Raw genomic sequence first — 72089 nt, 5'->3', positions numbered from 1 at the left:
TACGCTACTCTCGCCTTGCATTCCACTGGCCAGCTTTTTTCTTCAGTTCTTTAAAAAGCCAGTTTTATCCCCATTAAAATCTGCTTTGGCCATGTACCTTCCCCAAGCCCTGCTCTTAGATCATGTTTTTTGGAGATCTGTGGGAAAGGCAGTTTCCAAATTGCAGTCTGCTAATGCCCCCTCCCCCTAAAACTTTGAGATGATGCAAGAAACTTCTTTTAAGCTCTTCAGGCCAACCCTGACTGTCCTGAACTCGATTTCTTTAACAATATTATCTTCCTCTACTGCCTGTGTTTCACATCACAGAACATCCTTCCTCCGAAGGAGATAAAAACAACAAAAATTCCACCGTGATCGTAACGGTACATTAGAAAAGGAAACTCCCTCTGACTTTCTAACTTTTCAAAAATGTCATACTTTCCCCTTGAAATATGACTAAGTTTGTCCGCCCCAACTGCGTGTCCTACGGTTTTCCTAAATGGCCAAGTATCAGCTGCCCAGAACGTAGTGACAGAGGCAAAGAGGCACCGATCCTGGGTGCTAAAATCACCTTGCTTTCTTTTTTTTGTTGTTACATCCAACTTTATTTCTAAAGATAATGTTTTCCTACCTCACTCCACTCTTCTTTGCCAGAAGCTCCAATGGTATTTAACTTCTGGACTGAAGGTTCTCGAAGATTATCAGATATTCTGCAATATATATCATATCCTGGAGAAAAGACCTATGTCCGTTTCAAGGGACAACCTGACATGCCGAAGGTCTGCAGAGGAAGGTGCCCAATTCCCTCGGTTGGCTCTCGGGAGTGGCGAGCACTGTGATGAAGACCAAGTTAAGTTTTCTTTTCCTTTTCACTGTTGAAACAGAATGCTGCCATTAATTGCAAATATGGCTACCAATTCTACTAAAGCATTAATTGAAGCCAATACGATGCAAGTGGTTCATTAAGAAAGGAAAAACTGGGGGCATCTGAGTGGTTCCCTTGGTTAAGCATCTGACTCCTGATCTCAGCTCAGCTCTTGATCCTCAGGGTTATGAGTTCGAGTCCCATGTTGGGCTTCATGCTGGGTGTGGAGCCTACTAAAAATAAGAGAGAAAGAGGGGAAGGAAGGAAGGGAGGAAGGAAGGAGAAAGAAGGAAAGAACAAAAAGACTGTACAGATATAGTCCAGGGATTGAAAGCTTAAATGATCATAATGTAAAAAAGGGGTGGGGTAACATTATGTGGATTGGGTAGAAATGAAAACACAGTGCAGCTCATGAGTGTGACAAATTGTTGAGCAAGATCAATCTAATGGGTCTAGAGAAAATAGTTGCCTAAGGTAAGGCAAAGACACAGAGGCCTTCATCTAAGTTCTAGTTTCACATGGATTTTAGTACCATTTGGATATTGTATGAGGATAGACAGATGAAGAAATTATATGGGAAGAAAAAAAAGACAGTCCAAAAATGGAAAAAGAATTTTTATGAATATTATAGGATAAAAGCTTAACACAACAGTAGAAACTTAAAGTGTACAAAAATATGAAATAGGACAAATTAATAACAAAAAAAGACTTAAAGGGGGAAGAAAGTAAAGAGATTTGATTTCATAAAGACAGTTACCTTCAGAAACAAAAGGATTGTTTGCATAAAGAGTGTGTTCACAAACAAGAAACTGGTATTTGTGAAGTCCCTCCTGAAATAGAACCCTGTGCATGAAAGGAATGAAGGCACAGATTCTTTAAAATACACTTTGTTGGGCACCTGGGTGGCTCAGTTGTTAATCCTCTGTTCGGCTCAGGTCATGGTACCGGGGTCCTGGGATGGAGCCCTATATCAGGCTCCCTGCTCGACGGGAAGCCAGCTTCTCCTTCTCCCACTCCTCTTGCTTGTGTTTCCTCTCTCGCTCTCTCTCTGTCAAATAAATTTTAAAAATCTTTTAAAAATAAATAAATAAAATATACTTTGTCTACTTTTGGCTGCTGGTACTTGCATTCAGGTTCTCAAGGGGGAGGAGTTCCTGAACTATTTAGCTTTCTCTGGGTTTGGGCGGTCCCACACCCCACCCTCCTCCTCTAGGAGGTAGAACAACTTTGTACTTTTTTTTTTTTTCAACTTTGTACTTTTTTTTCCTAAGATTTTATTTACTTATTTGACAGACTGAGATCACAAGTAGGCAGAAGCAGGCAGAGAGAGAGGAGAAAGCAGGCCCCCCCCCCCCGTGGAGCAGAGAGCCCAATGCAGGGCTGCATCCCAGGACCCCGGGATCATGACCTGAGCCGAAGGCAGAGGCCCCAACCCACTGAGCCACCCAGGCATCCCCAACTTTGTACTTTTTAAGTTAATTCAGACAAGTGGTAAAACCTTTTAACGACTGGATTTTATTTTCTTCTGATTGCTATTAACTTAAGTACACTCCCCTTTTTGGCATTTAAGACCTCATAAATAGGTACAATTTGTTTCCCAAGCCTCAAAGGAAGAATATTGCTAATACTTCAATTACTCAAGAAGCTCAGCATCTGGTGGCTGGTGCTGAAATCCGTTGGGTTGTCACTGAATTGATCATTCTTTCACCTCCTGATTTATTTAATCTTCCCTTACCAGTTTTCGCCCACTCGCCCCCACTCCTCACTTTTCTTTCATTTTTAGGTGCTCTTCTTGGGTATATTTTTGTGAGTTCATGACCAAATTTCATTTCTTTTGGAGGTCCAATGTTGATTTATTTTCCCCATAAATGTCAGTCTCTGTACTCTCGCAAAATGTTGGACTTACTGTTTATTTTTGTATTTTGTTTGTAGTTTTAATCACTGAGTCATTTAGGGAGAAGTAGTTCTGTTGCATGGTAACCAAGATGGTGACCGTCATGGCTCATTTGTCAAGACTTAACTGATGCCTGAACTTTCATGTCCATAAGGTTTGTTCATTTTTAGAGGACAATTCAAGTTTGAGTTGGTAGCCGAAACTACTAGGTTCTCATATTACTGGGTTTCAATATTAAATTCTAGATCCTGCTTAATTTCTGGCAGGGTATGACAATGCTTGTTCATCACCTCCTATGAGATGACTGAATATAGTCTCTTCCGGTGGCTTGTATCAAATGAGAGAGGGTTGCTGTTTGAATGGTCCTGCTCTTTTCAGTCCTCAATGACTAACAATTTCTACCTTTCATGGCAGATAGTCCCAAGCCCAAGCTATTCTTTTCTACATAAATGATTTTTTTTTAATTTTTAAAAAGATTTTATTTATTTGACAGACAGAGATCACAAGTAGGCAGAGAGGCAGGCAGAGAGAGAGGAGGAAGCAGGCTCTCCACTGAGCAGAGAGCCAGGATGTGGGGCTCGATCCCAGGACCCTGAGATCACGACCTGAGCTGAAGGCAGAGGCTTTAACCCACTGAGCCACCCAGGCGCCCTGATTTTTTCTTAGATTTTATTTATTTATTTGACAGACAGAGACCACAAGTAGGCAGAGAGGAAGGCGGTGGGGGGCTCCCTGCTGAGCAGGAAGTCCAATATGGGGCTCAATCCCAGGACCCTGAGATCATGACCTGAGCCAAAGGCAGAGGCTTAACCCACTGAGCCACACAGGTGCCCCTGTGTGCCCCTGATTTTTTTTTTTTTTTAACTAGCCATTTAATGATAAGTTTTTCCACTGTCAGTTCCTGAGCACTGATAGTAGGAAGGTGGGACGGTCTCAGGGCTGGCTGTTGAATCTATTCTGAGGTTACTCACAAGACAGGAGCACACTGGGACAACAGAAGAGGTTTAGACTGGGAATTATATCCAAGGGTATGGTCCCAGCGTGGCTTCTCACTCGACGTGTCTCCTTAAATACACACATTTCTCTCTTGGACTTCACCTTCCCCGCCTGCAAAATAAGGAAGTTGGACTAGGTCATCTCTATAGCGTTCTGCAAATCTAACATTCCGTGGTTCTAAGGAGCTTTCTGTTGGACTATGTGAATGAAGCTGGCAACTGTTATAAATGTTTATAAATAAAATATTAATTTGAAAAATAAAATTAAACCGAGTGGGGGGTCAGCTTAGGTAAGAGATGAAGCAGTGTAAGGGTTCCTGGCGTGCTGATAGCCCAGAGATGATAATAAAACTGCCTTAGCCTCTGCTACACATTTTATCTTACTGTGTATAACTGTGAGCTTCCAGATTTCTGAGAACACTTATATGGATTTTTTTGTTTGGTTGTTGTCTGTGAGGCTTTCACCAACTTGGGTCCAGTAACCCTCTGAGACTGGTGTGTCTGAGCTCTACCTTTCTCTTCAGGGTCCCAGGATCCACCTAAGGGATACTGACCAGAAACCTCCCTCTTAATGCCCTCAAAGTGGGCTGGAATTCCCCTCTGCCCCAAACCAACGGACAGCAGCTGAGGAGAACAGGGCAAGAGGAAGGTTAGAAGTTACCATGCATGACAGGGGGTGCTCTGCTGGAGAACTGCCCACAGGTTTCTTGGTATCAGTCAACCGGGGCTTAAAAGAAAAAAAAAAAGGAAACAGCTTTATCACTCCATTACCACATCCTCAAATCTGATGTCCTTATCAGGGAATTACAGCTCAGTGTCTTCTCTATGATTTCAACATCACAGACCCTTTAGTTTTGTTTAACTTTTTTTTTTAAGATTTTATTTGTTTACTTGACTGAGAGATGGAGAGAGAGAGCACACATAGGTAGAGTGGCAGGCACAGGGAGAGGGAGAAGAAGATTCTCCGCTGAGCAGGGAGCCCAATGCGGGGCTCAATCCCAGGACCCGGGATCATGACCTGAGTCAAAGGCAGCAGTTTAACTGACTGAGTCACCCAGGCGCCCTGGTTTTGTTTAACTTTTTTTTTTTTTAACTTATTTATTTGAGAGAGAGAGATCACAAGTAGGCAGAGAGGCAGGCAGAGAGAAAGAGGGGGAAGCAGGCTCCCTGCCGAGCAGAGAGCCCGATACGGGGCTCGATCCCAGGAACCTAAGATCATGACCTGGGCCAAAGGCAGAGGCTTTAACCCACTGAGCCACCCAGGCACCCCTTTTGTTTAACTTTTTAAGAAGAGTCATTAATTTGCTTGGGGTTTATATCAAGTCCAAATGCCCAGAAATACCTTACTCCTTGTTCTATGCCCTTTGGCGCTCTACAGTGAGGAAGTGGGCACAGATCCCTAAGATACTTATTTACTCAGCAAATATTTGGCGAGCCTCTGCTTTGTGTCAGCTATGTGTTAGCTCCGGGGACTCATACAAAGCTATTTTTCTTTTCACTGATTGTCACTTACAGTTACTTTTCTTCATTTCCCTCTCCTGCTCCTCTTCCACTGTTCTTGACTCTGCTTGGTCTCCTTGAGACCTGAGTCCTGAACTACTACTACTCTGACGAGTATAGGGCTGAGGTACTCCTTGGCATATTTGGGCAGTTTCAGAATGAGTGTGTCAGGAGACACCTGGGTGGCTCAGTCAGTTAAGCATCTGCCTTCTGCTCAGGTAGTGATCCTAAGGTCTTAGGATCAAGCCTCGCATTAGGTTCCTTGCTCAGTGGGGAGCCTGCCTCTCCCCTCCTGCTTGTGCTCTCTCTCTCCCTCTCTCTCTCTGACAAATAAGCAAATAAAATCTTTAAAAAAATAAAAAGGAAAGAAAGAAAGAGAGTGCCACGCACTCTTTTAACATACGCTCTTTTCTATGTTTTCAGTTTTCTTAATTTGATGTGCTCCTGAAAGACGAAAAGAGTTTCTGTTCCTATGTCAACTACGCATTTGCCACATAATACAAATCTGCACGGGGGCCCCTTTTCCTTCTTGATGCTAAAGCTGGGTGACACAGACATCAATCCATCACAGATCCAGTCATCCCAAAGATTCTTGAGTCCCTGCTCTGAGCCTCAGAATCGCAAAGAGACTAGGGAAAAGTAACATTGGCTTGAGCCCTGGTGCCAGTCAATGGCCTATTAACACTACTTTCAAATCCATTCTGGACCCTTGCCTGCTTTGTTCTAGATCCATCCACACTAATATAAAGAAATGATTTAATAACTAATGAAAGGAAGAAAGAAAGAAATATTCCCTACAGAAGAATTCCAAATAATGCATGTAGATATCCCCCACTCTAAAAGGCAAAACAGACTCCTCCCATCTCCTTTGGTTTTGAGTGTGGGCTGAAGTTAGCAACTGGCCTCCAAAGAATATGGAGATGGGAAAATAGCAACTTTACAGCGGAGGGATGTGGCAAGCATCACTTTTAATCAAGTGATCAAGATTAATATCACCAGGCATGTCATGTGGATATTACATGCTCTCTGATAGGATGTGGTGAGATGGGCACTTCATCTCTGTGGTATTCTTTCCAAAAACCATAACCTTAGTCTAATCATGAGAACAACAGAAGACAAATCCAGTTTGAGAGACATTCTGTAAATACTTAACCAGTACTCCTCACAACCTCCAGGTCATGAAAAACAAGGAAAGACTTAGAAACTAATAACATAAACACAACATATTATCCTGGGTTGGATCCTGGAATAGACCAAGGTCATTAATGAGAGAATCTGGTGAAATATGAGTCTAGAAATATTAACTAATAGTAATGTACCAATGTTGGTTTCTTAGTTCTAACAAGAGGAAACAAATTGGGAGGGGCATGAAACTTTCTGTGCTGTCTTTGCAACTTTTCTGTAAATCTGAAATTATTCCAAAACAACAATTTTATGTAAAAAGTTGTCTAGCAAGACTGATTAAGAGGAAAAACACAAATTATCATTATCAGGAATGTGAATAAGAATATTGCCACAGATCCTACAATATTCAAAGGATTATAAGATGACATACTATCTTTGTGCAATAAATTTAGTGATTTAGGTAAAATTAGCAAAGTCCTTGAAAAATACAAGCAAACTGATACAAAAGAAAGAAAAAATCTGAATAGTCCTCTAAATTAAATCTGCAATTAAATCATTCCAGAAAGAAAATTCCATGTCTAGATGGCTTCACTAGTGAGTTACTCAAAATAGTTAAGAAAGACACAATATAGGGCACCTGGGGGCCTCAGTCAGTTAAGAGGCTGCCTTCAGCTCCAGTCGTTATCCCAGGGTCTTGGGATGGAGCCCCACATCAGGCTTCTTGCTCACTAGGGACCCTGCTTGTCCCTCTGCCTGCCACTCCCCATGCTTGTGTTTGTTCTCCCCAACCCTCATGTCAAATAAATAAAGAAAATCTCAAAAAAAGAGAGAGAGAGAGAGAGAATGAGAAAGAAGGGGCACCTGGGTGGCTCAGTCAGTTAGGTGTGTGCCTTCAGCTCAGGTGGTGATCCCAGCATCCTGGGATCAAGCCCCGCATCAGAGTCCCTGCTCAGCAGGAAGCCTGCTTCTTCCCTCTTACTCCCCCCTGCTTGTGTTCCCTCTCTCACTGTGTGTCTCTCTCTCAAATAAATAAAATCTTTAATAAAAAAAAAGAAAAAGAAAAACAGAAAGATACAATATAAATATTGTTCAAATACTTTCAAAGAGTAAAAGGAATTATTTGAGAGCAAGAGAAAGAAACTGTGCATGCACACGCAAATGGGGGGAAGGGCAGAGGGAGAGAGTCTTCAAGCAGACTCCCTGCTGAGTGTGGAGCCCAATGTGGGGAGGGAGGAGCTCAATCTCATGACCCATGAGATCATGCCCAGAGCTGAAACCAAGAGTTGGACACTCAACTGACTGAGCCACCCAGGCACCCTCACAAAAGAAAATTACTAACCAATAAATATCTTTCATGAACCTAGATATAAATATCTAAACCAAAAATATTAGCAAGTCAAATCCAGCAATATACAAAATAATATATCACATCTTGATCAGTAGTGTCATGTTTATTTCAGTAATGCAAGATTAGTATAACAGTTGAAATCAATGAATGTAAATTTTACATTAAAGATTAAAGAAGAGGGAGCACATGGGTGGCTCAATCTGTTGAGTGTTTGCCTTCAGCTCAGGTCATGATTCCAGAGTCCCAGGATGGAGCCCAGCACTGGGCTCCCTGCTTGGCAGTGAGTCTGTTTCTCCCTCTGCCTTTCACCCTGCTCAAGCTCTCTCTTTCTCTTTCTCTCTCTCTCTCAAATAAATAAATGGAATCTCGGGCACCTGGGTGGCTCAGTGGGTTAAAGCCTCTGCCTTCAGCTCAGGTCATGATCCCAGGGTCCTGGGATCGAGCCCCGCATAGGGCTCTCTGCTCAGCAGGGAGCCTGCTTCCCCCCACCACCACACACACACACTCTGCCCGCCTCTCTACCTACTTGTGATCTCTGTCTGTCAAATAAATAAATAAAATCTTTAAAAAAAAATAAATGGAATCTCTAAAATAAATAAATAAATATTAAAGGAGAATAATCATGTAATCCTCTCAACAGCAAAAAAGCATTTGATAGAATTCTATACCTGTTAATGACAAAACACTTGGCAAACCATTTATTGAAAGAAACCCTTTTAATCTAATTAATGGCATCTATCTACACCTTGTAGGTGTCATCATACTTAATGCTTAAATATTGAACGCTTCCCCTGACATCAGAAACATGACTGATTGGTGGTGCTGTCACCACCAATATTCAGTATTGTACCAGAGGTTGTAGCAATTACTATAGAGCAAAAGAACAGAGGCATAAAAATGCAAAATAAAGAAATAAAACTGTCATTATTCACAGATTATATGACAATATACATAGAAAGTCTAAAAGAATCTGCAAATAAACTATTAGAATTCATGAATTAAATAAAATTGCTAGATAGAAAATCAATATGCAAAAACCAGCTGTACTTTTATATGTTCTACAATCAACTAGAAGATCAAAGTCTTAAAAACGGAACTTATAATAACATAAAAACACCAAACACTTAGAAATAAAAATAATGAAGGATGTGCAAGAGAAGAGACCTGTACTAAAATCTATAAAACATTGCTAAGAGAAATTAAAGACATATAGAAATGGAAAAATATACCATGTTCATGGATTGGAAGACTCACATTGCTAAGATGCTGCATCTCACCAAATTGATCTACAGATTCACTGCAATCCCAATCAAAATCCCAGGAAGATTATTTTTTGTAGAAATTGATGGGAAAATTTAAAAATTTATACAGAAATGCAAAGGACTTAGAAGAGTCAAGATATATTCAAGAAGAGCAAAGCTGGAGGCGTTACACTACCAGATTTCAAGACTTAGTATTAAGCTACAATTAATCAACCCTGCATTGTATGGGGATAAGTCAAGGAAATACATTCATGGAGGAGACTAGAGAATTCAGAGGTAAACTTAACACATATACTGTCACTTGATGTATAACAAGGGCACCACTGAAATTCAGTGGGAAAGACGGTCTTGTCAATAAGTGGGACTAGGGCAACTGGATAGTCTCACAGGAAAAAAAAAAAAAGATCCTCTGTTTCATGTCACCTACAACATCTCATTTGAAATAGATCATAGACCCAAACATTAAAACTAAAACAATAAAATTTCTAAAAGAAATGAGAGCATATCATTATGACTTTGGGATAGGCATAGATTTTTTAGGCAGAACACACACGGCAATACACAAAAGAAAAAAAAAGGATGCTTTAGATTGATTAAAATTAAGACTGGATATCAAAGAAACACTATTAAGTGAAAAATCAGGCCTTATACTGGAGAAGATTTTCACAATTTCTATAGCCAAAAAAGAACTCATTATCAGAATATACAAAGAACTTCTACAAATCAATAAGAAAAAAAACGACAATCTAATTCTTTTAATGGGCAAAAGCCACAAACAAGATTTCACAGAAGAGGATATCCAAATGGACAAATAAGCACATAAAAAGATGTTCAGATAAAGAAAGTGCAATTCAGTCCACAATAATTTAATAAGACTCATTCACTACCATGACTCATATTTTTAAGAGACTAGTAATACCAAGTATTGATGAGTAAATGAAACAACTGAACTCTATCCTGGTGGGAATGCAGGATAACTTTGGGAAATAGTAGGATAGTAGATATTTATGCTAATTATATGCCTATCCTACAACCCAGCGATCCCATTCCTAGTATACACCCAAGGAAATCTCCACCAAAAAAATATGTGCTAGCAGTTTTATTCATAACAACTAAACACTGTCAACAAGCTAAAAGTTCATCCATAGAGGGCTGGGTAATTCAATTGTGATATATTCATAGAATGGAATACCACATAGAGATATAAAAGAGTGAATTATTGTTACATATAACAGTGGATGAAATCTTCCCACCCTATGTTAACCAAAGGAACTGGATGCCAAAGAATGCATACTGTTTGATTCAATCATGTTCAAGAAAGATGAAAACAATCTATGGTGGTAGCAGTCAGAGTAGTTGTAATATTTGAGGGAGGTGGGTAATGACAAGGAAGGGGTATAAAGGAGTCTCCTGGGGTGCTGGAGATGTGCTCTACCTCTATTTTGGTGGCAGTACATAGACGTATATATGGAAAATATTCATCGAACTGCACATTTAAAACTGATGCACTTGGGGCACACTGCTGGCTCAGTCAGTATCAGACACTACTCTTGATCTCAGGGCGGTGAGTTCAAGTCCCATTTGGGTGTAGAGATTACTCAAAATCCTTTTTTTTTTTTTTTTAAAGATTTTATTTATTTATTTGTCAGAGAGAGAGAGCACAAGCAGAGGGAGTGCCAGGCAGAGGGAGAAGCAGGGTTCCCGCTGAGCAAGGAGCCTGATTCAGGACTTGATCCCAGGACCCTGGGATCCTGACCTGAGCCAAAGGTAGATGCTTAACTGACTGAGCCACTCAGGCGCCCAAGAGTACTTAAAATCCTTTAAAAAAAAAATTGACACACCTTGCTACACTTCAATAACCTAAAAAGAACTATGGAATAAGAATAGTAACCAATCTAGACAATAATAACAATGTAGACAACAGATAATAAAAGTCAGGACCAGTGCAGTGGGTATGGAGATGGATGTTGGGGTGGGTGGGGGTCATAATTTCTGAGTTGGCTCTTCAGGACTTAGTAGTATCAACAGTAGTATCAACTAACTCCTAAGAAAGAAAGAAAGAAAGAAAGAAAGAAAGAAAGAAAGAAAGGTGTAAAAATAGCCATCTCATACTAACTAAATATATTTCTTCTCTTTTCAATTGTATCTTGTATTTTAAAGTTGACTTTGGCTTTAAACATTTGATATAAATATTTTATTTCAAGAAGTGAATTGCCAGGTGTTACAACCCAGTTTAGGAAAAGTTGCCAAAGGGCTTGTTAATTACCTAACACACACGCAACAAACTGAGAAAACAAAAACAAAAAAGGAGCTGTGGGAATCAGGCCTGTGAGTAACAAAGAGAAAGATGTTTTCTCTGGCAAGTGGCAAACAATTGGCATTAAGTATGAGGGTGACTGTACTTTTCTCACGTGGAAGAATGAAAGAGATGCAGATATGTTTGTAGAGAGGATTTTTTTTTTCCCAAAGCAGGGTGCAAACAAAATATATTGCACTAACCTAAGGCAACTGGGCTGTTTATAATTATTAGGGCTGATTTGGTAGCCAACAGATGAAGTTCCTACAATGAAAGCAAGTCTCCGCCCAAGTCTGGCCACACACACATAATGTTCATTATCAAGCAGGTATAAAAACAGTCTTAAAATTAGCTTTTTGGACTTGATGAAGCCCCAGAGCTCTGTCCCTTTAAGCACTCCACCTCACTGGAAACAAGTCGTTCTGTGTCTAGGTCCCATCAGAGGCTTTGTTAATGAGCATAATGGATATTAGAGATGTTTCACTGCTGAAATTAGCAGTGTGCCAACATATGTGGGTTCTCTAGAAATCCTGAAGAGCATCTCTGCCATTGTATGTTCAGGGTCACAGGTTGGTGGCCCAGACCCCGGACGATGGTACTCCGGTCTTGTCTCCTAAATGGTCCCTGTGATCCAGAACATCCTGGCCTTTTGAGTTTGACAAGATGGTAGCTGAATCCTAATGAGAGAATAGTATTTTGTTTGTTTCAAGAGAAATGGAGTACAGAGTTCTGGGTCTTCATCAAGTCCTTTTTTTGAGGTTGTAAACATTGGTAGGGTTTGTTGGGGGGATGTAGAAATCATAGCTACAAAGACAGGCTGAGTTCTAAGAGAACCTAGTTGACGGATTGCTGAAACCAGTGTTCAAATCCTACCTCTGCCACTCACATGATGCTAGGTTGCCTACTATTTACTTCACTCTGCCTTAGTTTCTTAATCTGTATCATCCAAACAGAAATTTCTCTGTGAGGAATTTCTCTGAAAGGATTCCAAATCCAGCAGATTCAAGCATCTGACATTGGCACACTCCTACCCCCTGGTGGTTATTTTTTAGAACTATGTGGGTTGAGGTAAAGGCACAAATAAAATGAGGAAACTGTAAAAACAAAAATCATGAGATGCCTTCCTTGTAGCGCACTTTAGCTTTTTGGTTGTTAATTTTCTTGCTCCTCAGTGCTTTTACTCTCCACTACTAGTCCAAGCACACACTGCAGGAAATTTCAAGAGTCAGTTCCCAGGGGAACTGTAGTATAATTTGCTTGCATTGGTATATTTCTTTCTCCTCCAGATCTCAAGGATTTGTGGAGCATAGCCATGTCTTTTTGTCATTAGCCTGGCCTTTTTAGGAGGTGTGACCACGGAGTCAAACAAAACCAGGGGAGATAACACGGTGTCCACCAGGAGATTATTTAAATATGTAAAACTATTGTAGCACTAGAGGGTGTAGAGAATGTGAGAAAAATTCAAGATTGAATGGAGTAAATTGATAAATTGAATTTAATTAAGAAGTGAAGCCACTGAGTTATGAAACTTTACTCAACCTAATTAGGTGACTAAGTGGAAAGGAGTTCAAAGAATTATCAGGGCTTTTAATTGGACTCAACTGAATAGGATTACCAATCCTACCCCATTGGTAGAGCAAATTTCTTTCTTTTTATTTTTTTTTTAAGATTTTATTTATTTATTTGACAGAGAGAGACACAGCGAGAGAGGAAGCACAAGCAGAGGGACTGGGAGAGGGAGAAACAGGCTTCCCGCGGAGCAGGATGCCCCCCAGGACCCCAGGATCATGACCTGAGCCGAAGGCAGACACCCAATGACTGAGCCACCCAGGCGTCCCACAAATTTCTTTCTTAAAAATATGTATTTTCGGGTGCCTGGGTTGCTCAGTGGGTTAAGCCTCTGCCTGCGGCTCAGGTCGTGATCTCAGAGTCCTGGGATCGAGTCCCTTGTTGGGCTCTCTGCTTGGCAGGGAGCCTACTTCCTCCTCTCTCTCTGCCTGCCTCTCTGCCTACTTGTGACCTCTCTCTGTCAAATAAATAGATAAAATCTTAAAAAAAAAAATACGTATTTTCGGGCACCTGGGTGGCTCAGTTGTTAAGCAGCTTCCTTTGGGTCAGGTCACGATCCCAGGGTCCTCAGATCGAGCCCCACATCGGGCTGCCTGCTCCTGGGGAAGACTGCTTCTCCCTCTCACACTCCCCTTGCTTGTGTTCCCTCTCTCTCTGTGTGTCTCTCTCTGTCAAATAAATAAATAAAATCTTTTAAAAAATGTATTTTCCTGCTTTTCGTGACGGCGAATGTGAGTTTGGAATTGGAGAAAGATGGGAAGCAAAGACAGAAGGAAAAGGAGTTGGAACAAGATCTCAGAAATGCAGGTGGGGTGCTGGAAGGGGTAAGAGCAAAGACCCTGGCCCCCTTGCTTCTTGGTTGACCAGGGTTCCTGTTCTGTCATCCCAACTGGACACCCAGTTGGACACAAGGGGAGTATCAGTTGGATGGCAGCCTGACGTTTTCAGGTCCTAGTCGGGGGCGGGGTGCTCATTACCCTAAAGTTCTAGAGCTTGTATCAACTAGACTCCCCCCCCACCTTTTTTTAAATGATTTTAAAGAAGTTGTAAAGATCAAATGTGTAAAATACATGGGCAAGTACTCATAAAAAGCAAGGTTCTTATTATTGTCAAGTAGAGGCATTAAAAGCTAGTATGTGATAATCTGCTGCCTCCAGCCTCCCCAGATCAACTTTATGTTACTCTCAGATTGTCATTCCTTTCTGTCTTTCCCCTTCCCCTATCGTGACCTGATCTTTGTGTAGAATTGCTATCCACACCCAACTAGTAGTAAATCAGAGATTTATACAATCTCATCTGAAATGGTTACATCTTGTGCCAAAATATTTGCAAGTTAAACCTTACCTCTGTTTGGTAGTAAAAACATTTAGCCCTTGTTCAAGAATCATTAGGGGCGCCTTGGTGGCTTAGTTCATTAAGCAGCTACCTTTGGCTCAGGTCATGATACCAGGGTCCTGGGATCGAGCCCCATATCCCCATATCTGGCTCCCTGCTCAGCGGGGAGTCTGCTTCTCCCTCTCCCTCTGCGCCTGCCTGTGTTCCCGCTCTCTGTTAAATGAATGAATGAATGAATAAATAAATAAATAAATAAAGTTTTAAGAAAGAAAGAAATGTTAACCAGCAGTTTGTGAGAGGGCAGAGAAGCAAGGCTTTCCCATGCTCTGAAATCACTCTTATTTTATGCTTGGATTATCCTATCTCAGCTGGAATTCAGAATGAATCTTTGGATCAGTATTTTTTTTTTCTTTTTTGGATCAATATTTTAAAAGGACAGCTCTAGAGAACCTAAATTCCATGTTTTTCTATGTGTATGGTTTGTTTTTAGTTACACTACTACTACACGTACAGTTAATAGTCCGTTGAGAAATGTATTAATAAGAGGGTTTAGTGCACAAATTCTGGAGCCAGTTGACCTCGGTTCAGATCCCCGCTCTTCTACTTGTTATCTGTGCGGCCTTGGATAGGCCATTGAAATGCAGCATCTCAGTTTCTTTATCTGTAAAATGGGGGAAATTAATAATATCTATCTCCATCGATTTATGGGAAAGATTCAGTAAGTTAATAGGTCAAAAACAGTGTCTGGTACTCAGTACGCATTAGCTAGTATTTCTTCTAATTACATGTAAAAAATCTCAAACCATGCAGAAATTCAATTTTAAAAAATTAAAAATCCCACCTAAACTCCCAAGCTCCCCACCTCCCATGTTAACCTCCCTTCCCTCCTCAGAGGCAGCTGTTAACAGTTCTCCTGCGATCATTCTTCAAGACTTTTTACTGATATATTTTTCAAATCATGGGATTATAATATACTCATTTGGCAGCTTGTTTTTCTCACTTAACTGTGTAACTAGGAGACTTTTCCAGGTCACTAGTCCAGCCCTACCTCCTTTTTCCTATGCGTGTCACAATATGCCATCATGGACAACTTTACAATTTATTCAACCAATGTCTTTTTTTTTTTTTTTGGCATCCCGAGCAGGAACAGAAATAACGTCTTACTGATGGATGCTGGGGCTGCTTCCACTTTCCACTATCAAGTTCACTTTTGACACATTCTTTTCTCTTTGTAATTCAAAACCATCCAACTGAAGCAGGGCAGGACTTCCGCATTGCAACACGGGAGCTCATTTCCTATTGAGCAAAAGTTCTTCCTCAGGTCCGCTCTTGCCACACCCTGCACGGGTGGGGGCTTTTCCACGGAAAGAAGAAGTGGAATTATCTCTCCTGGGCCTTGGGAGTAAACACAGTCACTACCTCACGGGAGCTGCCTTGCCCACACAGCGCGGCGTCCCCCTCCTCCCCTGGGGATCCTCTACAGCCTAGCGAACTGATACAACAAAATCAACACCTCCTGGCCTGCAGGGCTTCATATGTTCTCACAGTTGTGGCCACAGACAGGATGCCTTCCCATAGCAATACTTCACCGCTTTGTCCAAGAGACGTGTGGGCCAGGGTGGGCCTGTCCCCCCCGCCCCAGTGTCATCCCAATATATGTGTCTGTTTTCATGGGTTGTTGGCTATTGGTTTACTTGTCGGGAATACTCTTTCCAAAAAACTCTACATTTTTATTTCATTTATTTACTTATTTATTTTTGAGAGACAGCGAGCACGAGCAGGGGTCAGGGAGGGGTGGAGGTAGGAGCAGAGGGAGAGGGAAAAGCCGGCTCCCCCCTGGGATCAGGACCAGAGCCGAAGGCAGATGCTTAACCTACTGAGCCACCCACGCTAAACAGACAACTCTCCCTTTGAGGATGAACTGAAATCTGATCCCTTTTCTGAAGCTTTCCCAGTTGCTCCAGCCTATGCTGGTCTCTCCCTTCTCTGAATCTCCTCAGCAAGAAGGCTCTCTAAGTGTACAGCACTTTGTGAAGGGGAACCCCTGGGCCACAGATAAATGGGCACAGAACCAGAGGTTCTGGGAAGGTTCCACATGGAAGGCCACAGTATACATGAATCTCATAGAAATCATGTTATTGCGAGAGGAGAGGCCAATAAGCAGAGGGCACCTTTGGAATATGTTGGAGTTAATAGGAACCAAAGGGAATCGTACATTAGAAACAGGAACATCCACCACAGGAAAGAAGGAAATCAAGTCTCGGGGAGTGTTTCTCACAGGGCCGTCTTGGGAATTCGTTAGAAATGCCAATTCTCAGGCACCTCGGTGGCTCAGTGGGTTAAGCCTCTGCCTTTGGCTCGGGTCATGATCTCAGGGTCCTGGGATCGAGCCCCACATCGGGCTCTCTGCTCAGCAGGGAGCCTGCTTCACCTTCTCTCTCTGCCTGCCTTCTCTCTCTGCCTGCCTCTCTACTTGTGATCTCTCTCTGTCAAATTAAAAAAAAAATTTAAAAAGTTAAAAAAAAAAAAAGAAATGCCAATTCTCAGGCCCATCCCAGACCTTGAATCAGAAACTCTAAGGGTGGGTGGGGCCCAGCAATGTGTGTTTTAACAAACCCTCCAAGTAAGTCTGAAGAGATTTCTGCGATCCAAAGTCCTGTGGGTTGTAAAGTGGAAGACTCTAGACGTTACCTAATGCACCCCCACCCCCCTCCACTGTCAGTTGCTGAATTCCCACCTGGTGATGGGAAGTGGAGGAACAAATCCAGATGACACATGTTCCTTCATTTTAAGGGAAGACAGGATGCATAAGATAGGAATCATCATGAGGGGTAGATGGGCTCCGAGCCAAAGAGAGTGATAGACTCCACTGGTTCCCAAATGGGGTCCCTTGGGGACACTTGTTACAAAGATAGTTTCCCAGATCCTACTCTGCAAGATTCTGATTCAACCCATCTGTGGAGTTACTGGGTCTGCACTTTTAGAAAAAACTGCTCAACTTTTTTGAAGCCTAGTTTGGGAAGCCTTGGTATAAATGGTAGTAATGAGGAGGTTCTGAGTAGGGAGGAGAGAGCTCAAGCCTGGTGCAGGGGGTGTAGGGAACCCCCAAGTGGGCAGAAAGGAATCCTGCCTGGAGAGCTCCCCTCCAAGGGCTGTGCTGGTCCAGTCGTGTCTCCTGAAGGCCTGCTGGACAGGAAAGGTACAGATGTCCAGGGCTAGACTTCTGACTGCACCTTGGCCCCAGGATTTCTCTCCCCCTTGGGGATGGAGAGGCAAGCCTTATCTGCCAAAAGTGGAGATTGATGAAGGAGGGAGGTCAGGAGGAAGGCCTGCATGAGGAAGCAAACCAAGGTGGGAAGGGGGCTTGTGAGGAAAAGCTCAAAGGTTAATGCGAGGTATCCAGCACGCTGTGAGGGATTACAGACGAAGGGCTGCCGACAGAAAGACTAAGACTACCTTGATTTTTGTTTTAAGGGAAGGGAAGGGAGGGGCCATTTAGAAAGCTCCAGAAATGACTGAGCTCAGACAGGGCTAAGACTTATGTAGATTCTATTCTAGAGTGCTCTCTGACCAGTCTTGGGCCAAAGAGATGGGTGTTATGTCGACAACTGAGTTGGTGAGAAAGCCATCAGTCTCCAGTGGTTTTCAAAAATTTGATTTAACAGCAGAGCCCTTGACAAATATCTCAAGTAGAACTCCGAAATGGGGAAAACTGAAAACATAAAAACCGAGCTGCTGTGGTTAAAGTAGGGGTCTCATTTCCACCTCTTTAGTCTCCTTCCTTTCTAATCACTCTGGAATGATTACCATTCCCCTCCTCCACACCAGTTCCTTAGGATGCCACTCCCTAGAAAGCTGTTTGAAAACCGCTGATCCGCTTAACCTCCCAATAACTGCCTTCCTAGATTGCTTTCAGGGACGGTCAGGTCATTACTTAATGGAAGTCATCCTTCCTATTGCTGGAAACTGATCCTCAGAAAGTTCTTCCTTTTATTGAGGTGCGATCTGCTCCTTAAACGTCTACCCACCGTGCCAGAGTTCCCTCCGGAAGTACTGCTGCATTCTTCCATAAAAAAACTCTTTAAATAACATGCATTAAGAGCAATCTTCTCTTTTCCAGGCAAAAACCCCGGCATGTCTCCCCATAGATTCTCATGTGGCATGGTCCACTTTGTCAATGTCCCTTTTAAAATGAGGGTCCCGAAAGAACGTGGCTCCAGACAGGAACTGGCCAAGGGAGCGTATGATGGGCCATTCCTTCCCTGGATCTGGACATTAAACCTCAATTAGTGCGGTTGGGATTACATTAGCTTCCTTGGCAGCCGTTCTGTGGTCTGTTCAGGCTGAATCTACTGTCAATTAAACCCCCTCTGTCTCACGCTAATTGCTGTTAAGTGAATTCTTTCCCAGCGTGTGCTCCTGTAGTTCATATTTCTTAATGGAAGCTCTGGACTTGACTTTGATCTCCGTAATATTTCATCCTATTGGTTTTAGTGCAGTCCTTCAAAATATTATAAAATCTTGATTCTGTTCTTCAGTGAGCTATTACCGCCCAACCTCAGTTGCCTTGAATTTTAGTGTTCCTTCTGTATGTCTGGAAATACAGATGTACACACTAGTGTGCATCTGGAGCTTACCAGAGCACTAGAGGCAAGAGCCTTTTTTCTTCCCAGTTAAAAAAAATTGGGGGGGGGGCATGCCTGGGTGGCTCGGTCATTAAGCATCTGCCTTCCGCTGGGGTCATGCTTCCAGGGTCCTCCTCATCCGGCTCCCTGCTCTGCGGGGAGCCTGCTTCTCCCTCTCCCACTTCCCCTGCTTGTGTTCCCCTCTCCCTGTGTCTCTCTGTGTCAAATAAATAAATAAAATCTTTAAAAAATCTTTTAATAAAAATAATTTTTAAAAAATCGAACTATAGTTGGCACGCAGTGCTAAATTAGTGTCAGGCGGCCAGCATAGTGCTATGACAAGTCCATGTGCTGTGCTGTGCTCACCACAAGGGTAGCTCCCATCTGTCCCCATACAACTCTATTACAGAATTATTGGCTATATTCCCTATGCTCTTTTATTCCCATGGCTTATTCATTCCATTAACTGGAAGCCTGTGTCTCCCACTCCTCACTCATTTTGCTCATCCCCCCACACCTCTCACCTCTGGCAACCATCAGCTTGTCTTCTCTTTTTGTGGCTCTGTTTGTTGCGTTTAGTTTATTTTCTGTTTGTCCCTTTTGTGTTTTTAGATTCCACATATGAGTGGAATCTTATGGTATTTGTTTTTGTCTGTCTGACTTACATCACTTAGCATAATGCCCTCAAGGTCTATCCATGTTGTCACAAACAGCAAGATGGTTCTTTTTTACGGCCAATATTCCATCGTGCATTATGGCTAAGAATCCACATCTTCTTTGTCCGCTCATCTCTCAGTGGAACTGGGTTGCTTCCGTATCTTGGCTGTTGTAAATATTGCTGCAATGAACAGAGGGGTGTGTGTGTCTTTTCAAAGTTGTGTTTTCATCTTCTTTGGGTAAATACCCAGTAGTGGAATTATTGGACCATAGGGTATTTCTAATTTTAATTTTTTGAGGAAACTCTACACTGTTTTCCACAGTGGCTGCACCAGTTGACATTCCCACCAGCAGTGCATGAGGGCAAGAGACATTTTTTTAAACTTCCATCTATTGAATACTGACTCCTTGCCGGATGCTTCATACGCATACACTACCTTATGAGTCTTTACGTTGGCCCAGTGAAAACAGGTTTTAACATCTCATTTTACACGTGAGGAAATGGTGGGGAGGGGACAAAGAGGAAGGTATTCTGTTCTCTAAGAGTCTCTGAGGGGTCTTTCTCAGCGGTCATGGGTCTCAGAGACAACTGAGTGTACAGGTTCTCCTTTGCACACAAACCTAGTCAGCCTCCCCCTAAAGGGAGGCTTTGGCTCAGCTGTGGCTGAAATGATTGGCCCCAGGGGAGGGAGAGCAGAAAAACTAACCCCTGGCTCCTTTCCCTTAAGGTGACCTCTCATTAGCCTTTTGAAGAAGATGAAGCCACACATGAAAACGGACAAAAATTAGAAACAGCCAGGAAAAGATGAATTTGGAGTTTATTTTTTATTTTTTATTTTCTTAAAGATCTTATTTATTTATTTGACAGAGAGACAGAGAGAGCACAAGTAGGCAGAGAGGCACACAGAGGGAGAGGGAGAAGCGGGCTCTCCGCTGAGCAGGGAGCCAGATCCCAGGACCCTGGGATCAAGACCTGAGCAAAAGGCACCCGCTAACCCGCTGAGCCACCCAGGCGCCCCTGAAGTTGGATTTTAAAAACAAAGTTTCGGGGCACCTGGGTGAGTCAGTCGTTGGGCGCCTGCCTTCAGCTCAGGTCATGATCCCGGGGGTCCTGGGATCAGACCGCTTCAGGCTCCCTGCTCAGTGGGAGGCCTGCTTCTCCCTCTGCCTCTGTCCCTGCTTGTGTTCCCTCTCTCGCTGTGTCTTTCTCTGTCAAATAAAGAAATAAAGTCTTTTAAAAAAAAAGTTTATTGGGCATAAAATGTTACAAAATGTGACTTGGTCATACAGGTGTTTTAGTTACATGATCTTGGAATTTCCATTCGTGGCTTTATTAGGCTGAATTTTCTTTCCCTGTTTTCCTTTCTACATTTTGTAGGAGGAAATGATGATTAAGGGAAGGATTAACCCCATACAGCCCTACTTTATCTGCACGGCATTTATAGTCATATGAGATTTTTCTTATTTACTTATTTCTCCCTACTGAAATGTGAGCTGCACGAACATGGGTTCCTGTCTGCCATGTTCTCCTCTGTATCACTATTATCTAGAAGAGTGCTCGGCACATACTAGATGCTTAAAATGAATGAATCTAAGTATGCCCCAGAAAACCTAGCATTTGAAAAAGATTATTTAAAAGCAATGTAAAGGTTCACCCCAGCATTCACTCTGGATGTGAGTGTAGGCACATGGCTTACGTTTTAAGAAAATATTACTAACATCCTTCCAGTGCCAAGCCAAAGCTGCCTTTTGATTGATTAAACACACACACACACACACACACACACACACACACACACACACACACAACCACACATACACACTGCCCTCTAATGGTAGTGGGGGCTTTTTGTTTTTAATTTTAGCAGGAAGACTTAAATATCCCAGTTCCCTTTAAGGTGGAACTATGGCTGCGGATAATGGCAGAGCCAAGGAGTGGCTGGAGAGGGACTTTAAGATGTACGACGTACTTGCTATGGGGATGCCTGGGTGGCTCAGTGGGTTAAGCCGCTGCCTTCACCTTCCGCTCAGGTCATGATCCCAGGGTCCTGGGATCGAGTCCCACATCGGGTTCCTTGCTCAGCAGGGAACCTGCTTCTCTCTCTGCTTCTGCCTGCCACCTTGCCTGCTTGTGCTCTCTATCTGACAAATAAATAAATAAATAAAATCTTAACAAACAAACAAAACAATGTACTTGCTATATGTGTTCAAGGCAATTGTCCTGGCTACCACCCTTTCCCCAGCCTTTCCACCAAGATTGCTGCCCTCAGCACTCTTTGTCTGGAGTCCCACTGGTTAACTGGGCTGTACGAGGGTAGGCCTGCCTAGGGGCCAAGTCAGGAAGACTGTGACACCGCTGGCTTGCCAGGGCCAGCTGGAACCCAAAGTGGGGTGACTCCTCATATGGCAGTTTTCCTTTATTTGTCTGACTTTGCAACTTGGCCTCTTCATCTTCTGCCTGTTTCCTGTTCCTGGCTCCTCTCACAGGTGGAAATGTCAAAAGTTGAAAGTTTAAATTACGTCACCCCATTATGTCAAAATTATGTCCCCATTAATCCTTTTATCAGATGGGCTACCAGGTGTCAGAGTATAGTTTAAAAAAATATAAAAACTCTCATACCAATATAAATACCAATATAACTCTCATACCAATATAAAATGAACACGTGTCTGAGACTCACTAACTTACTGATGAAGGGGACCAGTAAGACCGTAAAACTGGTTCAAAAATATTTTGAAGAGGGACGCCTGGGTGGCTCAGTGTGTTAAGCCTCTGCCTTTGGCTCGGGTCATGATCTCAGGGTCCTGGGATTGAGCCCCACATCGGGCTCTCTGCTCAGCGGGGAGTCTGCTTCCTCCTCTCTCTCTGCCTGCCTCTCTGCCTACTTATGATCTGTCAAATAAATAAATAAAATCTTTAAAAAAGATATTTTGAAGAACTAAGAATGTATAGGCTTTCACAAAGGAATGTTAGAATAGGATTGCTAGGTTAATGTCCTAGAGGCAAATAAACCTATTGATTACCTTCTCTACTGGACAGAAATTTTTAAATTAACATGTGAATGGACAGTATCTGGGCTTTAATCAAATAGTAAACAGCCAAGTCAAACATTGTTTGCCATAATGCTGGCAGTATAATAATGAAAAAGATGTGTGGCCCTCATCTTTTCCCTTATTTGCAAGTTTTGGATAATTTTTTAACCTCAAGTCTTTATATTTTTCATATATATGTGTACACATTTTATAGAACTGAACTTTTTTTTAAATGATTTTATTTATTTATTTGACAGAGATCACAAGTAGGCAGAGAGGCAGGCAGAGAGAGAGGAAGGGAGAGCCCGATGCGGGGCTTGATCCCAGGACCCTGAGATCATGACCTGAGCCGAAGGCAGAGGCTTTAACCCACTGAGCCACCCAGGCACCCCCCAGAACGGAACATTTTTAATATAAAGCGTGTATATACTTCTACTGTTAGTCTTTTCCCTGTTTTGGAGTGTTAGTACTTCTCAAACAGTAAACAGTGGATACTCCCCCAAAGTGCTTTTGTTGTAAGGTGATAACTCACTTCAGGGTCAGAGTGTTTGGTGTAGAGCGGAGGGAAAAGAGGTCAAGAGGGAAGAGATTAAGTTTTGGGTAAAATGAACTTTTGAGGATTACATTAGGATTTTAAGGCATCCATTCTATTTTGTGGTTCATTATCAGAAATAAGGCATACCTTTGAGTTTCTTGTCAGTGGAGAATGCATCCAATCAGAAATGTGAAAATTATGAAGTACCCAATATCTAATAATAGGAAAGAAGGACAGTGGAATCAACAAATGCTTAACGGTGGTGATGACAGATGCTTGGCTCTGGTTAAAATTTCCTTTTATGTAGTGAAGCATATGGTAAACGTCAAGGCAGTCCTAAGGGAATTTGCTAACCTAAGAGTTTTTACCAGAAACTCAAAATCTCCTACAGCCATAATCATACAGTAGGGTGTCTATATTTAGGTTAGGGACAAGGAGCATCAGGGTGTCTGTGCGGCTCAGTTGGTTAAGCGTCATGATCCCAGTGTCATCGGATCGAGTCCCACATCCGGCTCCTTGATCAGTGGGGGAGCCTGCTTCTCCCTCTGCCTGCAGCTACCCATGCTTTTGCAGATGCTCTCACTCTCTCTCTCTGACAAACAAAAATCTTTAAAAAAAAAAAAAAAAAGGTACAAGGAGCATTCATTCAAAGAATATCCTGCCCGTCTTGAACGTGTACTGCCATTTTGTTTGTTTGCTTCTGATAGAACAAGAACTTTTTCTGACTTAAAAACAAAACAAAACAAAACCTAATCTTGTATCCTTTTTTTTTCTCTGTAACTTTTCTCTTCCTCTTTCCACACATCCACTATTAATTCCGTCCTTTTACATTTTCTTCTTTAAATTATTGACACTGTTGTCCCAAACCTGTGAGCATTTTATATCTACCCAATGATTTTAGGATCTGGCTGATTTTCTGCTGCCCTCTGCCTCTCAGTGTTCCCAGGACCTTTCAACATCCGAGCGGTTGCTTCCTCCAGACTCTGTAATTTCGCAGGAGTCCCTAACTCCGGGTGTTAGATGCTACGGTTCCGGATCCATCTTCCTGTGATTCTCTCTGTTCTGCTCTCATTAAATGACCAGTGTTATCCTCAAGCTGCCTACAGTATTTCCAGGAGTCACATCCAGATAGAACATGTCCAGAGTACTAGAGGGGACTTTTCTTTTCTCCAACAAGTAGAGAACACTTTTTCCACAAGTCCTTGTAGATCCTCTACACATGTCATTGGCTATCACTGAGTAACATGCCCATCTCTAAACCAATCATAGACAAGAAACCGGACCACTGGGATTTATTGAGACCAATCAAATTTGCCTCTGGATCTATGACTTCTGTGGGAGCAGTTACAAATAATATTGGGCCTCTGCAGGCAATGAAGAAGGGGAAGAGGATATTGGGTAGGTAATCCACAGCATCTGCTATCATGTGAAATGGTGAACCATTGAGACTAGGACTTTTATAACCATAAAAGCTAAAAGTTGTGAGCTTGAAGATTGGTTGTAAATTCAGTCATCCAACACTCCTATAAATTTGACCACCGGAAGTAATTTTCTTTGTTTTTAAGGGAGAGGAGGTAAGGACAGGGAACATTCTTTTTCGTTTCTAACTCCTGGATTGCAGATTTTCATTCAACCCCTGCGTTCTACTTTCTCCATGTATGTTGAACACATCCGACATTATCCTTCCATCTGAACAAAAGTTCTTCTGCTCACCTCTCATTTTCACCCCACTTCCTCACACTCTCCTCTAGGTCCTCGTCACTGCAATCAGACGGCTCTGCCAGGTTCATTAAGGAAAAGACCAAAGTCATAAACTGCAGCTTGCTCTTGCCATCCTATCTGATCCTTATCAGTCTTCTGGCTCTTCCACCTCTTATTTTTTTTTTTTAAGATTTTATTTATTTATTTGAGAGAGACAGTGTGAGAGAGCATGAGGGGGAAGAAGGTCAGAAGGAGAAGCAGATTCCCCGTGGAGCTGGGAGCCCAATACAGGACTCTATTCCGGGACTCTGGGATCATGACCTGACCTGAAAGCAGTTGCTTAACCAACTGAGCCACCCAGGTGCCCCTCTTCCACCTCTTTTAAAGCCAGATGTCTTTTTCAGAGCTGCTGGAGAGTTTCCACAGAGTAAGTATTAAAGAAGTGTCTGTTAAATGAATGCCTTTACTCCACCCCTCCTCCAGTCCTTTTTTTTTTTTTTTTTTATTTGACAGACAGAGATCACAAGCAGGCAGAGAGGCCGGGAGAGAAGCAGGCTCCCTGCTGAGAGAAGCAGGCTCCCTGCTGAGCAGAGAGCCCGACGTGGGGCTCGATCCCAGGACTCTGGGATCATGACCCGAGCCGAAGGCAGAGGCTTTAACCCACTGAGCCACCCAGGTGCCCCCTCCTCCAGTCTTTTTAAAGCTCCATCTCTTACGAGTGTTTAGAGGGGTTTAACACATTTTTAACCCTCTTGTTCATTCTTAGAACAAATGATCTGATGACATTAATTCTATTCTGTTTCCAATTTTTTTTTTTTTAAGATTTTATTTATTTGACAGACAGAGATCACAAGCAGGCAGAGGCAGGCAGAGAGAGAGGAGGAAGCAGGCTCCCCGCCAAGCAGAGAGCCCGATGTGGGGCTCGATCCCAGGACCCTGAGATCATGACCTGAGCTGAAGGCAGAGGCTTTAACCCGCTGAGCCACCCAGGCACCCCTGTTTCCAATTTTTTTTTAAAGATTTTATTTCTGTATTTATTTGAGAGAAAGAGAGAGCAGTTGGGGAGGAGCAAAAGGGGAGGGAGAGGGAGGGAAAGAATCTTCTGTAGACTCCACACTGAGCCAAAGGTGGGGGGAAGGGGTGTCAGATCTCATAAGCCTGAGATCACGACCTAAGCCAAAGCCAAGAGTCAGATGCTTAATAACTGAGCCACCCAGGTGCCTCCCTATTTTGTAATAACTTTATTGAGGTAAACATGCATACCTAAATGTATATGCACCATAAAATTTGCTTGTTTTCAAGTGCCCAGATCAAGTATTTGTAGTGAATTTACAGAATTGTGCAAACATCACAAAATCCAGTTTTAGAGTGTTTCCATCAACCTCATCATTCACTGACCCATGCGCAGTCAATTCCCATTGCTCAGCCCTGGCCCCAGGCAACCACTGGTCTATTTTCTGTCTCTACAGAGTTGCCTTTTTGTTTTTTCATGTAAATGGATCATATGATATGTAGTTTTTTGTGTCCAGCTCCTTTCATTTAGCATAATGTTTTATTGCTGAACAGTATTCTATCGTGTAGGTATTACACTTTTGTTTCTCCCTGTGCCAACTGATGGATAATTGGAGCGTTTCCCTTTTTAGTCTGTTACGAAAATTCAAAAACTCTTCGGGTGGACATATGTCTTTATTTCTCTTGCATAGAGTCCATGGGTGGAACTGCTGGGTAGTACAGTAAGTTTATGTGCTTTTTTTTTTTTTTAATTTCACTTATCCGGGGCGCCTGGGTGGCTCAGTGGGTTAAAGCCTCTGCCTTCGGCTCAGGTCATGATCCCGGGGTCCTGGGATCAAGCCCCGAGTCGGGCTCTCTGCTAAGCAGGGAGCCTGCTTCCCTTCCCCTCTCTCTCTGCCTGCCTCTCTGCCTACTTGTGATCTCTGTCAAGTAAATAAATAAAATCTTAAAAAATAATAATAATTTCACTTACCCGTTTGAGAGAGAGGGTGTGCACAAGCTGGGGGGTCTGTGGGGAAGGGGCAGAGGAAGAAGGAAAGCAGACTTCCCGCTGAGCAGGGAGCCCAGATGCAGGGCTGATCCCAGGACTCCGAGATCATGACCTGAGCCAAAGGCAGATGCCTAACTGACTGAGCCACCCAGGTGTCCCTATCCTGCAATTTCTATCCAATCACCCCCCTTCAATCTTCATTCTTTTTTTTTTTAATTATTTTTTATTTTTATTTTTTATTTTTAAAGATTTCATTTATTTGACAGAGACACAGCAAGAGAGAGTGAACACAAGCAGGAGGAGTGGGAGAGGGAGAAGCAGGCTTCCTACTGAGCTGGGAGCCCAATGCGGGGCTTGATCCCAGGACCCCGGGATCATGACCTGAGCCGAAGGCAGAGGCCTTAACCCACTGAGCCACCCAGGTACCCCCCAATCTTCATTCTTGAATATTAACAGAGACCTAGTTGCCAAATCCAGTGACCTTTCCTCAATTTTCATCTACTACTTTTGTCAAAATACTAGGTAGATGATGAAATAATTACAATTACAAATTACAATTAATTACAATTATAATTACAAATAATTACAAAAAAACCTGAGTAAAATAATTGCAAAAATTGCAAGGGAGCAGATCCAGTGAACCTCTCAGGACATAATGTTTAAAGTGACCCCTCAGTACCTTGATGTGCCTGGTGCTTGATTACATACTTGCTGAATTGGTAAATGGAAAAGACCCTTTAGCTCAATTCTTATGCTGACCCAGGGATTTATATACAATCTTTGGTGAAGACTACAGTACATTAAGTACACTAAGAGATCCAAACTGAATTGTATTTCCAGGCTTACATGTGAACAAACCTACACCTCTCAATGAACAAGAGGTTCTTAGGGATCCAACAGAGTGAGAAGAAGCCAGAGCCAAATTGAACTTTAAGGGCAGCTCTCAAAGTATTGAGTTTCATAGGCTGAGCATTAGTCTAGTCTAATCTAGAATCAGACTACAGACAGATCTGCTCTAAAGGGTGCAGTAGTTGGGGAAGGGTTAGATTTATCTAATAACTAAATGAGCGACAATTTGGTTAGATACCATATGAGATAAAGAAAGGCAAAGTGATGTTTTCTTGTTTTAATATGGCAAGATCTTATGCATGTTTACAGACTGTAGAGAATGAGCCAGAAGGGAATGAAGCTGAAAATGAGAAAGACAGAGGCAGAGAGAGAAAGAATACTGGTGAGGCAAGGTCACAACAGAAGATGGGATCCAGAGCCCTCTAGGGAAGCCAAATTCTCTGCAGAGTTGGAATTGAGTAAAGTTGAGAATTTTCCCATTTTACTTTTACACTCTATCTAAATTTTTAAGATAATGGTATTGGGGGCGCCTGGGTGGCTCAGTGGGTTAAAGTCTCTGCCTTCGGCTCAGGTCATGATCCCAGGGTCCTGGGATAGAGCCCTGTGTCGGGCAGTCTGCTCGGCGGGGAGCCTGCTTCTCCCTCTCTTTCTGCCTGCCTCTCTGCCTACTTGTGATCTCTGTCAAATAAATAAATAAAATCTTTAAAAAAAAAGATAATGGTATTGAGTATATATTCATTTGATAATGGAAAAAAATGTGAAAGAGGTCAGAATTTGCTTTGGATAAGGAACATAAGAAAAAAAAATCCACAACGGCTCAGCTCACATGATCTCCCCCTCCTGCTTTAAATAGAGTCAGTACCTCTAGCTCATATATACTAGTTTTCTTGTTTTGGTAAACTATGTTAACATCTCAAAGGCAAAAGTTATGGCCCATTTTGTATCTTACTGTAGCTCTTCACAGGATGTGCTCAATAAACATCAAAAAACATAGATTGGGAATGTGCTATAGATGACATTAATATAATCAAAAGATAACTATTCTGACACATATGGGAACTTGTATATAATAAAGCATGCACTTCAACTCAATGGGGGAAAGATAGGTAATTCGGTATATAGTAGTGCCGGGACAGCTAAATGGGTGTCTGGAAAAAAGTAAGGTTGGGATTCACATCTTTTATCTTACACCAAAATAAATTTCTATGTAGAAAATACCATGGGATTAAAAAAAAAACTTGGAGTGAGGAATGCCTCTCTCAGTATGACAAAAATGCAGAAACACAGAGAAAAATATTGATCAATTTGACTTGAAAAAAATCTGCCTGGAAACAGTATCATAAAGTCAAAACACAAATGACAAAGGTAAAGTATCTGCAATTCATATCACAGACAAGGGCTATTTTCCTTAATAAAGAACTTTTTTTTTAAGAATTTATTTATTTGACAGTGAGAGAGCATAAGCAGGGGGAGTGGCAGGTAGAGGGCAGGGAGAAGCAGACTCCCTGCTGAGCAGGGAGCCCAATGTGGGGCTCAATCTCAGGACCTTGGGATCATGACCAGCGCTGAAGGCAGACACTTACCCGACTGCGCCACCCGGGTGCCCCAATAAAGAACTTTTTACAAATAAGTAAGAAAAAGACCAGTAACACAACAGAAGAATGAGCAAATGACATGTTGTCATAAAAAATTGTCCTTAAGTGTATGAAAATGCTCAATCTCACTCATAATAAAAGAAATAGAAATTAAAACCATGAGGTGCCGTTTTTAGATTATAAAATTGGCAAAGACCAACAAGTTTGAGAACACTATCTGTTGATGCGCATGTGGGGAAAATGGGTACCTTCATGTACTGCCAACAGTTTAGGTTGGTACAGCCTTCATGGAAGTACTATGCTTTGGTAAATACACTCCAACCTCATCTCCTACCATTATTCTTCTCCTCAGTCTGTATTAGCCACATCTGTGTCCTTGTTCTTCCTCGGTAAGCCAAGCACATTCCAGCTCTGGGGGCCCTCACACCTACCTTTCTCTACAACTCATGAAATGCACATAATTTCTTCCTTAACCTCCTTCAGGTCTTTATTCAACTGTCCCACGTCTACAGTGAGGCATTCTCTGATCGCTGTCAAAAAAAGTGGCTCCCAACTCCTCCATCATTGTCTTTTTACCATGTTTTTAATTCTAAGCACATATGTGACATTATTCTATGTATTTATGTTTAATGTCTCTTCTGCCACTAGATTGTAAACCTTGTAAAGGCAAGGATTTTGTTGTGTATACTACTACATACTCAGACTCCAGAATAATGCAGCTCAGCATGTAATATGTATTCATTAAGTATACATACTGAATGAATGGATGAATGTATGAACTTCTTTGAAGGACAAGTTAGCAATTATCTATTAAAATTTGGAACAGACATACCCAGCAATTCCCTTCTAGGCATTACTTATAGTTTTACAAGTGCACAAAACAGAGAATGTACAAGGTTACTTGCTGTGGCATTGCTTGTAATAGTGAAAGGAAAAACAACCTAAGGTCAACTTTTAAAATGTATCACCTAGGGGTGCCTGGGTGGCTCAGTGGGTTAAAGCCTCTGCCTTCGGCTTGGGTCATGATCCCAGGGTCTTGGGATCGAGCCCTGCATCAGGCTCTCTGCTCAGTGGGGAACCAGTTTCCCCCTTCTCTCTGCCTGCCTCTTTGCCTACTTGTGATCTCTCTCTCTCTCTGTCAAATAAATAAAATCTTTAAAAAAAAAATAAAATGTATCAGCTACATCTGTACAATGGAATACTGTGTAGATATAGGAGATCTCTGACTCTGAAATTTTTTTGCTACCTTTGGCAAATATACATATGATGCCTGACCATCTTAAGCCCCTGGTGATACCACTATAAGAGTGACCCCTTTCATGGGGCTTTTACTGGTAAAGACAGTAGAGATGAATAGGTGGAAAGAGTGAATAATTTTTACAGCTTTATTTAATGAGTATTAATCTCCTTGCAGAAAACATGAATATCTGCCAATTCTAATGAGAAGAAAGATGCATCTGTACACATATAACCTGGTTCAACAAAGATCTTCTCTTTGTAGATCCAAACACATAAATAGGCCTAAACTGGCAATGCCTATTTATTCATTATGGCTAGACTTCCCATTTTACAAACAAACCACTTCAGTTATGGGAAGACCTTCAGGATTTCAGAATATCTTTAGTACAGGTTTCCTGATCCTGGAGTGGCAGAATTCCCCTACTGTCTATCAGATGACACCCCCTTGCAGCTGCAGGGCATTCTGTAGGGCTGGTCTCCTACTCCAGAGTCCAATACATATAAAAACATAATGCACACAGGGTAATCCCCTGGTAACCATAAACACCCTCCAATCTTACCAAACTATAATTTGCTTACTGTTCCTCAAATAAAATGTTCTAGTCCCTATCTCTTTACTACTACCCTCCCCCAAGCCCCTTTTTTCTCCCAGCTTCTCTCATCTGGAATCTTACAAACTTCTATCCAAACACTACCATTTCGAGGACCAGGCAAAGTCCCATCCCTCTACTAAAGGACTCAGTCTTCCCTGACTATTCTAACCCTATCGTCAACTAGGCTCTGACCCCCTTTAACTTTTATCAAGCATCTGGCTCTAATCTTTTTGTTGCCTAATTCTGTTAATTAGTTTTTCACAAGTTTCTGAGTTATCTTCCAATTAGATTGTGAGCTCTTTAAAGGCAGATTCCTATATTCTGGTTTTTGTATATTCCTCATGTATCTACACAGTAGATACATGTCCTGGTTTTGAAAAGTAACATGGTCAATCCAAACTTGACCCAACATGTACATTTGGTGTTCTTTACAGATTTTTCTAGAACCATGTTTATACATCCTTTGTATAAACACGCAGTTTCTGCTAGCTCAATTAATTCTTTGAGTTTTTGATATCAGAACTCATCAGCTGACTCTGTGTCCCAGCCGCAAGACTGCAACTGTTCATCCTGTGGGAATTCAACTTCAATGTCATAAACGAAATCTGGATCATCCTTCTTCTTTTGATTTTTCTCAAAAAGTTCATCCATGATGCTCTTTCTCTTAGCAAGTTCCTTATCATCTAGTTTGTTCAGGTCTTCCTCAGGATCAATTGTTGTTTCCCGTTGAATTTGTTCCATTGTTTCTGCCAAACTCTGCCCCAACAAGTAACCTCGTAAAAAACTGAATAACTTCTCTAGCTGCCTCAGGGACACTTGTTCCAGGTAACTCTTGTGTCGTGGATTATTCTTTAATTGTTCAGCAGCTCTGTTGCAATCTAGGAGAGAAAAACAAAATTATATACCACACACAACAGATACATCGCAAACTACTGAAAGCATTATCTGCTGTGAGAGCCAAGTAGCTAAGTGACTGCTTCAGAATGAATTATTTTGCAGAACAATTATTCCTTTATATCAAGCTTTGAGTGTGGTGGGGAGAAGAAGGATGCATTTTTTATTTCCTTAACTTAAAAATCACTTTAAGGAGATGTCAAACACTTGCAACTGGAGAAAACATCTAAGATGAAAAGGATTTATTACAGTTTCAGATATTAGTACTGGTACTAAGAAAATATATAGACTAAGAAAATATCAAGAAAATATCAAGACAAATAAAAAACACATTTGGAGGGAGAGAAGGAATCAGTATTGTTGAATAATGCAATCTCATTTAACCCATATCACAATTCTAAAAGGGTGGGATTATCAATTTCCATTTACAGATCAGGAGATTGAAGCTCACTGACAATTTAGCTGGGGTTCACCTACCTACCCTGATAGTCATGATTTAAACCTGGGGCTGTCTAACTCTGAAGGCCATGGTGCTCTATTACAAGAGTGAAATCATTCTTAATAAGTGATTTAGGGAATACTTAAGATAGGAAGCAAGATAAAACATGAGGTACCTGAAAACTTTGAAAAGTTTCGGACTGGCATGATGCGTTGGCGACTTTTCCCCTTCATTTCATTCTCATAGATTAAGATAATAGCTGGAGGCTGGAACCTAATTCCACATTTCTTGGCAGTGCACATCATTCTCACATGCACTTCAGTGTAAATCAGAGGAAATCTGATGAAAATATGTTAGTCACATAATGACTTCCTGCTAAAGGGGAAAAAAATATAAGTGTTGAATAAATCACACTCCCCAGTACCCCTTCTCCCCAGCAGATCTGGCTCTAGTCCAGTTCTAGAGATGCATGCTCAGCCCGTCAACTTCAATACTTTGAGAGCTACCCTGAAAGTTCAGTATAGCCCTGGGGTTATCCTTAGTTGTTGGATCCCTGGTTCAATGAGGTGTAGAGGTTTGTTCACACATGAGCCTGGAAGTGCAGTTGTCCGGACCTCTTACTGTACTGCATTCTTAACCAAAGATTGTACATGAACCTGAGTTGGCCCAGGAATCAACTTCCAGGATCTTTTTATTTATCAATTAAACAAGTACGTACAAGTACCCTCTATGGCAAGATACTATGATTTTTTTTTAAAGATTTTATTTATTTATTTGATAGAGAGATCACAAGTAGGCAGAGAGGCAGGCAGAGAGAGAGAGGGGAGGAACAGGCTCCCTTTGATCCCAGGACCCTGAGATCATGACCCGAGCCGAAGGCAGAGGCCTAACCCACTGAGCCACCCAGGCACCCGATACTATGATTTTTTAACCTTAAACATTAAGTCCTGAGAGGTTCATCAGACTGGGTCTGTCTCCTCTGTACTTCCCATTCTACTCATGAAGTTTTCTATGATTACTTATTGAATCACTTATCTTCCCTCCTATTGTATATGCTGCACGAGGGCAGGGAACATATCCACTGTTCACCAGAATATCCCAGCAAAATACCATACATACTTGTTTAATTTAATGTACTAAGGGCACCTGGGGGGCTCAGTCAGTTGAGGGGGCCCACTCTTGGTTTCCGCTCAGGTCATGATCTCAGAGACCCACACTGGCCTCTGCACTCAGCGGGGAGCCTGCTTTTCTCCCTTTCCCTCTGCTCCTCCCCTCGCTCATTCGCGCACACACAAGCTCTCTCTCAAATAAATAAATACAATCGTTTAAAAAATTTCGTTTAATCTACTAATATAAGACACAGCCTCTGGATATCCTTTAAGTGTTTATAGTCTACAGGTCTGATAAAAAATGCAGACCCGGTACAGATTCAACCTCTACATATACAAGTCAATAAAGTTTACATCGTTTTTATTTCAACTTATTTGTCTCCCTATGTTTTCTCAGTTACAAGAAACACAGCTATTTTGCAGTTAATACTTTCTATTCCCTCTTATTGGTGCCCAGTGCCAAAATACGCTTAATTATAGTGACTGCTTTAGGTAGGACTTTGATATCCTCAGGAAGATTTGCAAATGTCAAGGAACCTAAAGGTAAAGGAGTATAGAGTGATGATACCTTCATAAACTTGATTTTTCTAGAGAATCACCATAGGAACACAGTACATTGAAGAAGACTGGAGGTAGGGTGGGGGAGGAGGAGGAGGAAGAAACATATATATAATGATTACCTTTGATTTGTTTTTTTCTACACATATAGTTTATTTAGTATAGTATTTTTTACATTATACATCTATTTCCTGCCTTGTAAATGTAATAACTTATGTGATTCTGTCCTTCGATGCTTTACTAAAACACACATTTCTATGAATCAAGTGTTTTGTCTTATAGATATACCATCACCTATACTTTTCACTTCTTATTGTTGAACATCAGAATCTTTACTCTTAAGAATTAATCATAAAGAACTGCCATTTCAAATTACTGTGCTCTGATCTGACACAAACGATCCCACCCACCCCCTTCTTCAAATACTACTCCCAGTTCATGTCATTAAAATCTGGTCTGTTAGTAAGCTTTCTAAGAGATCCTACTGAGCACAATATAAATTCCACACACTCAAGCAAATGGCTGTACTCATGACTGATGTACGCAATTGATAACAATGTTTTTTTGACTACAGAGTCTTTTCTTTTTAAAATTTAACTTTTGGGGCACGTGGGTGGCTCAGATGGTTGAGCGTCTGCCCTTGGCTCAGGTCATGATCCCAGGTCCTGGGATTGAGTCCGGCACTGGGATTCCTGCTCAGCGGGGAGCCCGCTTCTCCCTCAGACTCTGCGCCTCTCTCTCTTTCTCTCATAAATAAATAATCTTAAAAAATTTTTTTAACTTTTATTTCTACTAATATGTTTATATTCTGTTAAAAATGTAAAATAATTCTGAGCATTATAACAAAAAAACTGTTGTCCCCTGCCCTTCCTCTCTTCATAGTCAACCGGTTTCAATTCTTTTGTTTCTTCCAAAATTTATCTCCGTATTTCTTAATATCATGCTTATACTGCTATTTTCCGATGGCACATTCTGACATCGTTCCTCTTGCAAACACCTGTCCTAGCTCCAGTCTGCATCTAGGCCTACTTACAGATTCACTTTAATTCAAGAAGACGGACCACACATTTACCTAACTCTTCCTCATAGGCTTTAACACTTTTCTCCCCAGGAATCAGTGATTGCCATAATCTTGCTAAACATCCCCCACAGCACCTAAAAGTGTACGGATTTTGCCAACAGAGAGACGATCCTCTCCCAAACTCACGTCCCCGCTACTGCAAGGCTGACTTTCTTACCCTTACAGAAATAGAGAAAGTGCATCTTCTGCAGGGGGGAAGAGCTTAAAACCGCCGTGAGGGGCTTGGTTCCCCCCAACCGCAGTGCACACAGAACTTAACTCGACTCTGAGGCCGAGCTGCAGGAAGAGGCGACGGCCATAGCCCCGCAGACGCGACTGTAGGGTGAATTCCCCCGCAGGAGGGCCGAATCCGCACGTACCTGGAAGTGGAGGTGGAGACAGGGAGCTCCCAGATACCGCTAGCAAGACTGCTCCAGGGCGCGGGTCTGGAGCGGGGCCCAAGGAGTCGTTCCCACAGCAACAGCCCCGGCGTACGCCACGGCGCGTGCGCCGCTCCTCGCTCCGCCCCCTGACCTGACGGCGAGGGGCGGGGTGACAAGGGAGCAAAGGCCGGGCTAGGGTTGCCGCCTCCCGCAACGCCGGAAGTTTCGGGGGGACCGGAGCTGCGAGGACCCGGGGACCCGGGGGACCGCAGGATCGCAGGCGCGCGTCGTTGTCTTCCTTGCCGGTCACTGACTCCGTGGCAGCACGCTCTAGGAGCGGCATAAGGCGTGCTCGGGCTCCTCAGTCCGCAGTTCGTCCCCGCGCGCTCTGGGGAGCGCGTTCTCCAGCGTCCTGGCTGCCACGGCCGTGGTTGTCCGGGCGGTGGCCTGGCTGCTCCTTTGGGAGGCGGCTGGACTCACCACACCCGCCACGGCCTTCACTGCCACCCCCACCGACGCTGGTAAACGAGGGACGGGGCTGGGAGATCGGCGGGTGGGGGGCTGTCCGTACTCCTAGGTCCTCCACGGTGCGCCTCTCGTCGCGCGGACCTAGAACCTGCTGGGTGACCTGGAGGAGGTTAAGAACCGAGGCCACGTGCTTCCCACCTTTCCCACCCGCCTAGCCACTGCTCTGAGGCGTCTCTTGGGTCTCTGGAGAGTCGGGCTTTGTCGTTCAGAGGTAGTACTGGCCGTACTATTACTAAAATATCGGGAAGGCAGTACAGCCGTCAAGTGTCTTGGGATGCATGAAGCTTGGGATCCCAGAGAGGATCAGCAAGGCCACAGTGCCCTACGGGGTGTGAGAATCCCAGTCCAGAATGGAGAGACTGACAGGGTGAGGGCGTGGGAAGGGGTGGACAACTAGTTTTATTTAACAAAAAATTTTTTTGTAATAGACTGGATTAGGCTGGGGCTTTTCTTCTAACTACAGGCTGGGCAAGTGAGTTGATTTATTTCTTTGGGTCTAAGTCGGAGGGCCGAAGTGCTGTGCTAGGTGCTGTAGATCCAGCGCTGAGCTAAATATGGCCCCAACCCTCGTGAAACTTGCAGAGTAGTGCGGAAGTGCAGTAGTAATTACAATAAGGAAAGTCAGTACAAATTAGGTTAAGTTTCTCCATCTGTAAAGTGAGAATATTAGACTAGGGTCAATCACTGTTTTTGTATCTTCACATACTGGGTTTCCAGATTTACTTGAAGTATTATGAAGCGGAAATGAATTTTTAAACAGCTGGACTTGGTGATTTCTAAAGACTCTTCCAGCCCTGGTATTTTATCATTAAAAAGAGATCAATTTCCAGAGCCAGTTCCGGCCACTGTAATCAAATAAAGTAATATTTAAGAGGAAAAGTCTTAAAAAAAAAAACAAAAAAACAAAAAAAAAGGGGGGGGAAATCTTGACGGTCAATTCAGGTGCGACAAATTTATTTTGAAAATGATATTTTTGCTTGGGACACCTGGGTGGCTCAGTCATTAAGCGTCTGCCTTTGGCTCAGGTCATGATCTCAGGGTCCTGGGGTCGAGCCCCACATTGGGCTCCCTGCTCCGGGGAGCCTGCCCCTCTGTCTAGCTCTGTCAAATAAATACATACATAAATAAAAATCTTAAAAAAAAAAAAAAAAGGCCTGCCCCTCTCTCTAGCTGTCTCTCTCTCTGTCAAATAAATAAATAAATAAATATCTTTTTTTTTTTTTTTAAAGATTTTATTTATTTATTTGACAGATAGAGAGATCACAAGTAGGCAGAGAGGCAGGCAGAGAGAGAAGGGGAAGCAGGCTCCCCGCTGAGCAGAGAGCCCGATGCGGGGCTCGATCCCAGGACCCTGAGATCATGACCTGAGCCGAAGGCAGCGGCTTAATCCACTGAGCCACCCAGGCGCCCCAATAAATATCTTTTAAAAAAAAAGAAAATGGTATTTTTGCTTTAAAAAATTATGAATAATCTATTTGCTATACTGTTTGTGAATTAACCTTTCTACCATCCTGAGATGAAAGGGGTTTAGTATTCTCCAGTGTATATTCCAACAAAATTTAAGCCTATTAATCTGACTTTTTTTTCTAATTTAAGTTCTAGATAGATATAAATCCTGACTCTCCACCCCTATTAAAATTAAACATAGTGAAACATCTGGATTTGTAAAAAAGATATTTTTTGCAAAAAAATACCAAAAAAGGTATTTTTTGGAGATGATTATATATGTTTCTCTGAAGCAAATAAGGATTTTTTTAGATAGCTAGGAAAGTGGAAATATTTTAGGCTTTAAAACTTTAGGAGATCTCGCTTCTAATCAGTAACTTACTTAGTGGTATGGCCTAGAGTCAGTGAGAACTATTTGTTAATCAGTTTCCTCCCCTGTGCAAATGGCCGTAATTTCACCTGTTTGGCTATGTGAAAGTATGTGAAAGTTAAAATATGTGAAAGCCCCAGGAAGAGGATTTGTCATATGGATATCATTTAATATTATTTTTCCTTTCCTTGTATATTTCGGTGTTCTCATATCTTTTTTTGTGTGTGTGTGCATCTTTTCAGGAATGAATCTAATAAGACTTAGCAATACATAATAGTATATGGTTTTTTTGTGTTTGGGTTTTTTTTGTTTTTTTTTTTAAAGATTTTGTTTATTTGTCAGAGAGAGTGCTCGCTTAGGCAGCACATATACTAAAATATTTGTCAGAGAGAGAGCACAAGCAGGCAAAGTGGCAGGCAGAGACAGAGAGAAAGAGGCTCCCCACTGAGCAAGGAGCCCGATGTGGGACTTGATCCCAGCACCCTGGGATCATGACCTGAGCGGAAGGCAGCAGCTTAACCGACTGAGCCACCCAAGCATCCCTTTTGTGTTTGTTTTAATGTTAGTGCACTTCCAGCTTTTGAAAATGGATTAACGTTCCATATAGCAGGGTACCCAGAACAGTTGATGGTCATTAGTAACGGATTTATTTATTTATTTATTTATTTGGAGTTGGGAGAAAATCTTAAGCAGGCTCAACACCCAGCACAGAGCCTGTCTCAGGGCTGATCTCACAACCCTGAGATCATGACCTAAGCTGAAATCAAGAACTGGATGTTTGACTGAGCCACCCAGGTGCCCCTGAATTTTTAATTTTATGATGCTGACCTTGAATAATAGTTTTAACATCTGAATTCTGCATGGTGTCATTACAGTGAGATTTTGGGTTATTCTAAGTTTATAAAGGAACCCTTTGAATCTTTGAAAAGCCTCAAGTTTTTGTTTCTCTGTTTTAAACCTTCCCAACATCTCCACAAGGTGTAAGTGTACCATTTTCTCAGTTTTACAGGTGTTGACGATAGAATACAAAAGTTGGCAGTATGTATCTAAAATACAGTTTCAGTGAACCAGGATTAAAACTGAGATTTCCTGGCTCTTTAGCCAGTCTGTTCCTTTTGGTGTCCTGGGATCATCTGAAAAAACAGTATTAATGACAAACACTTATACAGAGCTCTTACTGTCTGGTAAACCCTGTTCTGAGTGCTTCTACATGTATTAAATACTCATGACAAATAGCAGAGAAATAAACCATCTTGTCCAAAGTCACATAGCTTTAAGGGACAGACTGGGGTTATAATTAGGCAGTTTTACTCCAAGGTCAATGTTCTAAATGCCTCTGCTATATTAGAAGTAGCTTTTTAGATAGCTCAAATTCTTTAAGTTTTAAAAGCTTTTCTTTTGTTTATAGGTTGGTTAGATTTTCCAGGCAAGTAAAGCCTATTCAAGCAATTATTTTCTAATTATTTATGTTCTTTCACTGAGTGCTTATTTTATTTTAAGAAATCTTCTGATTCTTATAGGCATAAGGGCTACTTGTTCAGAAATTATTTTGAGGCAAGAAGTTTTGAAAGATGGTTTCCACAGGTAAGTTGCCCACTGATGTTCACTAATGTCAAAATACTGTTTCATATAATTTAGAGTAAAAAATCAATAGCTGGAAAATGGATAAACTGAAAATCTCTTTCTTACAAATGTTATAAGTGACAGATTTATCATATGTGGTTCACAGTTTGAAATAATGATTAAAATGATAGTAGAGGGGCACCTGGATGGTTCAGTAGGTTAAGCATCTGCCACGGCTCAGGTCATAATCTCCAGGTCCTGGGATGGACTCCTGTGTTGGCCCTGTACTCAGCCAGGTGTCTGCTTCTCCCTCTGCCTGCCACTGTCCCTGCTTGTGAGCACACTCTGTCAAATAAATAGTTTAAATACATAAATAAAATAACAGTAGAGAAGAGAAAAATGTTTATTATTTATCATGCATGTGTGTGTTTTTTTTAAATAAACTTTTTTTTTAAGATTTTATTTCTTTATTTGACAGAGATCACAAGTAGGCAGAGAGACAGATAGAGAGAGAGGGGGAAGCAGGCTCCCTGCTGAGCAGAGAGCCCGATGTGCGGCTCGATCCCAGGACCCTGGGATCGTGACCTGAGCCGAAGGCAAGAGACTTTAACCCACTGAGCCACCCAGGTGCCCCTGCATGTGTGTTTTTTTTCAGAATTTTATTTATTTTCGTGAGTGAGAGAGCACACATGAGCATGAGTGGGGGAGGGTGGAGGGGCAGAGGGAGAATCAGACTCCCAGCTGAGCAGAGAGCTTGACATGGGACTAGATCCCAGGACCCAGGGATCATGACCTGAGCTGGAGGCAGGCACCTAACCAACTGAGCCACCCAGACCCCCACATGTGTTATATAGCCAGATTCACTTAATCTTCACAGTGGTTATGAGATAGATGATATCTTTCTTCCTTTTCACTTCATCTTAGCCAGGAGGCCAAGAAGTGATTCCCTTTTCCCCTTTTCAGATGAGAGAAGTAGGGTTCAGAGAATTTAAATAATTTAGTAGAAGTTAGGGTGGTAAGTTTCTAACTCAAATTTATGACTGTCATACTCCAAAGCCATGCCCTCATGTACTAAGATATTATATCACCCTAAATCACTGTTTCTGATTTATAAGAATTGGTTCCAAATAACCATGCTGTTTCCAAATAGAAATTATTCTTGGGCAACCCTCTCAGGTCCCCTTTCTCTTTAGGAGCTTTGTACTCTTTATCATTCAATAAACTTTACTATCACTCAATAAGCCTTGCTTTGCAGCCCCTTAAAAAAGATTCTCAAAAATGAATATTTGACCAGTATTGAAGATATTTAAAAGACTAGTAGGGACGCCTGGGTGGCTCAGTCAGTGGGGAGTCTGCCTTCGTCTCGGGTCATGATTTCAGGGTTCTGGAAATGAGTCCCACGTGGGGCTCCTTGCTTGCCAGGGAGCGTATCTCTCCCTCTGCCTGCTTCTCCCCTTCTTGTGAGCTTGCTCTCTCTCTCTCAAATAAATAAAATACTTTTTTTTTCCCAAAGATTTTATTTATTTGTCAGAGAGAGAGTGCGCATAAGCAGGCAGAGTGGCAGGCAGAGGCAGAGAGAGAAGCAGACTCCCCGCCAAGCAAGGAGCCCGATGTAGGACCCGATCCCAGTATCCTGGGATCATGACCTGAGCCAAAGGCAGTGGTTTAACCCACTGAGCCACTTAGGCATCCCAATAAAATACTTAAAAAAAAAAAAAAAAAACTAGTAAAAAGTTGTAGAAACTGTTCTGTAAGAAAACTTCCCAAACTTTAAAGCTTTCGAGGTAATTAATTTGAAATAGTTCTGATATATGATTTACAAAATTTGATACGTTTATTTTTTTTAAATCGTTGCATTTTATAAGCCACCTTAAACTGAGACATCTCACTCTCTACCCTCTTCAAAGTTAGCCTACGTGTGAATGGCTAGGAGGTACAGTAGAAAAAACTTGGGGTTCATTTTGTTTTGTTTTTTAACTCAGACAGACTTGGGCTCAGAGTATAGCTCTTTTATTTAGTAATTATGTGGCTTTAGTCAAGTTACTTAAATCTTTGCCACCTTACCAGTAAAATTAGATAATGATAGTATTTCCTCATTAGGTTCACAAGGATTAAATCTAAGAATATATAGAATATATATATATTCTAAGAATATATAGAAAGTCTTTTAATACAGTGCTTGTCATATAGTAGATCCATAAGAAATGTTAGCTCTTATACAAACAATGAGATAGATGATCAAATTGGGCACTACAATTTCGGTCAAGAGATGTGACGACACAGTAATAAAACTGATTTTGGGAGGGAAGTCACTTCTGAAAGGAATTTTTAACTGGGTTTCAGACAAATTTTAAGCAATGTCAGGGTAATTATGCCAAGGTTATAGCTTTTTTTTTTTTTAAGATTAATTTATTTGAGAGAGAGAGTGTGTGTGCAAGCAGGGGGAGGGGCAGAGGGAGAGGGAGAATCACAAGCCAACTCCCCATTGAGCACCATTCCAGGACCCTGAGATCGTGACCTGAACCGAAATCAGAGTCAGATGCCCAACCGACTGAACTACCCAGCTGCCCCGTGCCAAGGTTATAACCTGTTTTTAGAGAAATTGGGATGTATTCTCAAGAGAAATGGGAAATACTAAGTAATGCAAATTTGGCAGTGCAATTGTAAGTGACTCCAGTGAGGAAGAACGAAGTGCCTGAAGAGGCCATTGTGACAGCAAAAGTAGCTGTCCAGTTAGAAGTGCTGAAGGTAAAAAACAGGATTTAAAACCAAGGATGAAGAGTGACAGAACCCACAAGAATAAACTCAGAAACTAGAATCTCAGAGTTACTGGAGACCTTCAGAAAATGCCAGTGAAAGGCTTCTCTGTTATGTTTAGAGCAGGTGTAATCTTGCTGCTGGGTAGAGAAGGAAACATTTAACAGATTGTAGAAAGTAGAATTAGTTACCTTCTCTTATTTCTGTCTTCTTGGTCAAGAAGAATTACTTCCACTCTGGAGAAGGCCAAGCAAATACTGGTAGAAGGAAACTGAAGTGCAGAATACAGAAGTGAATTATATAAAAGGACCTTACTATTTTAAATGAGTTTAGGGTTTCCCTTCTGTGATAATCTATAGCTTAGCGCAGTAGAAGAATTTACTTAAGTGATTGCTGATCTTATGTTTGTGATCTTTGGATAATCTGGGAGTTAGTTGCTGTATGGTGTATGTAAAGGATGGTGTGTGAACATAAAAGATGAAGTGGTAGTCTCTGGGAACTAGCATGAGTTTATGACAAATTTATGTCCTTCGTACATATCCATTAGGTAGATCAAAGAAATGCTGTAGATACAGTATATCTTATTTTCTGCAAGACTTGATGAAGTTTTACATGTTGTATTTGTGAACAAGATAAAGAATGTGAACTGAAAGCTAAAACAGTTGAATGACTTCATAAAGATCAACAAAGTTATCCAACATGTTCTGATTAATAGATTGAATGTCATCTTGGAGGGAGGTCCTGAATAGTCTCTGTCTTTTTAAGTATATATATTTTTTCTAATTATAAAATAGTACATGTTCATGAATAGATACACATTATCTGGAAGAAAAGAGATTATAGGTATATCCTACTTTTATAGAGGCAGAGTGATATAGTGGCTAAGAATGTGGGCATTAGAGTAAAACTATTGGGGTTTGAATCCTGGTTCTTGGCTAAGTTAGTTTCTGAGTGCTGTGGTTTTCTTTCTTTCTTTCTTTCTTTGAGTTGGGAAAGTATTTGAGAAGGAAAAATATTTGTTTCTTCAAGTCCTTTTGGATTTAATTTAATTTAAATCCTTTTAGATTTAATTGATTTGCATATTCTGCCGTTAGCTTTTACATCACTAGAAATGATATATTTGGATGAAAATAGAATATAACAATACTGTAAATATTATTTAGAATTCTTTCAATAAATATAAATTATTAGGAAAATAAAATTCTATATATAAAATTACCTATTTGGAAGAATATAAGCAAAAAAAAAAATCCAAAACAATTCTTTTTGTGTATAGCTGCTCTTAATATTCAATTCTTGACGTTGCTGCTGTGTTCTTGGAGCAATGAGTCCATAAAAATTTATTGATTATCTGAGAACCAAAACCTAATATCATACATTTATATAAAGTCTCAAAGCATTTCCCCATACTTTTTGAGTTAGAAGTAACAATTTTTCCATAAAAACGGTAACATAGGTATTTAACCCTGGTGCTTTAATTTCTTATAGGTAAAAGAGGAATTATTATAGTACTATTTCAGAGTGATTTTTAAAATATTTATTTATTTATTTTGGTGAGGAGGGGTATGGGAGAGGGGGAAAGAATCTCAAGCAGACTCTGTGCTGAGTGTGGGGCCTGATGACTATGAGATCATGACTTGAGCCAAAACCAAGAGTTGGTCTTGATCCACCCAGGTGCCCTCATAGTGATTTTTAAATCAACTTCATTGAGTTCTGACAATTCTGTATATCCATGTAACCACCACCCCAGTCAAAATATAGAGTATTCTCATCATCTCCAAAAATACCCATGTGGTGCTATTTGGAATTATTCTACCTCACCCATACCCAGACTCCGCCAACCAGTGATCTATTATCTTTCACTATATAGATTTTCTAGAATTTTATGTAAATGAAACCAAGTGGTCTTTTTGATATCTGGGTTCTTTCACTGCATTATATCAGTGACATTTATCCATATTGTGCATGGCAGTAATTTGTTCTTTTGTTGCTGAGTACTAAAATTTGTTTAGCCATTCACATTTTTATGGCATTGGGGCTATTTCTAATTTTGGGCTAAGATAAATAAACCTGTAATGAACATCTGTATACAAGACTTTGTGTGAACATGTTTTCATTTCTCTTGGGTTCCTGGATATGTGGTAGGTATATGTTGAATTTAAGAAACCACCAAACTGTTTTCCAAAGTGGTTATACTGTTTTACATTCCTACAAGCAGTGTATGAGAGTTTGGTCCCTGCCACATCGTTACCAACACTTGGTATTGTCAGTCTTTTTAATTTTAGAGATTCTGGTGGGTGTGTAGTGGTAACTCATTGTGGTTTTAATGGGTTATTTTCCTGATGACTAATGGTGTTGAGCATCTTTCCATGTGCTTTTTGGGGACTGGTTTATCTTCCTTTGTGCAGCATCTGCTTAAATCTTGCCCATTTTTATTTTATTTTATTAAAAATTTTTAAAAGATTGGCGCACCTGGGTGGCTCAGTGGGTTAAGGCCTCTGCCTTCAGCTCAGGTCATGATCCCAGGGTCCTGGGATCGAGCCCCGCATCAGGCTCTCTGCTCAGCAGGGAGCCTGCTCCCTCCTCTCTCTCTCTGCCTGTCTCTCTGCCTCCTTCTGATCTCTGTCTGTCAAATAAATAAAAAATCTTTAAAAAAATTTTTAAAGATTTTATGTATTTGTCATAGAGAGAGAGAGAGAGCACAAGCAGGGGGAGTAAGTAGGCAGAGGGAGAGGGAGAAGCAGGCTCCCTGCTAAGCAGGGAGCCTGATGCGGGACTCAATCCCAGGACTTTGGGATCATGACCTAAGCTGAAGGCAGACGCCCAACCACGTGAGCCCCCCCAGGTGCCCCAAATCTTGTCAAAAGCTTTTTCTGCATCTACTCTAAGAGAATCTTCATTTTTTTACCTTATTTTGTCAGTATGGTACAATACATATGTTGATAATTCCAGTAAACCTATCACTTCGTCATGATGCATTATCTTTTTGAAATATTACTGGGTTTAATTTGTTAGTATCTTGTTAAGGATTTTTACTTCTCAGTTCATGAGGGATATTGGTCTGTACTTCTCTTTTGTTGTGATGCCTCACTTGGGTTTTGGTGTCAGGCCAATTCTAGCCCTGTAAAAAAAATTGTGAAATACTTCCTTCTCTATTTTCTGATATTGTAGTACTGATATTATTTTTTAAAATATGCAATACAATTCAACAATAAAAAGGCCTGAGGTTTTTTATACGGAAGGCTTTTAATTTTTTAAAATTACAAATTGAAAATACAAAGCTATTCAGATACTCTATTTTTTCTTTTGTCAGTTTTGGTCATTTTTTTCTTTCTAAGAATTTAGCTATTTTATTTAAGTTGTTTAATTTATTGGGATAATTGGAATAAAATTACTCAAATATTATTGTGTTCTTCATAGGTAGAGGTTGTATAGTAATGTTCCTTCTTTTATTCCCTTTTTAAAGATAATTTTTTATTTTATTTAAAAATTTTTCTGTTTTTAAAGATTTTATTTACTTGAGAGAGAGAGAGAGAGACCATATGAGTGGCAGAGGGGGAGAGATGTTGGGGAGAGGGAGAGGGAGAAGCAGACTCCTTGCTAAGCAGGGAGCCAGGTGCGAGGCTCAATCCCAGGGCACTGAGATCATGACTTGATCCAAATGCAGTTGCCTGACTGAACCCAGGCACCCCCCAAATTTTTTTTAAGTAAGCTCCATACCCAGAATGGAGTCCAACATAGGACTTGAACTCATGATCCTGAGATCAAGACCTGAGCTGAGATTAAGAGTCAGTCACTTAACTAACCAAGCCACTTGTACAACCCCCGCCCGCAACTCTAGTATTGATAGTCTGTGCTTTTTCTCTTTCATGATCAATACAGAGATTCATCAATGTTACTGACCTTTGGAAAGAAGACGTTTCGTTGTTTATTTGTCTACTTTCTGTTTCATTGATTTCTGTTCTTTTTAATTCTTTCCTTTTTGCTTTGATTTTAATTTCTTTTTCCTTCTTAGCTTTTTAAGATGGCAGCTTAGGTCATTGATTTTAGATATTTTCCCCCTAATATAAGTGTCTTTGCATTTATGGCAATAAGTTTCTTTCTGTACAGGGCTGTAGGTCTATCTTATAAATTTTGACATTTGTTTTCATTTCCATCTAGTTCAGTATATTTTTAATTTCCTTTTTGATTTCTTCTTTGACACATCAGTTATTTAGACATACATTGTTTGATTTTAAGGTTTTGGGAGATTTTCCAGAATTTTTTTTTGGGGGGGTACTATTTTTTTGTACTATTTAAAACTTTTTTTTTTCTTTTTGTACTATTTTATTCCACCCTGGGCATCGCATCTCAATATAAAACTAAACACTGGTGAACTGTTTTCCTTACTAATTCTGAATTACTGTAGATGTGTAAAGTCTGCTGACTGTTCAGTACTTTAATAGATGAAGTCATTTCTGACACATAGTGGAAATACCTAAAACAATTAGTGCAATATGTCGAACGGATCAAAATAAAATGAATTTGGGAAAACAAGGCTGCAAGATTACCAATATATTGCAACACTCATGTGACAGATTACAGGTATCCTGTTTATGGTGGTTCTAGCCATATAGGAATAACTGAAGCCCTTCCTTTCAAAGGAGGAGAGAGGAAATAATTAGCTGTTTTAGTAACTGTACAGTTCGTATACTTTTAAACAACTCTTAATATTACAGCAAAGTAGTAAACATATATGGAAGCTTCACTGTAGTACCCTACTTACAATACAGTTGAAGATTGAATTTAAAATAAGTTTAAATGTACATATTGTTAGTGCATTGACTTTATTGTCTCCAAAGGAAACAAAAGCCCCTTTTTAGCCCCTAAACAAAATCAAAATCAGTAAGTACACAGAGTCACATCTGGTTTGTTTCATTTTTGTTGCAGAGCTCACTCACATGTTTGAATGAATTGCTATTCATTAAGATGCATTTATCATGGGGTGCCTGGGTGGCTTAGTGGGTTAAAGGTCCGACTCTTGATTTCAGCTCAGTCATATTCTCAGGGTTGTGGGATCAAGTCCCACATCAAGCTCATGCTGGGTGTGGGCCTGTTTGAGATTCTCCCTTTCCCTCTTCCTCTGCCCCTCCCCCACAAAGATGCATTTATCAGTTTCATATTCCTAAAGCTAGCTATGGTTACATTTGATTTAAAAAAAAAAAGATTTTATTTATTTATTTGACAAAGATCACAAGTAAGCAGAGAGGCAGGCAGAGAGAGAGGAGGAAGCAGGCTCCTTGCTGAGCAGGGAGCCCGATGTGGGGCTCAATCCCAGGACCCTGGGATCATGACCTGAGCCAAAGGCAGAGGCTTTAACTCACTGAGCCACCTGGGCACCCCATATTTGATTTTTTTAAAGTCTATTTTATTTTATTTATTTCTTAAAAAGATTTTATTTATTTATTTATTAGAGAGAAAGAGAAAAGATTGAAAGAATGAGTGTTGGGAGGGGCAGAGGGAGAAGCAGACTCCCGGCGGAGCAAGGAGCCCCACACGAGACTCCATCCTAGGACTCTGGGATCATAACCTGAGCCAAAAGTGGATGCCTAACTAATAGCCACCCAGGCACCCTTACCTTAAAGGCTATTTTTAAAATAACAGGACTAGTTACAGTTTAGATGCCACTGATATTCATTCTTTAGCTTGAAGATATGGGACTCTCTTTCTTTTTTAAAAAAGATTATTTATTTACTTATTTATTTGTCAGAGAGAAAGAGCGAGTGTGAGCGCAGAAGCAGGGGAAGCAGCAGGCCGAGGAGAAGTGGGCTCCCCGCTAAAGAAGGAGTCCAATGTGGGACTCGCTTCTAGGACCCCAGGATTATGACCTGAGCCAAAGGCAGATGCTTAACCGACTGAGCCACCCAGGCATCCATTGGGACAGTTTTCTTGTGGTTAATTTGCTTTGTTTTATGATTTTATATTTTATTTTTATTTTTTTGAAGATTTTACTTAGAGAGTGGAAGAGAGCACACGTGGGGAGGAGAGGGCGAAGCAGAGAGGAGAGAGAGAAGCAGGCTCCCTGCTGAGCAGGGAACCCCATGTGGGGCTCAATCCCAGGACTGAGATCATGACCTGAGCCCCAAGGCAGCTGCTTAATCAATTGAGCCACCCGGGTGTCCCTTAAGATTCTAAGTATTCTCTACATCTGTCGTGGGTTTCAAGATCAAGAGTTGCATGCTCCGTGGACTGAGCCAGCCAGCTGACCCTGTTAATTTCTTAAGATGTGGAATATATGCTTTAAAGGTAGATACTAGGAGAAATTACTGTTTGTCTGAGTTACTGTAGCAAACTTTAAGCATCTTTAGAACCTCCTTTTTGAAAAAGAATCTTTTTGCAAAGTCTTTTTCGTCGATTTTTTCATTGAACTGTCTAACTGGTGGTCCAGATAGTCATTTGTTAGATCTCTGGTGATGAGAAGTGATTTCCCCTAACCTTTCAATAAAGCAAGTAGACACACAGCTCTCATTTTCTTGTATTGCTGAAACAGGCAGAGGGACACATACATGTTATTAAAAATTAAGTTTGAAACATTTAAAATAATTCTGTATTAGAAACTTGACTCTGGGACACCTGGGTGGCTCAGTCGTTAGGTAGCTGCCTTCGGCTTGGGTCATGATCCCAGAGTCCTGGGATCAAGCCCCACATTGGGCTCCATTCTCTGCGGGAGGCCTGCTTCTCCCTCTCCCACTCCCCCTGCTTGTGTTTCCTCTCTCGCTCTGTCTCTGTGTCAAATAAATAAATAAAATTTAAAAAAAGAAAGAAAGGAACTTGACTCTGGGTCCCTGGGTGGCTTCGTCCCTTTGCGTCCCCCTCACTCCCACTCATTCTCTGTCTTTGTCTCTCAAATTAATAGATAAAATCTTTTTTAAAAAAGAGACCATCATAAGCCTGTTTTTGGAAGTTATACTGGACTGGACTGGTTAGTTGCACCAGTTTCACTGGTATTTACATTTAGGAAGCAGAAGAATAGTCCAGCTAACTCAAATTGGAGGTTTAATTACACTGTCCCCTGGTTGGCTATGTGGGTTCAGTAAGTTCTGCTACTCTTCACGGGCAGAATTTGCTCCTAGATTCTGTGGTTCATTATTTGGCAGCTTTTTAGCTATAACTGTAAATATTTCATTCACATACATTGAGGTTTTAGCTGATGTCTCCATGAATAATAAACTTGTCATCTGCATAGGACTGTGCTTCCTGTGAATCTATAGCCCTTTTATTCTAGGCCAGCTTTATTTCCTGGTAAAGCTATGACAGTGTTAGGACTTGCTTTCCTTTGAGGTTTTTTAACCCAGTGTTTTGCTCTTGCAAGGGACTCCTCATTGGAGCTCTCATATTCAACTATGGCTTCCTGTGCTCCTCTGTAGTACATTGGTACTAGGCTGTAGTATCATTCTTGACTACTGTATCGTATTTCAGACTTCACTGTAACATTATCATGGTAGACGCCTTGGGTTAAAAAGCAGCCACAATGGTACCGTCTTGAAATTCATGAAACAAAGAACTAGGCTTCATTAGCCAAAGGCAGACTCTCCCAGAAGTACTCGTTTCGACTGGTGTATTTTATTTATAATATTTGGCCTGTTGGGTCTTGTTGCTTCTCAGTTAGCCATGTCCAGATTTGAAAGAAGTCCCTAATTTCAATCTCCTAAATGAATTTTCAGGTTGTGAGCTATCCATTTTTTTTTTTTTTTTCTGGAGGTAAGAAACCTGAGATGACACAAGCAGCTGTGAAGTCAAAGCTTCCTGGCAGCAGATCCCAGGCACAGCCAAAGGAGGAGACTGAGCCTGAGTCTGTGGCTTTGGTGAAGGCTGTGTCTCCTCCTCCTTTTGGTTTCTAACTTAATTCCATATGGTAGAGACTATACGCAATTTAATTTCAGTCTTTTGATACTTCTGGAGACTTATTTTATTGCCAGCATATAGTTATATATATGGCCTGTATAATGTGCTTTTGTTTGGTAGAACATTTATATATATCAGTTAGATAAACTTGATTGAAGGTTGTTCATGCCTTCTCTATCCCTCCTGCATTTGTACTTAGTCTGTCCATTATTGAGAGAGGGGTATTAAAATCTCTGGCTACAATTGCAGATTTACCTATTTATCCTTGAAGTTCTCCCAGTTATTTCTGTGAGGTAAAATACATGAATATTTTGAAGCGGTGTTTTTAGGTACATACAGCACATTTAGGATTGTTGTATCTTCTTGATGAATTGATCCTTTTATCTTTGTGTAATATCCTTTTTTATCCCTGACAGTATTCCTTGTTCTGAAGTCTGCATTTTTTTTGCATTTTTTATATTAATGTGCCCACTCCATATTTTTATTATTAGTGTGTATCTTGTACACAGCATATAATTGTTTCTATTTAACCAGTCTGTCAATCTCTACATTCTAATTAGAGTGATTAGACCATTTACTTTTAATATAAATATTGATTTGGTTGGTTTGGTTTAAATCTACCCATCTTGCCACTTTTTTTCTTTCTTCTTTTCTTTCTTTCCTTCCTTCCTTCCTTCAAGATATTGTTTATTCCACAGAGATCACAAGTAGGCAGAGAGGCAGGCAGAGAGAGAGGGGGAAGCAGGGTCCCCACCGAGCAGAGAGCCTGATGTGAGGCTCGATCCCAGGACCCTGAGATCATGACCTGAGCTGAAGGCAGAGGCTTTAACCCACTGAGCCACCCAGGTGCCCCTTGGTGTGGTTTTCTTTATGTTTATCCTGCTTGGGATTTGTTGAATTTCTTGGATTTATGGGATTATAGTTTTCATGAAATTCCATGAAATTTCATGAAATTCAGAAAATTTTCAGCCGTTATGTCTTAAAATATTTTAAAATTTTAATATAATATTTAATATAATATATAATATATATGTATATTATATATGTACATATATGTGTGTATAGAATATATATTATATATAAATATATATAATCTTATATATAAAAATAATATATCTATATAAATATAGAATTTATATTTTATATTTATATATAAATTATATAAATATAAATATATAAATGTATATAAATATAAATATATATAAATGTATATATTTATAATTTAAATTATATTTATAGTTTATAAATATATAAATATGTGTGTCTATTTTTAGACTCTTTCTGTTGATTGTTGTCTGTTTATATCTATATAAACATATAGATATAAAATCTCTTCTCTTTCTCTCACAGTGTTCGTGTTTTTCTTTAAACCTTTGAACGTGTTCGGCATATTTAAGAGGACTTTTAACATCCTTTGCTAATTCTGTCACTTCTATGTCTGTCATTTCTATGTCTGTTTCTATTGAACAATTTCTTTCTTGGTTATTGGTCACATCTCCCTGCTTTTTTGCATCTTTAGTAACTTTTTTTTTTTAAATGACTTTATTTATCTATTTTTTTAAGAGTTTATTTATTTGAGAGAGAGAGAGAGCCAGAAAGAGAACACAAGTGAAGGGGAGGGGCAGAGGCAGAAGCAGGCTCCCTACTAAGCAGGGAGCCTGACTTAGGGCTCAATTCCAGGACCCTGGGATCATGACTTGAGCTGAAAGCAGATGCTTAACTGACTGACTCACCCAGGTGCCCTATATATTTATTTTAGAGAGAGAGGAAGAGAGTGTGCTTGTGCTGAGGAAGAGAAAAAAGATCCCATGCAGACTCTGTGCTGAGCATGGAACTCAACTCAGGGCTCAGTCTCACACTCTAAGATCATGACCCAAGCCAAAACCAAGAGTTGGACGCCCAACTGACTGAGCCACCCAGGCACCCCATATGTTTAGTGAGTTTTGATGGGATACTGAACACTGTGAATGTTGTAGATACGAGCATTTTTGTGTGTTTGTCTTATTTTTTCTGTTAGCAGTTAAGTTACTTGTTTATCAGCTTAATTATGTTAACCTTTTTTTGTATAGGTCTAAAGTTAAAGTGGCCTTTACTACAAGGCTAATTTAGCCACTAAGGCCTTACCCTGTTGGTGTCTCTACCAAAAGCTGTGATCTCTATACTTTGGTTGGTTGGAATGCAAATTTCTCCCAACTGTGTGAAATTTTCGAATTTCTCATATTCAGTTCCCTGGTCATTCTTTGCACCATCTTTTGGAATTACACTTTGCTTGTGCTTTTCTTACTATTCAACAAAAAATCAAGGGGAGTCCAACTCAGATTTATAGAACTCTTTCTGCATAGTTCCCTCCTCTCTGGAATTTAGCACCTTGACTTCCAGCCACTTTAGTCTCTCTTAACTTCTGTCTCTGTTTTATAATTTAAGCAAAACCACCATGTTGTGCTTTGAATTTCCTTCCTTGCATTTGGTCCCAAATGTGCCTTCAGACAGAAAGCTGGGACAATTATACATTTAGGTTTATAATCTATTTCAAATTAATACTTGTATATGGTATGAGATTGAGGTCAAGGTTCATTTTTTCTATATAGGTATTTGTTTCAGTATCATTTGGTGAAAAGACTCTCCCCATCAAATCATGTTGGCACCTTTATTGCCATATAAATATGTGTGTGTCTATTTTTAGACTATTTCTTTCTGTTGATTGTTGTCTGTTTTCATACTAATCCTGTGGCTTTTGACAGAAATTTATGAAAGATCTAATTGAGTGATTCTGACATAAAATAAATACTTATTTGACTTTATAATGTTTTGAAAATAGGTTTTGAGTTTGAAATACAGTGTTTCCACTAATTTGAATGTAATGTTATGCAATCTCATTTAACAACTGAATGAAGAGATATATTTTAAACATACTTCTCTTACAGAGACCTTTTAATAAAAGTGAAATTTGGAGAAAGCATTGAGGACTTACAGACCTGCCGACTCTTAATTAAACAGTACATCCCGACGGGACTTTTTGTGGATCCATATGAGTTGGCTTCATTAAGAGAGAGAAACATAACAGAGGTATAACTATTAGAGGATTTTTTTTTTTTTTGAGAGAAATTGTTTTAGGAATGCTGTCATTTGGATTAAGGAAAAACAATAGACAAGACAACATTGTACTTTTTATTCATTTTGTTAAAGTGTATAAAGTAACTTTTCTTTTTTTTTTTTAGGTAGGATGGGAATATTATTTAAAAAATGAGTGATAATGTGTCAAGCTTGTCCGTAGTAAGCCAACTGAACTGAGCTAGTTAAAATGGTTTTTGTTAGAATTGTTTGTAGTTTCATAACTAAGAAAATTATATGTCTTTGAGAAGGTTAATGATTATAAATACTGCTTCAGCAGCATTTGACAGTATTGTTTGAGTGACCTATACATCAACACCTATATAATTTGAATGTGGGAGGAAAGGAAGCTAATATTTATTGGATATCTGTATGTCAGATATCTTCTTCTCTTTTTTTTAAGGAAGCAAGGTAAAATTAAGCATTAGATAAAGATTATGTCCCAAACCCATGCATAGATCCACTTTTTTGTGTGTGTGATTTATTTTTTTTTATTATTTTTGTTAATGTATAATGTAGTATTTGCCCCTGAGGGTATAGGTCTGTGAATCGTCAGGCTTACACACTTCACAGCACTCACCATGTCACATACCCTCCCCAATGTCTATAATGCAACTACCCTCTTCATACCTCCCCTCCCCCCAGATCAGTCTTTATAACAACCCTAGAAGTATTATTTCTCCATTTTATAGGTAAGGAAACTGAGGCACAAAGAGGCCAGGTAAATTATCCAGGATCATACAGATAAATGGAAGAGCCAAGAGATATATCCAGGGTTGTCTAATTATAAAGTTATTATAAAGTTCCTCTTTCCAGAAATGAATTTTATTCCTTAATTAATGGGTTCTCTGACTTTTGGTAAGAATCACTTGGGGCCGCTTTTTGTGCAGATTATGTCTTCCTGGGAAAGCTTAATTCAGTAGGTCTAGATTGGACCCAAAAATCTGTTTTAACAACTCATATAATTCCTATTAAGAAATTATGGCAAATACCATCTTTATTCTTAAGATTATAATCTATATGTGAATATAAAAGAGGCAAAATAGATATACTTGGAGTCATTTATGATGACAGTTTATAATTGTGGTTTAGGCCAATTTCTTCACCTATTTTAATTATTTGTTTATCAAGTAATTATTTAATTATTTAAATTTTTTTGAATAGGTGATTATATTCTCATCGTTCAAAATTTAGGAGATATAAAAAGGTGTACAATGATAAGTGTCCACCTATCTTGATCCCCATTCTCCAAATTTCTTCCTGTGTTCTGTTTTTTTGCACACATATTACAGCTTAAATAATCATGTTCCCTTATATGGCAGTCTCAGTACATTTACATATGTAGAAAGATCTCATTGCTTTTTTCCTCATTTCTTTCTTTCACTGAGTCATGAATTCTGAATGAGGCTTTTAAAATTTTAAATAATAGGTTTCAATTTTAAATGTGGTTCTTGGCTTGTAGTGACATGGATTGGAATCATATTTAAACCTACTTAATAAAATTGCCTACAGCATTTTAAGAAAATGGATTTTTTTTTTTTTTTTTTGCATAGGAGTACCCAAAAAGAGATCACATGCCCACTGTCTTGGGGTGAGATTGGGGTATGTGCAAATTAATTGTAACTAGAAAACTGGGCAGGCAAAGGATGCCACTCTGGATTGATTGACAAGCTTTTCTTTATCTTAATTTTCTGTTTCCTAATTTTCTAATCCCTAATTATAAGCCTTTTAAGTGAATTTACTTTTTCATTTCAAATAGATGTCTCATTTGTGACACGTAGATAATTAGAAGTTAATTTCCTGATATATGAGATGCTATTTCTTTCTGCCTAGCTGAGTTGAGACTATGGCCCAATCCTTTGTGTAGAGAAACTTTGTCTCAAGAAGAGGTATTAAATGAGGAGTATAACTGGATAGAAGGAAATTTATATGTAGGGAATGATTGATACTTATGTATTTAGATTGAGATCTTAACTATTCCATGAGATAAAATTTGTGACTGCAGCACATAGAACAATGGGTTCAAATTAAATGAGTTATGGTGGCAATAAAATGTTTTGTAAGGAGTTTGTGATGGTTTGTGAACAATTTGAAAATAAAGACAAGCCTTAAACAGAGTCATAATGAATAAGGCACTTCAAATGAATCTCACTTCATTTTTAGGTAGGGTTATTTGATATATTTAATTAAAACCTCTCATGTTCTTTGAAAAAGGCATAATATTAGATTGAAGCATATGAAACTACTGTTCTGTAGGTCAAAATGGAAATGCTGTGTTTCTGCAATCATAAATTTTACTCAATCAAAATATGTAGTAATAGGACTTAATGCCCTCACCAAGTTGGAGGACAGGGACCAGATTTACTCTCTCACTTGAAATAACCAAGAAATAGACAAAATATATGAAATAATGGGAAAGATCGTTGAACACCAAGCAGTGAGGGCAGTGATGTCTGAAATTAATGGAAAATAAATAAGATGAGCTCTATGACTGTCCCAGCTTATTGCCTTGGAGAGTTTTCGAGCTGTAGCATAGGGAGCAAGAACCCAAGCAGAGCCTAGTGGACTGCTTGAGTTAAGGAAATGAACGTGAAATCCTGGGAAGACGAAGGTCACCAGAATTGACAAGGCAGTGTAGAGAGAACTGCACAGAGACAACTCCAGAGATCCATAAAAGGTTCCCCTCAAGGTCATAGTCGAGTACTGATTAGTGCATTTTTGTGAGGAAACTACTTGCTTCTGGGAAAAGACCTTATGAGAAAATTAGAGGTTACAGTGTCAGACACTCACATAGGGTCAGTGGTAGTGTTTGTTCCCAGCAACCGTGCTAGGAAAAGCCTCATAATTCATCGGGTATTCAGTAGAGTAAACAGAAGAACTTTTACTCGGTAGTGGGGAATATTTAGCCCTAGAAGGAACATCATGGCAGTCCTGTTTAACAAATCTTAAAAGCACGACCTTTAAAAGGTCAAACTGTTTATAAGTAACTTTACTGCATACAAAAAAAGCTCAAGAATTTTTATAGGAATACAGCACCCAACAATATCAAAGTCACAGTGTCTTGATTCTAATAAAAAATTTGATGCAATGATGGGGGGAAATATGGCCTGTAATGAGGAGATAAATTAATCAATCAAAACCAATCCAGAACTAACCCAAATGTTAGAATTGGGCTATGAAAACAGTTACAATAACTGTATTCCATATGTTCAAAAAATTAAGTACAGATATGGAAGATATATAAAAGGAGAACATTAAACTTGTGAAGATTAAGACTACAGTGTATGAGATAGAAAAGATTCTAGATAAAATTAATGGCATTTCAAACAGTGCAACAGAAAAGATTAATAGATTTGAAGACATAGTAATAGAAACTACCTAAAACAGATTAAAAAAAAGAGAGAGAAACATAAAAAGTGAATAGAGTGGGGGTGCCTGGGTGGCTCAGTGGGTTAAAGCCTCTGCCTTTGGCTCAGGTCATGATCCCAGGGTCCTGGGATCGAGCCCGCATCAGGCTCTCTGCTCAGTAGGGAGCCTGCTTCCTCCTCTCTCTCTCTCTCTCCCTCTCTCTCTCTCTCTCTCTCTCTCTCTCTGCCGGCCTCTCTGCCTACTTGTGGTCTCTGCCTGTCAAATAAATGAATTAAATCTTAAAAAAAAAAAAAGTGAATAGAATAATAGTGAGTTGTGGGACAACTTCAGGTGGCCTACTGTATCTGTGATTGGACTATGTTGAAGAGATATCCCTACTCCCATGTTCCTTGCATTGTTCACAGTAGACAAGCTGTGGAAACAACCTAAGTGTCCATCAACAGATGAGTGGATAAAGAAAATATGTATGAAAATAGGATACAATGGAATGTTATTCACCTATAAAAAAGAAGAAAATCCTGCCATTTGCTACAAGCTAAGTGAAATAAGTCAGAGAAAGACAAATACTGTATGATCTCATTTGTATGTGGAATCTAAAAAACACCTGAAATCATAGAAACAGAGTAGATTGATGGTTGCCAGGAGCAAGAGTGTGGGAGAAACAGGTGAAGGTGTTCAAAGAGTATAGACATCCAGTTATAAGATGAGTAAATTCAGGGGGTCTAGTGTATAGCATGGTGACTATAGTTAACAATAGTGTGTTATATATTTTAAAATTGTTAAAAGAGTATACTTTATAAGTGTTCATCAGGGGTGCCTCGCTGGCTCAGTAGAGCATACGACTCTTGATCTCGGGGTCATGAGTTTGAGCCCCGTGCTGGATGTAGTGATTACTTTAAAAAGTAATAAAATAAAAGTTTTCATTGTACACATGCATACACATAAGAGGTAACTATGAGTGATGATGGATGTGTTAACTAACCTTATCGTGGCAATCATTTTGCATTATAAACATATTTCAAATCATGATGTTGTATGCCTTAGACCTATACAATGTTATATGTCAGTTATATCTCAATGAAGCTCAGTGTGGGGAGTGGGGTAGGGAAGGTGTGATTGGAATCTCCAAGAAGAGAAGAGAGAAATGGAGATGGAAAAAAATTTGAAGAAATAATGGCTGAGAAATTTCCAAATTTGGTGAAAACTATAAATCCATATGTCTAAGCTGCTCAAATACCAAAAACATGAATAAAACTATCCCGAGGTACATGTACTCAAATTGTTTAAAACAATGAGAATGAGGGGCACCTGGGTGGCTCAGTCAGTTAACCGTCTGACTTTGGCTCAGGTCATGATCTCGGGGTCCTGGGGTTAAGCACCATGTCGGGCTCCATGCTCAGTAGGGAGTCTGCTTCTCCCTCTCCCTCTGCCCCTCTCTCTCGCCTTGTGCTCACTCACTGACTTTCTCTCTCAAATGAATAAAATCTTTAAAAAAAAAAAAAAAACAATGAGAATGAGAAAAAAAGTTTTTATTTAAATTCCAGTTAGTTAACATACAGTGTAATATTAGCTTCAGGTGTACTAAATGGTGATTCAACACTTCCATATATCACCCAGTTCTCCTCATAACAAATGCACTCCTTAATCCCCATCACCTGTTTAACACATTCCCCCCCACCTACCTCCCTTCTGGTAACCATCAGTTTTTTCTCTTTATTTAAGAATCTGTTTCTTGGTTTGCTCCCCCCCGCCTTTTTTTTATTCTCCTTGTTAGTTTGTTTTCTTTCTTAAGTTCCGTGTGTGAGTGAAATCTTACAGTATTTGTCTTTTTGTCTTTCTCTGACTTATTTCACATAGCCTAATACTCTCTGGCTCCATCCATGTCATTGCAAATGGCAAGATTTCATTCTTTTTTATGGCTGAATAATAGTCCATTGTATATATATACTACATCTTTTTTTTTTTTTTTTAAAGTAGGCTCCCTGCCCAACGTGGGGCTTGAACCCATAGCCCTGAGATGAAGAGTCACATGCTCTACTGACTGAACCAGCCAGACACCCCTGAATCTTCTTTATCCACTCATTAATCGATAGACTTTTAGGCTGTTTCCATAATTTAGCTAAGAAAATGCTGCTATAAACATCAGGGTACATGTATCCCTTTAAATTAATATTTTTGTATTCTTTGGGTAAATACCTAGTAGTGCTATTGCTGGATCCTTAATTTTTTTGAAGAACATTGATACTGTGTTCTAGAGTGGCTGTATCAGTTTGCATTCCTACCAACAGTGCGAAAGGATTCCCCTTTCTCTATATCCTTGTCAACACCTGTTTTTTCTTACGTTGTTGATTTAAGCCAGAGAATGAGAACATTTTAAAAGTGGCAAGACGGAAAGAAAAACATGTAAAATATAAGGGAACAAAGATAAAGGTAACAGGTTTCTTGTCAAAAATAATGCAAACAAGGGGTGCCTGGGTGGCTCAGTGGGTTAAAGCCTCTGCCTTCGGCTCAGGTCATGATCCCAGGATTCTGGGATCAAGCCCCGAATCGGGCTCTCTTCTCAGTGGGGAGCCTGCTTCCTCCTCTCTCTCTCTCTGTCTGCCTCTCTGCCTACTTGTGATCTGTCTGTCAAATAAATAAATAAATCTTTAAAAAAATAATAATGCAAACAAGAAAATAGTACAACACCATCCTTAAAGTATGGAAAGAAAAGAAACCTGTGAGTTTTGAATTCTGTATGCAGTGATAATATCTTTCAAAGTGAAGGTGAAATACTTTTCAGACATCTAAAAGAATTAATCACCAACAGACCTCCACTATAAAAAAATGTTACAGGAGGTCTTTCACGCAGAAGGAAAATAATACCAGATAAAATTTGTATCTACGCTAGGGAGAGAAGAGCACTTGAAATGATAACTACATGGGTAAATATAAGACTCTTCCCCCTCTTATTTAAATTTTTTCTTTACCAGATAATTGACAAAAATAATATAACATTCATACCATATGTAAAAATAAAATGCATGACACCAAATACACAAAAGTTGGGAAGGAGAAGATGGAAGCATACTTTTATAAGGTTGTTACACTAAATGTGAAGTAGTTTAATACCACTTAAGGGTAGAATGTGCTACATTAAAGATGTTTACTGTAAACCTTAAAGTAACCATAAAAATAACAAAGAGTTTTGGGGTGCCTGGCTGGCTCAGGTGGTGGGGCAAGGCAACTTTTGATCTCAGAGTCATGAGTTCAAGCCCCACATTGGGCCTAGAGCCTACCTAAAAATAAGTAAAAGTTAAGAAAAACACGAAGAGCTTTCGTTAATATGCCAGCAAAGCAGATACAATGAAATTATAAAAAATATTCAATCCAAAAAGCAGAGAAAGAACAGAAAAGGAACAAAGAATGGATGTTAAATATAGAAAACAAGATGATACATTTCAACTTAACCATATTAATGGTCACATTAAATATAAATGTCTAAATATCCCCATTAAAAGACAGAGATCATCAGATTGGATAAGAAAGCAAGATCCAACTGTATGTTGCTTACAAGAAATGTTTTATTTTAAAACATTTAAATTTTAAAAGAAAAGATATGGGGGTGCCTGGGTGGCTCAGGGGTTAAGCCTCTGCCTTCAGCTTAGGTCATGATCTCACGATCCTAGGATCAAGACCTGCATCGGGCTCTCTGCTGAACAGGCTCTCTCTCTGCTCAATCAGGCTCACTCTCTGCCTGCTGCTCTGCCTACTTGTGATATCTCTCTCTATATTCAATAAATAAATAAAATCTTTAAAAAAAAGAAAAGAAAAGATGTGATGTGCTCACACTGGTCAAAGGAAGCTGAAGTGGGTATATTAATTTTAGGTGAAGTGGATTTCAGAGCAAAGACTATCACCAGAGCTAAAGGAAGGCATTTTGATAATGGGATCAACTCATCAGGAGGAAATAATAATCATAAACATTTATGTACCTAATAGCACAGATTCAAAATGGATGAAGAAAAACTGGTAGAACTGTAAGGTATAATAGACAAATCTACACTTATAGTTGAAGGTTTCAGTACCCTTTTCTCACTAATTGATACAGGAAATTAGTAAGACTATAAGATTTGAATAAAACAGTCAACTAGACCTAATTGGCATTTATAGACCACTCTTCCCAGCAACAGTGGAATATACATTCTTTTTAGATGTGCATGGAACATTTATCAAGATAGAGCTTATTCTATGTCATAAAACAAGTCTAATATATTTAGACAAATTCAAGTTTTACAAAGTATGTTCTTTGACTACAGAGGAATTAAAGTAGATATTAAGAATGGAAGGATCTTTGGTGCCTGGTTGGCTCAGTTGTTTAAATGCCTGCCTTCATCTTAGGTTATGATCCCGGGGTACTGGGATCAAGCCCCATGTCAGGCTCTCTGCTCAGCTGGGAGCCTCCTTCTCCCTCTCCTTCTGCCGGCCACTCTGCCTGCTTGTGCACAAGCTGTCTTTCTCTTTATCTCTCTCAAATAAATAAAATCTTTAAAAAAAAAAAAAAAAGAAAGAAAGAAAGATCTCTGGAAAAGGCTCAAACATTTGGGAGCCAATCAACATACTTCTAAGTAGTCCATGAGTCAAAGAAGAAATCAAAAGGGAAATAAGGGATTTTGAACTGAATAAAAGTGAAAACACAATATATTAGAATTAGTAGGGTGCTGCTAGAGCTGCATTTAGGGAGAAATCTATAGTCCTAAAATGCCTGTTTTAGAAAGAAGAAAGATCTCAGATTAGTGAAAGCCAAGCCTCCCTAAATTGTAAAAAGAAGAGCATGTGAAACCAAAGTTAAGCAGGAGAATAGGGATAGTAAAAACAGCAGAAATCAATGAATTAGAAAATAGAAACACAATAGGGAAAACCAGCAAAACAAAGCTGGTTCTTTGAGATGGGTAAAATTGGTGAACCTTTAGCCAGAGAGATCATTTTTTAAAATGTGCTGTTAGAATTAACATCCCAGTGTCAGAAAAGTAGTCTACATTTCATTTTTTTTATAAAGTTATATTTTTAGATTGTATAAGTTGTTCAAAGGCACAAATTACTGTGTCTTAATTGGGAGAGCAAGAGAAAGATCTGGCAAATGTTACAGACATGGCACAATTTCATAGCTTAACTCATTTAACTTAGTTCTGGTGGTTTGTGACGGGTTAGTTGAGTATTGTGAAAAGGAATAGGTCCATGGCTATTAACAAGTATAAGCTCTTGGTTTGATGAATTTTTTGTGTATCATTTCTGTTTTTTGACAATACATTATTGCTGTTTACCCAGGCACCCCTAAGAGAACTATGACTGTTTCTCTGAGGAGGAGAAAACTTAGTGGAGATGTTTGAGTGACCCTTAGTGAAATAAGGAACAGATTTATTGTAGATACTGTAAGCAAGGACAGTTGTGAATGTTAAAGACCAGAGCATCAGATTTCTACTTATAAGAAAGGAATGCGGTTACCTGGGTGGCACAGTAGGTTGAGCGTCTGACTCCTGGTTGTCGGCTCAGGTCATGATCTCAGGGTTGTGGGATCGAGTCCTGTGTTGGGCTCTGGGCTCAGCACTGAGTCTGCTTAAGACTCTCTCCCTCTTCTCTCTGCCCCTCCCTCCCACACTCTTGTTCTCTCTCTCAAATAAATAAATCTAAAAAAAAAAAAAAGGAATAACCTTTTAACGGAAGATAAAATGATATGACTCAAAGTGATAACCTCCATTTTAGTCATTGAGCATATTCAAGCAGTGGCTGGATTCTTGAACAATGCCTTCATTGACGGTGGTTTAATTTAATCACCTTTAAAGTTCATTATGACTCATAAGATTATATTCCTTGCCCTTTGCCAATGAACTTTTTTATTCCTGTGATTAACAGAGAAGGAAAAACTTGAAAAAATACAGCACTTGGTGTCACTCTGAAACAGGAGAATTAGGATGTTTGCCATTATGGGAAGACGTTAATTCTGTTTTTTTACCCCTGGAGATATGTCAGGGCTTCACATAGAGAATCTAGAGACAAGTTGTGTGTGTATTCATCTGTACATACACACATACACACAGACTCACAGATTACATAGTGCCTGTATATATGTATGTATAAATATATGTGAATGTGTGTATGTATGTTTATACAGAAATATGTGTGGATGGATATACATACATATATAATATGTACTTACATTATAATTTAGGACTATATTCTTTCACATATGCATTTTTACTTTTGGAATAGAATACCTTTTTCTTTTTTAAAGGTCTTTTTTATTTCTTCATTTGAGAGAGAGTGAGCAAAAGCATGAGCAGCGGGGAGAGGCAGAGGAGAGGGAGAAGCAGATGCCTCCCTGAGCCGGGAGCCCAATGCAGGGCTCAATCCCAGGACCCTGAGATCACGAACTGAACGCTGAAGGCTGACACTTAACTGACTGAGCCACCCAGGTGCCCCTAGAATACCTGTTTTAAGTTATTATTTTTTTAAAGAATCATTTACTATTTTCCTTTTAACTTTTTATACCTAATATGGGAAGAGTGCTGACCTTTGCTTTGACTTCCTCACCACAGTGCTCTATCTTACTCACTGCCATCTTACCTACTTTTCTGAAGAACAGGAAATTACCAGAATGATACCAATCATTTCAACCAATACTGGGTTAATTGTTTTTGTCATAGTTTTCATATTTATTAAATGATGCTGTATTCACAAAATTTCTCTTTTCTTAGTACCTGTTTTGTCACCTAAACAAAGCTTGATAAGGATATTATAAATAGGTAATTTTTGTTATGGGGAAATTTCACACCCCAGAGTATAATTTCCTCAGTTTACTACTTTTAGTAAACAAACTTTTATTAAACATAGATCACATCTTATTTTTCTATTTAAAATTGAGGATAGAATGAAATGGGAATTGTTTATAGGGGGAGTGAATTTGACATTTCTGTTCATCTGTATAGCATTCTTCTGGTTTTATTAATCTTCTCCATTTCTTCTTTGGATTAATATTTGTTTTCTTTTTGATAGGCAGTGATGGTTTCCGAAGACTTTAATATAGAAGCTCCCAATTATTTGTCTAAGGAATCCGAAGTTCTTATTTATGCCAGACAAGATTCACAGTGCATTGATTGTTTCCAAGCTTTTTTGCCTGTGCACTACCGCTATCATCGGCCACATAGTAAAGATGGAGAAACCTTTATTGTGGTCAATAACCCTGATTTATTGATGTATTGTGACCAAGGTGAGAGTTGCAAGTCTTTTTTGCGGGTTGAAAATAAAAATAAAGGTATGATGGCAAGTCTAAAGTCAAGGACAGGGATGACAGAAGGTTTCTATTTTCTTTCCTTTTTAACTTTTTTTTTTTTTCTTTTAAAGAAGATTTTATTTCTTTATTTATTTGTCAGAGAGCGAAAGAGAGCATAAGCAGGGGGAGCAGCAGAGGGAGAAGGATAAGCAGGCTCCCTGCTGAACAAGGAGCCTGATGTGGGATTTGATTCCAGGACCATGACCTGAACCAAAGAAGAACTGACTGAGCCACTCAGGGAGCCCCCTTTTTTAACCTTTTCATTGTAAAATACACCATAGGTATAGAAAAACTTCACAAATAAATAGTTTAGTATATTATTATAAGGCAAAGACCCTTGTAACTACCACCCAGGTAGAGAAATAGAGCTTTACCAGTCACCCTAGAAGCAGCTGTGTGTCCCGTCTCAATCATAGCCTCCTCCTTTCCTCTAAGACTAACCCATATCCTGACTTTTAATCAGTTGCTTATGTTTCTTTATACTTTTTTCACCCAACTGGGCATTCGTGGATAGTAAAGCCTCACCTTCCCCATTTGAAGAAATGTTTCCACTAAGTCTCTTAATTTACAGGTTTCCCCTCTTTCCCTTTCTTTTTTTTAGATTCACCTGTTGAGAAACCTGGGTCATCTGACCTGTCTAGTTTCTCATAGTTGGGGTTTTGGTGATTGTGCTTATGCCATTCATCTAGGCTCTTTATTTCCTGGAAATTGGCTGTTGGCTCCAGAGCTGTGATCAGATTCAGTTTGATTCTTTTGACAAGAGTATAGGTGGTGCTGTGTTCTTGTATGACGACTCATATAATGTCTGGTGTGTTTCTTTTTTTGGCCATTGATCCTCTGCCCCTGTGCTGCTTTCTGTTTCTTTATGCTGATTCGCAGGACTTACAGCTGTTGGTATTTTGTCTATACTTGTATAGATTTTTGTGTTTGAGGGAATACTTTACCACCTAGTTTTGTGTAAATGTTAGCCATGAGTTTTTAGTTTGGGGAGTAATTGTTCTTTCTGGTTTTATGTGTGCATTTGAATTAAAAAAACAAAACAAGGAACTATGCTTCCTCATTTTCAGTCTTCCTAGAATCAGGACTTTAAGAAGTCCCTTTCAGATTTTGGTTCTTTGTGTCTCCAAATTTAGGTTGATTAGAATATTTACAAATCAGTAGCACCAAAGATTGGGAGATTGGAAGTTTTGTTTTGTTTTTTAAAGATTTTATTTATTTATTTGACAGAGATCACAAGTAGGCAGAGAGGCAGGCAGAGAGAGAGGAGGAAACAGGCTCCCTGCTGAGCAGAGAGCCCGATGTGGGGCTCGATGTGGGGCTCGATGTGGGGCTTGATCCCAGGACCCCGGGATCATGACCGGAGCCAAAGGCAGAGGCTTTAACCCACTGAGCCACCCAGGCGCCCGGGAGATAGGAAGTTTTTAATAATACTTTGCTGCCATGATATATTTCATGATGAGAAAATAATAAACTGTTCAACTTTGTTAGATCTGTTCATCCAACCAAGTTTTCTTTCTTTTAATTACTCAGAATAAAGTTTGGAAAAGTGCCCTCTCTTCAGAGACCATCTGGAGTTCTGGTATCATGTTTTGTTTTGTTTTGTTTTTTTAGTCTGAATGCTCTTTATATGGGTTTGTTTAGTCTATGGAAATTTTTTTCAGTTGTATGCTTAGGATCTGTTAACTTTTCTGAGTATATGTTATACTTCAAAAAAAGTTTAAGTTAAAGTTTTTAAAAAATGGTACCCACTGGGGGCACCTGTGTGGCTCAGTAGGTTGGGTGTCTGCCTTTGGCTCAGGTCATGAACTCTGCATCCTGGGATTAAGCTCCACAGCTGGCTTCCTGCTTAGTGGGGAGTCTGCTTCTCCCTCCCTCTGCTCGTTCTCTCTCTCAAATAAATAAATAAATAAATAACATCTTAAGAAAAAAAAGTGGCACCTACTGTAATGGGATTTGTTAAGAACTCATGCTTAACTTCTGTACAGTCTTGGTAATTTTGTAATTTCTTAGGCATCCTCTTAGAACAGGTTACTAAAATATAAAACAGCATGTGATAGATGGATTCAGGTCTTGTACATTGTGTGGCAAAGAGTATGAGTACTCATATCTCAACGTGGAAGACTGGCTTAGCGTCTAGTCCAGATGTATATTTTCTGATATGATGTTCTACCACTTTTTCTCAGAGTTTCCAATTTTGAAATGCTGGGCTCAGTCGCAAGTGGCAGCTCCTTGTGCTTTGAAGAATAAGGATATATGCCAGTGGAACAATATGAAATACAAATCAGTAAGTTAATATTTTGAGGTGTTTTTCAATCATGCTGCATTATTTAAAACTCATAATGTTTCTGCCACCTTTAAGGGATTAGCATTTTATATTCTACCATTGAAAGCTGTTTTTTGTTTGTTTGTTTGTTTTTTAATTTTTTGAAAAAGATTTTATATATTTATTTGACAGGGAGAGAGAGAACAAGCACAGGGAGAGGGAGGCAAAGGGAGAGGGAGAAGCAGGCTCCTGCTGAGCAAGGAGCCCAATGTGGGGCTCGGTCCTAGGACCCTGGGATCAGGACCTGGGCCGAAGACAACTACTTAACCAACTGAGCCACCCAGGAGCCCTTTGTTTGTTTTTAATGTTGTTTCTTTGCTACTAATGGCAACAATGGCTCCTCATTTCTGTAGAGTCATAGAATCATTTAATTTGGGGACTGGAGATTTAGGGTTAGTTCCATGCTTTATCTTAGTCTAGAGCCCAAGTAAGCTAATATGCTTTTTAAAGGTGTGGAGTAGCAACAAAAAACAGTGCTATGTCCATCTGGTTTTACTTTATCTAGAAAAATGTTTCGACAGCTGATATCAAAGAAATCATTGCCTATGTTTTTTCCAGGGTTTGATGGTTTCTTGTCTCACATTTAGGTTTTTAGTCCATTTTGAGTTTATTTTTATGTATGGTTTAAGAAGGTGGTCCAGTTTCATTCTTGGTTTTACTTTATAGGTACTTTATTTTATTTAGAACTTTTTATTAATTTTTGAACAACAAAATCAATTAGTTAACTTCAATAAATTACATAGAAAAAGTGAGAAAAGGGAAATAAAGACTCCAAGTAGTAATATTTCGACTATGATAAAGTTTCTAGACAGGGGCGCCTGGGTGGCTCAGTGGGTTAAGCCTCTGTCTTCAGCTCAGGTCATGATCTCAGGGTCCTGGGATCGAGCCCCACATCGGGCTCTCTGCTCTGCAGGGAGCCTGCTTCCTCCTCTCTCTCTCTCTCTGCCTGGCCTCTCTGCCTACTTGTGATCTCTATCAAATAAATAAATAAAATCTTAAAAAAAAAAACAAAACATAAAAAAAAAAGTTTCTAGACAGTTGTATTGCAATTTATATATCTAAATCCAGGTTGTGGCCAGCCATTTTAATAGTTTTGACCCCGACCTTGTTTTCGTTAATAAATTAGGTAAGTATTCTTACTTCATTAACATCGGCTTTGTCGGAGGAGTGTACAGTTTTCTATTTACCTTCTTTAGTTAACATGGTCTGCTTCTCTCTGTTCAGAGTGGCAAGTCTTATACAACCATCTCTCTTCTTTCCCTCTTTTCCTGACCTTTCCTTCCTCTTTTATGAGCTGCATTTTAACTGATGGCTGTACTATCTGTTTGTGTTTCACTTTGACCCTAATTCTCTTTAAGGTCTGCCTCCTTTGGTGGAATAGCACAATCTCTGTCATCATTTTTACAGTTTACTTTTACCAGGAGTCAAGTGAGTCTGCAATAAAAGTGAAATAAATTAAAATGTTAAGCCCATAGACAGATAAACATAAAACAGATTTGTTTGTATGTGCTGTTGTAGATTAATATAGATTTGAAGTATTTTCCTTGGAGTTGCTTTGAAGCCTGTCTACCAGCTAGCCTAGAAAACAACTAGTTACCGTTAAGTCTTACTACAAAGCACTGCTATTTTGTAGTGGGGAACTCTTTTAGAGCTGACAATTGTTAAGACGTATGACTCTGCTAATATGTTTTGCAGCGTAGAGTTGCTTTTGAGTAGATTTCCATTAGTATATGGAACCTGAACTTTTTCTTTACACTCTAAAATACATCTGGAGAATTACATGTGATTTTCTTATGTGAATGAAGAGTATAATTAGTGTTTACAATTTATTAATTTAAAATACTGGTAGTGTGCATTGCTACAAAATAAGTAATTACCTTATTAAAACATTCTGAATTCAGTTCTCTTTTAGACCATGTAACTTGAAATAAAAGGTCTTAGTTAACCCTTTGATTTGTGTGTGTGTATGTGTGTGTTAACATTTCTTGTTTATATATATCAGGAAAATAGGTGACCATTACTGAGGTGGTGATCTACACTAAGTCTTGTTTGTTTAAGACACCATTTTTTTAAAAGATAATTTTCCGGTGGCTTTGTTACAGATTATGTTATTAACATTTGTTTTGGATGTGAAATTATACTCCAGATATTTATAAAAAGGAACCAAAAATAAGAGCATTCCCAAGTTACCTAAATTTTAATATTTTTAAAAACCGATTTTATTGGGGCGCGTGGGTGGCTCAGTGGGTTAGGCCTCTGCCTTCAGCTCACGTCATGATCTCAGGGTCCTGGGATCAAGCCCCACATCAGTCTGTCTGCTCAGCGGGGAGCCTGCTCCCCCACTCCCCCCCCCCCGCCTGCCTTTCTGCCTACTTGTGATCTCTGTCTGTCAAATAAGTAAATAAATCTTAAAAAAAAAAAAAGATTTTATTTTTTTATGATTTTACTTTCTTTTTTATTTAAAGATTTTATTTATTTATTTGACAGAGATCGCAAATAGGCAGAGAGGCAGGCGGGGGGGGGGGGAAGCAGGCTCCCTGCTGAGCAGACAGCCTGATGCCGGGCTCGATCCCAGGACCCTGAGATCATGACCTAAGCCGAAGGCAGAGGCCTAACCCGCTGAGCCACCCGGGTGCCCCGATTTTACTTATTTATTTACCAGAGATCGAGGGAGAGAGGAAGGGAGAGAGAGAGAGAGAACACATGAGTATAAGCAGGGGGAGCGGCAGGCAGAGAGAAAAGCAGGCTCTTTGCTGAACAGGGATCCTGATGCAGGACTCCATCTGACTGGGATCATGACCTAAGCGGAAGGCAGACAGTTAACCGACTGAGCCACCCAGATGTCCCTAAAAAACTATTTTAAACTGCAAAATTTCCTAGAGTTTTTACCCTCTTTATCTTCAAAACCAAATAGAAAATAGAAACCAAGTTGAACTGTAGGAGAACTGTTTTGTTGGTCAGGATGACAGTGACTTTGATGTTTTAACAGTAAAAGACACATTCAACTGTGTAATTTGTGAATAATAGACTTTTTAAAGATATTTTGGAGAGAGAAACAGCAAAACAGAAGTGATTGGATACTTAAGCTTTATTGTTGTTTTAATGTTTTTCCTTTAGGGCTTTGACTGAGAGATAATTCTGTATTCTAATAGAAAGGTAACAAAAAGAAGTAAATGTTTATACTGATTACAGAGGTGACAATGGGAGATAGCTAGCATCAGTAAAAAGTAGAAGTCAAAATTAATGAGAATTTAAGGATTATTGTGATGAATCTGATTCTGTTACATTAAATGAAATGTTGAATCCAAAAGAATCACTCAAACAATAATGTTACATGTAGTGTAGCATTGGCTGAAAGATACTAAAAGAAAAAAATTACATTAAAAGTCAAAGAAATAGTGGTCTCACCTTAGGGCCTGTATTTTAAATGTCTCTAACCCCTCTCTCTCTCTTTCTCTAGGTATATAAGAATGTGACTCTACAGGTTCCAGTGGGACTAACTATACATACCTCTTTAGTATGTTCTGTGACTCTGCTCATCACCATCCTGTGTTCAACTCTGATCCTTGTGGCTGTTTTCAAATATGGCCATTTTTCCCTATAAGTTTTGTGGAGCTTAATGCTTCCCATAAACCTAAATAAGACGTATTTACTTGTGATCAGAAGTGTTCTTCTAGGGGTACCTGGGTGGCTCATTCGGTTAAGTGGCTTCCTTCAGTTCATGATCTCAGGGTCCTGAGATCCGGCTTCTTGCTCCACAGGGAGCCTGCTTCTCCCTCTCCCTCTGTTGTTCTCCCCTGCTTATACTCTAGCTCTCAAATAAATAAATAACATGTTAAAAAAAAAAAAGGAGTGTTCTTCTAGAATTATGTCATTGTTTTTGTCTTCATTTTGGCTATATTTTTGTGTAATCTTTAAGCAAGTGCCAATAGGAGAGGAAACTTAATTTTGTTGAATTAATATTTATTTTGTGAGAAGTTATTTTCATTTCAGTCATGAAAAGAGTACTTTATGTGTTAGAGACAAATTATTCTCATTTTATGAATAGAAACATTTTAATTTCAGCTAAAAATTGAGAAAATCATTGTAAATGAGAATAAAATATTTTGGATGAATCAGTTTATTTAAACATTCGTTTTATTAGAATATTAAAGTTACTCATCCAGAGTTTAAAGAAAATAAAGTAGGACAGCTAAGAAATTATTAATATCAAGAATGATTATTCCTTAAAACATTTCCATTCTCTTTTTGTATATTATTATACTGTTTTGAATATATGAATGGCTAGATGAAACTAAATACTAAGTACTAAGACACAGTTTTTGTTTAGTACTGCATTTGTCAGGAAGACAATTCAGATTGTCGTTTTAGAGTATGTTTTATTAAGTTGTACATTTATGAAAAAAATATTTTTTGTATCTTTTGCTCCATGCTGAACTTGGGTCCTAAACTCATGACCCTGAGATCAAGAGTCACATGCTCTACCGACTACTGCCAGGTACCCCTCTTTTGTGTATCTTCAGTGACTTTTTTTAAACAAAGGTTCTTATTCTACTGTTTTTCTTGGGGAAAAGTTAGAAAATAAAGTGCCATAAGATAATTAAAAAATAAAAAGGTGGGGGCGCCTGGGTGGCTCAGTGGGTTGGGCCTCTGCCTTCCACCCAGGTCATGATCTCAGGGTCCTGGGATGGAGCCCCTCCTCAGGCTTTCTGCTCAGTGGGGAGCCTGCTTCCCCCTCTCTCTCTGCTTGCCTCTCTGCCTACTTGCAATCTCTCTGTCAAATAAATAAATAAATATCTTTAAAAAAATAATAAAAATAAAAATAAAATAAAATATGTATGGGGCACCTGGCTGGCTCAGTCAGTAGAGCATGTAATGTTTGATCTCAGGGTTTTAAGTTTGAGCCCCACGTTGGATGTAGAGATTACTTAAAAATAAAGTCTTTGAAGAAAAAAATAAAAATAAAAAGGCAAGCACGTCCTTCTGTTTATTTGGGGCAATGCATTGAGGACAAGCATGTTCCAAAACAGAAGCCAGTAAACCAGGGTTTGTTTGAAATGTTTGTTTCACAGAATAATGGAATGATATACATTTATATATGCTAGCACCGCTTAGCTTCCTAAAACATTCTGGTGTTTTTATGGGAATATATCTTTTATAATTTGACATGTATGACTTGATAGTCATAATAGTTCTTTTTGAAGGCGTGTTTAAGAACGTAAATATTAAAAAAAAAAAGAATGTAAATATTGAAAAAGGCAACCGAGTGCCATGAAACAAATGTTAGAGACCACTAATATTTCAAACCCAGTCTAATTTTATACTTGTTTAGTATCTTCTTAGAAGAAAGAATTCCTGTTTTTTACAAGCATTTCTTTCACAGTGGGATTAATATGAGGACACTGAAATGAAATTATATGTCAGTTAAAATTCAGTAACATGAACAGACAGCATATTGAAGTATGACTGGACGGGAATATGTTACCTCTTAAGAGTATATGTGGGGAAAAAAATATATGTGGGGGGCAGAATATATATATATATATATGCACATATATATATTCTTTTGCATATCAGAAGCAAGTTTCATCAGTATTTAAATGGGTTTTCGAGTTAATATTTGAGATGGTGGCCTGGGATATGATTCAGCCATTTATTCACTTACACAGGTATTCAGGGGTGTAATAAAAATGTGAAAGTGAATGAAGAGTACTTTGATATGACTCTTTTTGCCTAATAAATGGTTGCAGATGACATCACTTTTTTTGACATTAATTTTGATAGAACATTTCTGGTTTTGAACTCTTTATTATCTTCTTTGGATACTTTGAATAAGCACTTTATTTTTTTAACAAGTTTTGTGTCCAGCGTGGGGCTTGAACTCATGACTCTGAGATCAAGAGTCACATGCTCTACCAACTGAGCCAGCCAGGCACCCTAAGCGCTGTATTTTTAATTTTTTTAATTTTTATTTTTTTAAGGTTTTATT

The 72089-nt window shown here is 39.6% G+C and overlaps 2 protein-coding genes across 5 annotated transcripts; one reads left to right on the top strand and one right to left on the bottom strand.

The window, feature by feature from the left end:
- Positions 1 to 30529: 30529 nt before the first annotated feature.
- Positions 30530 to 35593, bottom strand: CEP19 (centrosomal protein 19). Of its 4 annotated transcripts, XM_080827302.1 has the most exons (4): positions 35438 to 35586; positions 34008 to 34065; positions 32506 to 32702; positions 30530 to 31875 (listed from the first exon to the last, which is right to left on the bottom strand). In XM_080827302.1, exons 3-4 carry the CDS (start codon positions 32633 to 32635, stop codon positions 31514 to 31516), a joined length of 492 nt encoding a protein of 163 aa, XP_080683428.1. In that variant the 5' UTR covers positions 32636 to 32702; positions 34008 to 34065; positions 35438 to 35586; the 3' UTR covers positions 30530 to 31513. The 4 variants fall into 4 exon arrangements, with proteins under 4 accessions (XP_080683428.1, XP_080683426.1, XP_080683425.1 ...); XM_080827300.1 differs by lacking the exon at positions 34008 to 34065 and having other exon boundaries at positions 35438 to 35593; XM_080827299.1 differs by lacking the exon at positions 34008 to 34065 and having other exon boundaries at positions 32506 to 32705; positions 35438 to 35566.
- Positions 35594 to 35783: 190 nt separating this feature from the next.
- On the top strand, positions 35784 to 70226 carry PIGX (phosphatidylinositol glycan anchor biosynthesis class X; the record flags this gene model as incomplete). Its single annotated transcript, XM_080805801.1, has 6 exons — positions 35784 to 35961; positions 39305 to 39368; positions 52913 to 53054; positions 63501 to 63714; positions 65961 to 66061; positions 69561 to 70226. Coding segments are annotated over 6 exons (843 nt in total), but the record flags the coding sequence as incomplete, so codon positions are not given.
- Between the last annotated feature and the right edge of the window lie 1863 nt (positions 70227 to 72089).

The sequence above is a fragment of the Martes martes genome (assembly GCF_963455335.1).
Source record: "Martes martes genome assembly, chromosome: 1".
NCBI classification, from domain to species: Eukaryota; Metazoa; Chordata; class Mammalia; order Carnivora; family Mustelidae; genus Martes; species Martes martes.
Note: the sequence above shows the minus strand (reverse complement) of the source record. Positions and strands in the feature narration are given on the sequence as shown.

What these genes read in the sequence shown, in the direction of transcription:
- CEP19 (XM_080827300.1), bottom strand. Translation starts at nt 32,635, where the DNA reads ATGATGTGCACTGCCAAGAAATGTGGAATTAGGTTCCAGCCTCCAGCT. An exon ending in AAACTTTTCAAAGTTTTCAG is followed by an intron (nt 31,876 to 32,505) that starts GTACCTCATGTT and finishes TTTCTCTCCTAG; the next exon opens with ATTGCAACAGAGCTGCTGAA.